Below are 59,928 nucleotides of genomic sequence, written 5' to 3' on the forward strand. Positions count from 1 at the left end.
GGACAAGAAGATAATTAAAGGTCCTTTCAGTGGTGATTTTCTGTGCTCTGTCACTGTCACCAGTGGAGGCTTTGCTTCCAGGTAGACCTGCTGAGGGACACACCCACAAGGCCCGATCCACTCTGTCTGGCCCTTGCTGCTCTCCAAGGTCTAGACCTGCTATTACTCTGGGAGGTGGCCTCCAGGGAGAAACGAGAGTGTGATTTCTCTGCTAGACTCCTTTAGAATGGACACAATGTCTTCCAGCCCTGGCAGACAACCCAGGCTGCCCAGGAAGTCTCAGGCAGAAGCTCAGATTGCACAGATACATGGTGACACAGACACTCTGCCAGCCCACAGGAATCTAGCCAAGGAGAGATAATGCAGACTCGAAGTGTGCGCCCTAATTGCTAAGTCAGAAAGCTAACTACTCCAGGTACAGCAGTGTTCCAAGCTGCTTCCTCCAAATGCCCCTTCCTTCCAGGCATCATGGATCATGTGGGATCCAAGGCATCTACTGACACACAAAGCAAAGACTGCAGCTCACTTGCATGGAACTTTGAGAATCCAGAGCAGAACAAGGGGTCTGCCAGCTGCCCGAGACACTTAGCTATGGCGTCGCCATGGGGTGGCTAGAATAAGAACTCAGGAGTTGGAATTCCAGCTGCGCAAACTCAGACAAGTTATGCTCTTTAACATACTGGCTCTGACTTGGCTGTAAGCTATTAGCTGGTGTCAGCAATACCAGCCTTGCAAGATTGCCTTGGGGATGACAGGAAACTACCTGTGGAGCAACAACATTGTACCCGGTGTTCAGGAAAGGGCAGTTGTTTTTTAGGGACATCACTCACGTAGCTGAATAATGCACGAAACACAGGAACACCTTAAGAAAGAAGCAAGTGAAAGATGGACCTTAACCCAAAAATTCTTTGGGAATTACTTAAAGTGATTGGCTTCTGTTTGGATTAAGGAAGTAGACTTACTCTCCTCTGAGAATTTTCGATTCAACGCAGACAGGTGCCAACCCACTGAGAACTCTTCAGGTCTGTCTTAAGTACCGTGGAGAAGACTGCTTCAGCTTCGTAGGTTGTCACCAACTGAGCGGTCAGATCACACTTTCATGATGTCCAAGCCCAGCTGCCATTTGCATCCCCTGGGAATTTTCCTGAACTCTGGGTACCAACCCCAGCCTCTAAGCAATTCCATCAGAACCTCTGCGGCTGTGGTCCAGGAAGCAGTAACTTTGAGAGTTTCCTGGGTGATTCTAACACAAGATCCATTTCACTAAAACATGTCTGGTTGTATCCCTGGAGCCCACAACTAAGGGTGATTAGAAGTAGACACTTCTATGCTTGGTGAATAAATGGGTGAAGATCATGACTCACCCTCTTCTGCTGCTTCTGCATTCATAATTAATGAGGTCAAAGAAGAAAAGAAAAAGTTCAACTCCAAGTGAAAACTACAGAGTAGCACGCCCCAATAGAAATTCATGCAAGAAAGGAAAGGTTCTATCATCTGTGCTGTTCACTGCAGTAGCCACAAGCAAAATGTGGCTATTGCACACTTGAAATGGAGTGGGTATGATTGAAGAGCTAGACTTTCCACTTTATTTAAGGGTAAATTTAAATATCCACATATGACTCATGGTTCCATATTGGACAGTAGACATATGGGGTGTCTGCATTTATAAGCTCTGCCTGGTACACTTTAATGCCCTTTTTCAGGGTACTAACAGCAACCACCATGGCCCCTGGCCCCCATTATCTACAGTTGTGGCCAGATGTCTAATTAAGTTGTCCCTCTTCCAGCCAGAATACAGACCCAGGACCCTAGCTAAGTCAACCAGATCCTCCTCTCTGGGAATTAGATTCCAGCTTCAGCATTTCAAGAACAGAAAATGAGTCAGAGCAGATTGATTGGATGGTTGACACCCTAAGACACTACGGATTCTTTTCTAGAACATTCCTAGTCCAGAGTGTGATCAGAACAGTAGTAATATATTTGATGTGGGAGCTAATAAACATCATTTTCATCATCAAAGTCACTGGTACCCAGCAGTTCTAATGTGCCAGTTCTTGTATGAGGGACACAGATGCCTAAGCTTCTCTTGAACATCATTGTTTCAGCTGTAAAATGGAAATCATGGAGATCCTTCTTCCAGAGTTTTTGTGAAGACTGCAAATTAAAAAAAAAAAAAAGGTAATAGCCATGATAGCTTTGAGCCAAATAAGGAGTTAACCATGTGTCTGTGATAGGTGCGGCTCTCCGGAATCACGGGAGGGGAACAGAAGGGAGTCTGGGCCCTGTTCACAAGCTTGTAACCTCAGGTAAGGTACTTGTCCTCTCTAGGCCTTTGGCTGAGACTGAGTTCCGCACATCTCTTTCCAGTTGCACTATCTTCTGAGAAATTTGCATATTCTCTTGTCTGGTGCACATTCCTTCCCACTTCTATACATGTATCAGAAATGCTGTAGTCTAGATTATGCTGGCCTGGTTTCAAATTTAGTTCTTCTTTCTCCTGCTCTCTGCATATTCCTTGATGTCTGAACTAACTCTCTGGTAGAAGATTTCATGGGAATCATGTCTAACCAACTCCTCTACTAGTTGACCCCAAGCACTAATAGAACAAAGACCCCATTCCTCTTGTGTACTTCTGTATCCTCAGTGTCTGGTCAGGAAGACAGATGCCACTTTAAATACTTGTTTGTAAATGTTTGCCCAAATGCCTCATCTATTATCATTCATTATAAATGTTCCAAGTCTATTTCATTTGAAGAAATCTACAACCCCTGCTATCTGATACTGCATCATAAATCACCTCCTAAAAATTACCATCTTTGAAAAAGCAATGATCAGGACTGGGAATGTGGCTTAGTGGTAGAGTGCTTGCCTTGCATTCATGAAGCCCTGGGTTCAATTCCTCAGTACCACATAAACAGAAAAGCTGGAAGTGGCACTGTGTCTCAAGTGGTAGAGTGCTAGCCTTGAACAAAAGAAGCTTGGGGATAGTGCCCAGGCTATGAGTTTAAGGCCCAGGACAGGCAACAACAACAAAAACAACAATGATCACTTGTTATCCCAATTTCTGTAGGAGAGAAATTCAGACAGAGAACAGTCAAGTTGGCTTGTCTTCAGTCCATGTGGTAAGACCCAAAGGTTGGGAGCTGGACGCCTCTGAAATCACAGTTTACTAAATGATGAGTGTTCTGGCTGCCAGCTGAGGGCCTCTTGGGAGATGCCAGGCTGAACAGCCTCATGTGGTTTCCCTGTGCAGCTTGGTCTTCTTACAACATGGTGGCTGGTCACTTCTGGAAGAGGGGATTGTCTCCTTTTGTAACCTAATCTTAAGGGTCACACACCATCACTTCTATCACAGTTTATTTATTAGAAACAAGTCCCTAAGTTCAGCTCACACTCAAAGGCACAACATCAGAAACTCAGAATGTCAAGAAATATAGCAACTGTGAACCTAAGGAATACGACAGGAGGCACACACTGCTGGAGGCCTGTGAATGGGTTTGCTTTGAGTTGCTACCATGAAATATCTGCAGCAATTAATATAAAAGGAAAAGAATTGTATAGCTTTGGGCTTTCGGATAGAGTATAACACCAGGTAGGAGGGAGGGAGGGAGAGGAGAGAAGGGAGGGAGGGAAGAGGAGGAGGAGGAGGAGGAGGAGGAGGAGGAGGGGGAGGAGGAGGGGGAGGAGGAGGGGGAGGAGGAGGAGGAGGAGGAGGAGGAGGAGGAGGAGGAGGAGGAGGAGGAGGAGGAGGAGATGAAGAAGAGAGGGAGGAAGGGAAAGAAAGAGACATAAGGAGGAGAGAGATATCCTGGTCCCAAAAATCCTCTAGGAGGACACCCCCCCCCCCCCCCCAGTGAGCTAAGATCCAGTAGCATCATCCTGGGGCCCAAAGCACTTTAATGCATGGGGCCTATGGGAGCCTGTCAACACAAACTCAGAACTCAAGAACTGGCATTTCCCACAGGATATGGTTACTAAAACTAATTACTGGTAGGGGGAAGGGAAGAGTCTTAAAGCACACACACAGCTGCAGACTTTTAGTAAAGTTCCTTTTGTGCGTACTGGTGTGTCGCTAGTGTTGCCATGTTCTGGGTGTTACATCCTGTAGGATGGGGGAAGCGGAGTCTCTGAAGTCCACAAACTGCACCCAAAAGTCAGCTGCACTTTCATTCTTTTTTTTGGGGGGGGGGGGGCTAGAGGGGCTTCAATTCCTGCAACCCTCACCTGAGAAGCAGGAACCTGGGGTCCAGCCCAGCCCAGGGAGGTAGGCAGGGGCGGCTCCCGGGCGTCCCCTCCTAACGGTGCAGGAATCACGCGGGTAACCGAGTAAAGCCAAAGCCAGATGACTCTTTAACCCTTCTCCCATAGGCAGTCACCCCCCACCCCCAAACCCTAGATCTCCTCCTCTCTTAAGGATTCCGCACGCCAAAGCGGATTCTGATCACCTGGGCTGGAAAATGAGGAAACTGAGGCTTAGAGCGGGAAGCGATCTGTTAAGCTGTCCATATCCAAACAGGCACCGAACCGGTCTAGAACCGGGGTTTTCCAGACCTCGGCTCCCGCGTCTCCTCCGTGAAGGCCTCCTGCAAATGACCGCCCGTGGGAACTCCGGCCGCGCCGGGAATCTCCGGGGAGTGAACTTCCCCGGCGGCTGCGCAGCGCCCGGGCTGCACCCCGAGAGAGATGGGCGGAGGGAGGGGCAGCCCGCAGCATGCCCGCGCGAACCGGGGGCCGGGAGACGGCTGCGGGAGGCCGAGGACCCGGCGGGAACGCGCTGGCCCTTTAAGGGGGGGACGAGGCGCATGCGCGGCGCTGGCCCCAGCCGAGCCCGGTGGGCGGCGGGCGGACCGGGTACCAGCGGGCGGCCGCGGGGCCCTGGGGCGGAAGGGGCGGCTGCGGTGGCCCCCGCCTCCGAGAACCACGGGGCTGCGAGCGGCCGATTTGTCGCCGCGCCCCGCAGTCCGCCGGCTGCGCCTCCGGGACCCGCGCAAGCCCGCGCCCGCTCCGGCTCCGTCACTCTCCCGCAGCTCATCCTCCGGCCGTGGCTGCCCGAGCCACGCCCGGGGCCCCCGCCTGCGCCCCCTCCGCCGGGCCCCGGGAGCCCGCGCGGACCGCCACGGAGCATCCTCCGCCCGCCCGGGACGCGCCGCCGCCCATGCTGCAGCCGATCCGGGGCGGCGACCCTGCTGCGGCCGGAGCCCGCCGCTCGGTGACCTCAGCCTGGCCTCTGCGCGTCGCCCAGGCCGGTCCCGCTGAGCCCCGGACCCCGGCGTCGACCCCGCGCCCCGCGATGGCGCCCCTGGTGCAGCCCCGCGCCAGGTGCCCGCCGTCCACCCGCTGAGGCGCGCGGGGCCGGGGACCCCCCAGCCGCCCTCCCCGCGCCGCGCGCCCTTTCCCCGCTGCGGGCTCCGCCGCTGCTCGTCGGGGGGCGAGAGGAACCGGGGGAGAGGTGGGGAGGGGGGGGACGCCAGACAAAGCCCACTTTGTGCGGGGAGCCCGCCGCGGGCGGGGGAATGTGCGAGCCCGCGCGCGCCCCCTCCCCGGGCCGCGCCAGCTGCACCCCGAGTCTCGGCATCTCGACGCGTCGCGTCCGGCTGCAGGAATCGCCCCCCTCCCCCGGGCGCCGTCCTCCCGCCGTGGGGGAGCCCGCTGCGCCCCGCCGTCCCCCGGCCCTCGGGTGAGCGCGCCGGGGCTTTGCGCCCCCCACCCCACCCCCGCCGTGGGACTCAGGACGCCCCGTCAGCGTGGACGCCGGTGCCTTGGCCCTCGGAGCCTGCCACGGTCGCGGGCCTGAGCTGTCTGGTCTCAGATTCCCCCCGACTTTTCTCCTGTCTGCCATCCTAGATTGCTGCCTGTCATTGTTCTCGCTGCCAAATGGGGGTGCTTTGTGAAGGCTGCCAAGTTGGGGCGTGCTCTCTTGCTCGCCGTTTCCCAACAAAACAAGGCCTCTCGGGCTGACCCCGGACCCCCCGGGCTCCCCCGGACCCCAGCTCTGACTTCAGGCCGACGCGCTGATTTTTTTTTTCTTTTTCTTTCTTTCTTACCTTGTAGTATTTTATTGTACCAGGAGCCACGCCCTGGTTTCTTAAAGGCGCGGCGCACTGTTTGGCCACGTGTTTTCCCTGCAGCGGGTGTGTGGGAGGCCTCCCGTGAGCCACCTATCTTTCCCGCCCATTTTCCTGGCACATCCTCCCACCCCCAGCGAGGATTTAGGGATGCCCGTGGGGAGGAAGGTGATCGGGACTGGCAGCAGTGCGGTCCCCATTGCTGCCGCCGCCGCCGCCCACTCCGGGATCCGGCGTTTGGAGACCAGTGAAGGGGCCTCAGCCCAGAGAGACGATGATCCGGAGGAGGAAGGGGAAGAGGACCTGCGAGATGGTGGGGTCCCTTTCTTCATCAACAGAGGTGGTCTGCCGGTGGATGAGGCCACCTGGGAGAGGATGTGGAAGCACGTGGCCAAGATCCACCCTGACGGGGAGAAGGTGGCGCAGAGGATCCGCGGAGCCACGGACCTGCCCAAGGTGAGGCGGGGTGGGCCAGGAAGGAGATGCGCCCAGGTGTTGGTGACCCCAGGGCTAAAAGGGCAAGCCACACACTTCCTCCCACGCATGGGGTCGGGAATTGCCAGCGCATTCCTATTCCAGAACTTACTGTCCACTGCTGCTGGGATCGTTTTATGAGGCCTCCAGGAGGTTCACCCCTTCTGGGGCCGGGTGATTTTTATGGGTAGGACCACAGGTGAAGTAGCAAGCAGATGTGGCTTGAACACCTGTTTGGTTGGTGACACTTGCTAAGACAGAGAACGGTGAGCAGACAGATCAGGAATGACTGTGGAGACAGGGGTGAAAAATTGTTCTCTTGCATGACCTCTCTGAACTCTCCCGAGTCTTCTGAACAACATGGAGTTCGGGCCCCTGTTTTACCGATGCAGAAGCTCCGAGTAGGAAGTCAAGCAGCCACAGGTATAAGTGGTAGGGCTGGGGCTCCATGTTGGGCCTTTGGCCTTCAGGTTCCCAGCTCTGTTGGACACTAGGTTTGGGGGAATTAGGAGTCCTCTGGAGAAGCGTTGGAGGCTTTCCTGCCTTGGTTGGAGCCTTTCCCCAGTGGCACAGCAGCAATCCTCAGTTGTGCCCATGTCATCAAGGAAGACAGAGGCTGTGTCTCACTCATCTTTGTCTCTCCAAGGTCTCCTGGCACAAAAGGTGTATTGTGCATTGGAGGCTGTGTGGGCCATACACTGCCACATGGCAGAGGATGCTCTGATGGGAAGTGAGGGGCAGGGACAATGGTGTTAGTGTAACACAGAGGGGGACAAATGGCCTCTTTGGTTTTCACCAGGTTATTGGTAAAGTCATCAGAAAATGTCTCCGGGTGGGAGGACGGGAATTGGAGGTTAAAAGTTAAGCTGATTCCTAATGTTTCCACAGGGGGGGATGTAGGTTGATGTTAAATGACTGCAGATTATTGTCCCCTAGATTCATAATTTATTTAGTTCGTATATGGCCGTACAGGTTATTCTTAAAATGATCATGGTACTGAATACTCTAAAGCATAAATTTGGCCATCCAGCTCTGATTCTTTCCCCCCACATCCCCACTTGGGATAAACTGGAAGAGAAAGTATTGTCACAAAAGATATGTGCATTAGCTTAGCTCCCCTGCCTGTCTTTGTGGCCTTAGACAAGCTTATTTTAATCACAGTACTCTCATCTGTAAAATGGGGTTGGCTGTGAGGAAGATGGAATGAAAAATCATGTGTTAAGGTACTTGACAAACTTTACAGCCTCCCTTCCCCCCCCCCCCATACTGGTTATAAGCATTCGATTACCTTCTCTCCCTCCCTTCATAAGGAGAGGAGACTGGGTGGCACTCAAAATTTGTGCCAATGAAACGAAAGCCACACACACGTGTCCCATATGGGCAGGTTGGCTGAGCAGACAGCTCTCCAGCCATCTTGCTTATGTCTGGATGGCTTCCTAAAACTCATTGCTCCTGGGGACTGAAAAATCTGTGCTCACGAGGATGGGTCTCGCATATCACCTTCAGTCCTCAGTTTCCGTAAAGACATGAAGGAAGGAGTGAAGCTACTGTGGGAGGGGGTGGAGAGCACTCTGCTCAGGTAGAGGGAAATTCATAAGAAGTTCGGGATATTTTGAAATAGCTCCTCTTCAAGTCTTTGGGAAGGAAAGCAGGTGCTTTCCTTCCATGGTGCAGAGCAGAAAGGAGTGGATCAAGTTCCAGTCTGAGAGGTGTGAGGAACCCTAGGAGGCTTTCAAGAAGGGCAGCTGTGGCTGGGTGTCGGTCCGCCAGCTGCAGAGACACTCCACCCTGAATGACCACGCAGGTGGGGCTGGCACAGAGGCACCTGCAGTGGCTGTGCTCGGGTGAGCCCCCAAAGGGCTTTGTTGGGACTGCACAATGTCTTTAAAGACTGCATGAGCCAGAAGTTAAAATTGGAAGATTTCGCACATAAGGATTCAGGGTTCTGGCATCTTTACAGAAAATGAGATTGGAATGGAGAATCTGCCATCCTACATGGCTGCTGGCAGCTGGGGCTGGAGAGAGATTCTCTTTCCCCTATTTTGCCACAAGCCACCCCCACCTTCACTCCCCACCTTCCCAGCTTTCCTTCCTGGTTTGTGACCTGCCAGGTTTCTGCAGTCAGCTGAATCCTGAAGCTTCAGGGTTGTGTGGCTAAAGGAGAGCGCTCTAGAGTAAGAGCCACTGTGTTCAAATCTTTGCTCTTTCATAACTTCTGTGTGGAAGGTATGCAATCAATCTCCTTACCTCTTGCTCTCCCTAGCTAGCAATTGGGCACAATGGCAACGCCAGCTGCAGTGGAGGTTGACAGGAAGTGGTCATGTAAATATGTGATGTCTCATTAGGTGAGCATCTAATAGGTGCCTAGTAATGAAAAGGAGTGGGCATGCCGCAGTGGGCATAAATACTTGGGGAAAGAGCCTCTGTAAGGATGACAGTGATCTGGCAAATGACTCGTCACTAGAAGGACCTCAATGCCTGCAGCCCTTTATGCTCTCCTGGATACTAGTCTCTCTGTGTTGCAAGCCGCCATCACCTCTACACAGCCATTTATCCAAACTCAGTAGCTAAAGGTCTGACTGTGGGTCTGGTGACTGATACCTGCAGAATGGGAACTGGGATGTCTCTGAAAGGGTCACATTGTCTGGGTCCTCTCTTTGGTACACACCAGATGGTTGACAGAAATTGAGTATTCTGTGCCAGGCCCTGTTCTGGGAGTCTTCACGCAGCATCTCAATGTCATTCTGCTACAGTGCCCATTTTAGAAAGTGGGCATCTCAGGCTTGGAGAAGTTCAGGAGTATCATGAAGTCAGAGCTGGGATTCCATAATGGCCAGTGCTTGAACCTGCCCATCTGGGCCCTCCTGCTTCCTGCCCACACATCCAGGTGCAGATGCTTTGCTTTCCCCAGGCCTCCTTATTGGGCTGGCAAGGGAAGCTCCTCCAAGCCAGAGGTTCTAGGCCTCACTGCTGTCGAATCCTGGAGCAAGGGACAAGAGACTCTTGCCCTTGGCAGTTGAAGTGGAACTGTCCCTGAGTACCCCTAAATGTACCCACTTAACTCCATCCCTCAAAGGCAAGGAAAGGTGAGGTGCTGGTGGCTCATGCCTGTAATCCTAGCTATTCGGTAGGCTGAGATCTGAGGATCAGAGTGGGAAGCCAGCCTGGGCAGATAAATCTTGAGAGATTCTTATCTCCAATTTGCCAACAAAAAGCTGAAAGTAAAGGTGTGGCTCCAGTGGTAGAGTATGAGCCTTGCGCAGAACAAACAAAAGCAAGCGATGCTCAAGGCCAGGAGTTCAAGCCCCAGTACTTGGTCCCAAAAATAAAAGTCAAGGAAGTTTCCCCCTCATTTCAGTGGTAGGAATACAGGGCTTATGGGACAATCCTGACAACCAGGCACAAACTGGCTTGGTCATCTAGACACACACTGCCAGTGAGCCAATCCATGGGTTTTGTTTTGTTTGCCAGTCCTGGGGCTTGAACTCAGGGCCTGGGCACTGTCCCTGAGCCTCTTTGGGCTCAAGGCTAGCACTCTACCACCTGAGCCACAGTGCCACTTCTGGCTTTTTCTGAGTGACTTATTGGAGATAAGAGTGTCACAGACTTTTCTGCTCGTGCTGGCTTCAAACTGTGATCCTCAGATCTCAACGTCCTGAGTAGCTAGGATTACAGGTGTGAGCCACCGGCACCCAGCTGCAAACCTATGTTTGCAGTGAACATTTGGGGGTAGGTGGAGTGTAGTTTGCAGGGGTGACATGACTCAAGGAGCTTGCTGGACAGCTCCTTCCAGCTTAGCATAGTCGGTGATGGTGGCCTTTGAGGTCTTCCTTGGGAATCCCAGCTGGATCTTGACTCACCTTCTCACAGAGCCACTGCTTCCTGGGCCCTTGCTCTGGATGGCATGTGCCCATTATACATCCATGGCTCCTGTCTGGCCCTAGCCCAAGCCTGGCTCTCCCGAGTTTGGGTGAATGACTCTTGCACTCAGACTCCCTCCCCAATTTGGAACTTTCCATGGGAGGGTGCCTCGCATTCCTCCAGCTGGCTGGGGCCCCACCTAACAAGCAAGTGGAGATGGCCCTGCCGTGCAGAGAATGCCGCCTGCAGTCAGGTGGCCAGGTGCATGTGCCATGCTGTTGATAGGAAACAGCTTAGTGACGCCTGTAGTATCTTCCCCACCCGGCCGATCAAAAATCCTCCACACAGGGGAGGCCAGCCAGGCCTTTGAAGAGTTCTGGAGTCCAGTTAGCACAGGGTGGGTGGGAGGAAGAAGCCTATTTTCCTCAGGTGACTGTAATATCTGGCAGCAGTTGGAGGAGGGGAGCCATGTGAAAGGGGAAATAGCTTCCCCAGGCGGAGAGGTCGGCTGCGGGAGACAGTGCAAACAGGAAGGAGAGGACTGTCCAACGTGGCAGGAAAGCAAAGGGAGGGACATTTACATCCAGCTGTGACTCGAGCCAGGGCACTTCCCCTCTACATTTCCACCCAGCAAGAGTATCCGCTAGACACTGTTCCTGCGCCCGCCCCTACCCCCACCCCATCTGCAGCACCCCCGGCCTGAGTGTGTGCTGATGGCTCATCTGTCACTTCCCTTCCTGTCTGGGCCCTTGGCAGCCACCATTTCTAAGGTTGTGCCCCGTAGGCTCGGCCTCTCCAGCACTGGCAAGGCAAAAGAGGGAAGGGGCGCATAGCCTCCCCCACACAACCCCACTCTGAGTCTGCACAGGGGCTTCTGATACCCCTTTAAGCTTTTCTTCTTCCTTCACCTGCAAATATAGGAGAACTGTGTGGCCTTGGCCAGCCGGGGGTGGCCTGTGAGGTCTGTCTTCCTTGTGAAGAGTCTGAGGCCAGCTCACAGCTGGCTATGCTGGAGACAGGAAGAGCCCAGAGGGATGAGCCTTGGCCCTGTGGGCCTTGTTCTGCTGTACAGGAAGTCAGTTCTGGAACCCCAGAGGCCCCTCACCGGCGCATCTACCTCTCAACTCCATGGGCCTCTCTTCTCTCCTGGACATTGCCTGATATCTAGGGCACCACCGAGCATCTGCCTCTTCCCATCTGACTCCCAGCAGCCCATTGGCCACAGCCCCTACTGACTCATCCTCGGCCTTCCCTTTCTGGGCTTGGTGCTGGGAAGCCCCTTCCAGTGGGGAGGATGGCCTTGTTGCCCAGTTAGTTGTCTGTACTACTTGGGGTGTGGTGCTGGTGAGAAAAGGAGGTGTTGAAGAGGCCTGAGGCCTTTGTGCCTCGGTGAGACCTCCTGCAAAGTGACCTGGCCCATAGGCATATGGACACAAGCAAACAGACCAAGGTATGGTGTAGGAAGAAGCAGGGTTCCATGGTGTAGCCCATCTGAACAATTCACCCACAGTTTATCAAAATGGAATACTAGGAGGGAGCGAATGAACGAATGGAAGAGAGAGGAAGGTTGGGCTCATATGGTCATAATACTAAATGTGAAAATGGAACTAGGAAACTTAAAGGTGGAGGTGGGATAAACGGAAGGGGGCAATGATGGAAATGGGGGACACTGACCAAGATTGTACTTATAAATGGACAGGTTGACTTAAAAATCCCTTTGTACAGGTATTTAAAGGTAATTTTTAAAGAAAAACAAAAAAGAAAAGAAAGATATGCCCCACATCCTGTGACTAGAGGTCTTTCTTTGTCCCCAGATTCCCATACCGAGTGTGCCTACTTTCCAGCCAACGACGCCTGTCCCTGAGCGCCTGGAAGCCGTGCAGCGCTACATCAGGGAGCTGCAGTATCCTCTGGTCCACAGCTGTGGCCACCATTGGCTGGAAGGCCCCAAAGCCTAAGGGGGGGCTCGTTTCAGACAAGGCTGGAAAGAGCTCAGCAGAGCCACCTCCCTCCCCAACTCCTGAGACTCCATTACCAGCTATCTCTGTGGCTCTGTGTTTCCTGAAGCTGAGAGGAATTGTTTATGTCTGATGAATGCTGGACCTTCTTGCTCTCTCTCTCTCTCTCTCTCTCTCTCTCTCTCTCTCTCTCTTTCTCTGTGGGGGGGGGGGCTAAGAGAGGGAAATGACTCTGAGCAACTAGCTAGGGAGGAGATGGCCTCAGCCCTAGGACTATTGAAAATCTGGCTTTAAAGGTAAAGGAGAAAAAGGACCATATGCTCTGGGAGGCCACTTCTTGGAATTTTCTCCTGACACCTGCCTCTTTCTTCCCTCACAAGAGGGCGGCTGCCAATCTACAAAGAGCTGGGCCCCCCAGTCCCCATTCTCCTGAGTCCTCTCGCAGGGGCCTCCAGCCTGAACCTCACCCCAGAGCTATTTCCTGGCCCCGCTCCTTCCTGTCCTGCAGGAGTTCAAGGGATGAGAACTGGGTGTGGGTACCCTGTGGGGAAAGGCCAGGCAGGTGACTGAAAATGCCACGAGGGGAAATGGCGGGCTGTAACTCAACTCCTGGTCTTCTCTTTGCTCCCATTGCTTCTTAGCCATTGGGGAAAAGCCTGGCTCAGTATTCTGTCCCCGGAAGGGAGGCCAGGAAAAAAACCAAGGGGCAAAGATAAGAGGAAGAAGGAAAGGGAACTAGAGGGAGAAGGAGAAGCTCCGTGCCGGGCCCTCCTTTCCCCTCCTGGAGAGCCAAGCCCTGAGTGTCACCCAAGGCCCTCTGAGGCAGACACTATGGGATCCTTTTCCAGCCTGTATTCAGAGGCTGCTGGGCTCCAGGGTCTAGGGAAAGGCTGGGGAGGGGGGTGAGGAGTAGGAGAGAAGGGACACCCTCTTTCAGACCAAACCAGAAAGCCCTTAACTGGTACCCACAGGTACAATCACACAGGGACACAGTTCTTTGAAATTAAGAAGAGCAGACCTCTGACAGGGTAAGTATGGAAACCTATCTCCCAACCCTGCTCATAGTAACCCCAGGCTGAGTTGAACGGGAGAAGGGGCTGGGGGTGGGGAGTCTGCTCTAGTTTGCTGTTAAGTAGCATCTTAGAGAGCATATGGGGACTCTCACAAAGGAAGTCCATGGGGTGGGTATCACCCTGGGTCCCTAAGGATGTCATAAAGAAGAAAAACCTATCACAGATGGACAGTGGAACTACCAGGAAAAAAGGAGGGAAAGCCAGAGGCTGAGTCTAGGGACTCTGCCCAGAGAAACGGCAGCCTTAAAACTCCTGGGTGTTAAAAGTTCATGTGAGGGCTGGGAATATGGCCTAGTGACAAGAGTGCCTGCCTCGTATACATGAAGCCCTGGATTCAATTCCCTAGCACCACATATATAGGAAACGGCCAGAAGTGGTGCTGTGGCTCAAGTGGCAGAGGGCTAGCCTTGAGCAAAAACAGAAGCCAGGGACAGTGCTCAGGCCCTGAGTCCAAGGCCCAGGACTGGCCAAAAAAAAAAAAAGTTCATGTGAGCCAGGTGCCAGCAGCTCACACCAAGAACCCTAGCTACTCAAGAGGTTAAGATCTAAGGATCATGGTTCAAAGCCAGCCCTGGGCAAGAAAGACCAGGAGACTCTTATCTCAGTTAACCACTTAAAAACCAGAAGTGAGCTGGGTGCTGGTGGCTTATCCTTGTAGCCCCAGCTACTCAAGAGGTGTTATGCCTAGATTTCGGGTCCCCAAAGACCACCAACGAGCTGATTCTGATGCAAAAGCACAAAAGTCTTTATTGCAAGTTCAAGCCTGGACTCTCATCCGTCACCAACGCAGCAGATCTGCACTGAGAGCCCTGACCCTCAGATAGGCAGGGTTTTTATTGTGATTACAAAAGAGGCAGGGTATTTCCAACTTGGCAGACACTTGGTTGGATGGCATTTAGCAAGCAAGTCTTGTCCTATTTCTATTGGCTATCTACCCTTTCAGTTATCTATTTTGGCTTTGATATCAGGAACTGGCCTTGATATCAGGAACTGACAGCAGGTGGTCACATAGCACTGATGCAGGGGTAGAGCAAGTCACAAATGGGTTAAGCAAGCCGTTTACAGAAACAGAATTTTGTGGTCAGACTGACCTAGTACCAACCTTATTTTAACAATTGCTACCATGTTTTCCCATTACCACTAAGCAAGCTTGAGTGGGCTAAAACAATCCAATACTCAATCATAAGTAAACCAACCCAACAGTTACCATGGCATTACTACTACTATTATGGTTATTTCTATAGTCTATGACTATGATTATTTTTTACTGTCCATTACTATGGTTGCTACCTAGGTACAGAGGGGAAGAAGGGCTACCTATATTTTTAAATGTCAAACTATAAGAAACGTCTCACGGGTGGGGATGCAGCCCTCTAGCATGGAGTCAACACCAGACTTTAGAAGCTGTTATAATTCTATCACTAAAACATATTTAGTCATTCAGGTTCTCTGGTTAGCCCTTACAGAGGCTGAGGATCTGAGATCACAGTTCGAACCCAGCCTTGGCAGGAAAGTCCGTGAGATTCTTATCTCCAACAAACTATGCCCCCCCCCCCCCCGCCAAAAAGCCAGAAGTAGAGCTGTGCTCAAGTGGTAGAGTGCTGACCATAAACAAAACAAAAAAGAAGAAGCAACAGCAGCTCAGGGATAGCACCCAGGCCCTGGGTTCAAGCTCCAGACCAGACCCCCAAGTGAATTGTCCATGTCTCTCCATGTGTACTCTGTGTTTGCTTTTTCAAGAAAGATGCTTTAAATGGTTACCTCATTGCCCCCTTTCAGAGCCCCTGGGTAGAACCCCGTCTTCCTGCCAAGCTGTGCTCTGGTTTTGCAGCTGCTGAATGCCAGGGTCCCTCGGGATTTGGCAGGAGATGCTGGAGTCCAGGCAGCCTCCTGGGCCCAGCCCCAGGGCTGAGGGCAGCATTCAGGGAGGAAGGAGGAGCCAGCCCTGGAGGACTGGCTGTCTGGAAATGGCCTGAATTCCAAGTTCAGGAGCAGCGGCGGCCAGCTCTGAAAGGGGAACACTTGCCATCAGTCAGCAAGTTCATCCCGAAGTGCAGCTGAGTGAGGAGTGTACACTGTACTCTAGAGGGGACAAGATCAATGCCAACACCTCCACCTCCAACTCCACTGCCTTGTAAGGCCCCTGAGGCACAGTGGTGCTCAAGGCCCAGCCTCCATTCATGCATCCCTCCCCTGGAGGTCTTTGAGCTGTAGCCTGTGTGGGAAGAGGAAGTGAAAGGAGGGAAGGGAATGGGAAGTAGATCTCCTTCCTGATGGTCCCCGGCTGTCTCTCCCACCTTCTCATGCTCCAGACTTGGGCTAGAGGAGAGGAGGACTGAGCCTAGACTGAGGGCAGCTTAGAGATGAGACTCTGTTCGTTTCCCTCTTCCCCACCAGAAGGGGCTAAAGGTGTTTTTCTTAGAGCTCTGCCTCCCTTCTCATAGGCTGATGGACCTGGCCAAGGAAATGACCAAAGAGGCTCTGCCAATCAAATGTCTGGAAGCCGTGATCCTGGGAATGTATCCTTCCTGTGGCATGGGATAGCTTCCTGCTCTGGAAGAGGGAAGAGGTGGGGTGTGAGGGAGGACCAGGGCTCTCCCCAGGTAGTCCTACATCTGGCCCTTTGGTGAAGGAGCCTCTAAGTTGAGGAACCTCTCCTGGGTGAAGAAGCCTCTGAAAGGATGGGGAAATTACCCTAAGATGGAATGGCCTGATGGGCTCAGGACCCAGGCCTCGCCTGCTACCTTCCCAGGCTTCCTGGGCCATTTTGGGCCAGACAGTCTGAGAGAGAAAAGCAGCCCAGAGGCCCAGTGTTGGCACATCTAGGACATGCATGTTTATGTAGAATCTTGGAAGCAAAGATGTGCACAGGGTTTCCCAGCCAGTGCCCCAAGGACAGAAGTAGGCCCGTTGCTGAGTCAGCAGCTTTGGTCACCATGGGGACAGACAAGCTCCCAGGAGGGGCTGCCCTCCACAGAGCCCCTAATGGGTTTTTTTTTTTGTTTGTCTGCTTGCTTTTTATAAAACATTGAAGCTTATACAAGCAGAGCAATGTCATGAATTCCTGTGGGCCCCTTACTCAGCTTCCCAGATCAAGGCCAGTAGCATTTATCCCCCTTCCCCATCATAACCACCATGTTCCCTGCTCCAGCCTTTGAACATGTCAGTCACCCAGGAGCAGGCAGCCATCTTAGAACTCAGAGGAACGCAGGCTAGGGGGTGGGGAAGAGGAGGAGCCTAATAGAACAAGTGATCTGCACCCCCTAGGACCTGCACTGGGAAGCAAAGAGCCTGCTTTCCAGAGGGGCTGTGATCTAAGGGGTCACTTGCCCACTTGTACTTACCTTAGGTTTGCACAGAGACTTTTGCAGAGGTCCTGCATCATGGCAGTCATTTGTAACTGGGCAGAACCATTTTCAAGAGCCCTGCCAGTGTTGCCCCATTTATATAGAACTTTTTGTTAGTTTAATCTATCCACACATTCATTGTGCACACAGGCACAACCTACTCTAGGCAAGACCAAAGTTTCAAGACCATTTTGGGGTTACCTGCTAGTTTTGGGGCACAAAGAAAACAGGAGCAGTTCCCTCTCTGGGTGGAGGGACCCTCTCGAGTGTCATCATTGTCCCAAAACATTGTGAGCCCCTGCAGGGGGCTGCTGTGTATTTCTTTCGTGCCAAGAACCCAGGCTCAGTGAGCACCGGTAAGTCAGCTTGGGTGTGTGTGTGTGTGTGTGTGTGTGTGTGTGTGTGTGTGTGTGTGTGTGTGTTTATCTTCAGATAGTTGTAGAGAAGAGTTTTGATTGAACATGTCCACTTACGTGTCCAATGCAACTTGATCAGTGTCACCTCTTCCAACATTCTTCAGCTTGGCTCTTGGCGGTAGGTAATATGCCTCAGAGCACTGACTTTGGGCTCTGACTGAGCTGGACTGGAATCCTGCCTCTCTCACTTGCTGTGTGACCACTGACTGAGCCCCTCAACATCTCTGAGCCTCAGAGTCCTTCCTCTTCTAAAGGAGGTGCGGGGGGGGGGCATAATGGTAGTATCTGTAGGAGAGTCACTGGGCCCCTGAGTTAGTCATGCATGGGAGGCACAATGTCTGTAAATAGTGGCTGCTCCCCATTTGTACCCATGATCTCAGACCCACGTATTCAAGAAGTCTACTGAGTCACTGTGACGTGCTGGCTCTGTGCTGGGCCCTGGAGAAATAGCGGACATGACAGCCAAGTTCCCTTCCCTGCCTGTGAGAAGCTTACATTCTAGTGGGGGAACCAGGAGAAGCAAGGAAACCAAGAAAGGAGGGAAATCCAGATCGTGCTGTAAGGAGTGCTACAGACTTGCTTTAGAAAAGGAAGAGGGATGCCAGCCAAGCCTGTGGCCTGGGCAGAAGAGGAGCCCTCAGGGGCGGGCCCGCGGGGCTGGACCGGGAGAGGAGTGGGAGGAGGAGTGGTGTGACAGGCCGGACTGGGCGTGGAGCTGATCATGGCGGGCCTCTCAGCTGTGGCGAGGCTCTTGATTCTATTTAAGAGCAGTGGAGCGGAGAGGGGAGGCGAGAGGAGGGGAGGCAGAACAGAACTGTCTGCATCAGTCAGGAACTCCATGAGTGAAAGAGGAACAATGATTGGGGGGGGGGGGGGCGGTGTCCGGGAGACTGAGCAGCTGAAAAGGGAATGGCTGACGGGAGTGGGTAGAGGAGAAGGGAGAAGGGTAAAGGGAGGGGTGTGGTGTGGTAGGCCTCTCTTGTTCCTGCTCCTGCCACATGTGTGGCCACTCATGACAGTGAAACCTGTTCCTACAGGACTCACTTCATCAAGTGGGTATCAAGTATGTACCAGGTTGGGTGGTAGAGGACAGGAATTTGGGGACAAGCAAGCTGTGGTTCCTGCGTTTCGATGCTGGTGGTCTAGAGGCCCCTAGGGCTCCCGAGTATCCCATGAATGGAGCTGTCCCTGTCCCAGTCCTGGTCAGGCGCCTCTCCTGGCCCTTTCCTTAGCTTGGGTGACTGGCCAGTTACCTCACCAACAGCATGCCCACCCTGGAACGCTTCCCCATCAGCTTCAAGACCTACTTCTCAGGGAACTACTTCCGCCACATCGTGCTGGGAGTGAACTTCGGGGGCCGCTACGGGGCCCTGGGCATGAGCCGCCGCGAGGACCTGATGTACAAGCCGCCCGCCTTCCGCACGCTCAGCGAGCTCGTGCTGGATTACGAGGCCGCCTATGGCCGCTGCTGGCACGTGCTGAAGAAGGTGAAGCTGGGCCAGTGCGTGTCCCACGACCCGCACAGCGTGGAGCAGATCGAATGGAAGCACTCCGTGCTGGACGTGGAAAGGCTGGGCCGCGAGGACTTCCGCAAGGAGCTGGAGCGCCATGCGCGAGATATGCGGCTCAAGGTCAGGCTCCACCTGGATGTGGGGATGGAGGAAAGTGGGGGCTTCGTGGTGTCTGCTTACACCCAGGGTGGGGCTCCAAGCAAAGGTCTCTCCCTGTGATGGTCCTGGGGGAGACAGATCATGGACACAGCTGGGAGCAGAGGAAGCAGCAGGTGAGCTGGTTTTGCACAGCGGCAGGTCTCAGGCTTGAAGACAAGGCAGGGGCCTCTTGTGGTGCTTCAGGCCAGGAGTCGTTGGAGTCAGGGTGGGTTGGTCTGATACCTTGACTTATCTGGGAGAATGGCAGGCAGGGTGGCGAGCAACTTCCGCCAGGCCTCCTGGGCCTCCTGACGTCAGCCCCCAGCCCACTGCCTGCAGTCAACGGTCGGGAAGAGGTCAGAAGAAAGAGGAAAGTCAGACCGTGGAGGACAGCGAGGGCGGTAGTGGAGGTGCGGAGTCTGTTGTACCTACAGCAATTGAGCTAAGGTGCTGAGGTGTCAGCCCATAGAACCCTCCAGAAGACAGAATTTGGGGCTCTCCCTGGGTGTCCCTGGACAGGTGGTAGGGGCCCGCCAGGGCAGCTCCCATGTGTTCAGGCTCTCCTTGTTTCTCTGAGCTGCTACACAATGGCCTTTCCCTCTAGGCACCTCTACAACCAGCTTGGGCTGGCTCGCGTCCCCTTACTTCTCCTGAAAGCTTCCACAAGCCAGCAAGGGGGGACTGGTGGCAGCTGTGTTTAGGTTAGGGAGCTTATAGAGCTTTGCCATAGGCAGTGAGAGGCAGATGGGGCCGGACCTATACCCCCCTGAGGGGCATCAGGTTTGTCACAGGGATCCTTATGGGCTCAGGGAGCCTTCCTCTAGGGCTTATGTGGCAGTGCTCCCCAAGTGTGAAAAAGGGTTATGCTCTACTCATGGGCGCCCCTCTTTGCGAGGGAGGCGGCCCCCAAGTGCTGGTATCTTGATGCTGGGAATAGCAGTATATCAAAGTTGGCAGGTTGGAGCCAGTGGTTAGCGCTCTAGTGCTACGATTCTCAGGTCTCTTCCGCACTAAGGACTCTCGAGTTGTTCTCTCTCCAGCTCCACCCACCCTGCAGCCCGTGTTTTGAACACGCAAGGCAAGATGACCATGCTGCATGAAAGACGATGCATTTTTTTCCTCATCATTTTTTTCCTCCCTTAATCAGAGACAGAGCTATTAGTCTGACTTCTGATCGGCTCAAGATAACCACTGCCATTTTGAAGGTGACAGGACCACGGCTCAGAGCTGAGCAAGGGGGCAGGTCCTTGTCAGGCACCGGTGGAGCTGGCCTGGGTACACGGGCCTTTTCCTGAAAGCATTTTCCAATTTGTGACAGGGGTACAACTCTGCCACTTCTATTTTTTTATAATTTATTTATTAAACAAAAATTTTTTGACAAGGTGTTGTGCAAAAGGGGTACAGTTACATAGTAGAGCAGTGTGTACATTTCTTGTGATATCTTACACCCTGTTTTTCTTTCCCTTCCCTAGGTCAGGTAGACATATATACAATACACAGTGTACCAAAAACGTAGACAGTAGCCTACGCCAAAGGAAATTTGCCTAGGGCTTTAAATGTAATGTCAACAATAGAATTTGCTTATCCTTGTCTTATATGAACGTACATACATAGCTTTTGAGTTATTGTGATCCACTGCGAGGTCTATTTTTGACCTTTATATGTTGAGTAATTGTTTGGTTTTAGTTATATAATGTAAGGTCGCTGACCCAAACCTGTGGGAAATACCATTTGACAAGAAGTTTTTGGTTTCACAGACCTGGTCTCTACTGTCTCCCCCTCCCCCCACCTTAACAGTTATATATCAAGGAGATCATGCCCGTTTGTTTTCTGTGTTCTAGGCTTGTCTCGCTCAACATTATTTGTTCAAGTTCTGACCATTTCCCTGCGAATACCAATATTTCACCGTTCCTAATCGCTATGTAGTATTCCATTGTGTATAGGTACCATATTTTTGGATCCACTCATCTGTGGAGGGGCATCTGGGTTGTTTCCATATTTTGGCTATTGTGAATTGTGCAGCGATAAACATGGAAGTGCAGATGTCTTTTTGATATCTTGGGACCTGATGTTTAGGATAGATGCCTAGGAGTGGTATGGCTGGGTCATAGGGTAGGTCTATGTTGAGCTTTTGGAGGAACCTCCATACTGTTCTCCAAAGTGGTTGTACTAATTTGCACTCCCACCAACAATGGAGAAGGGTTCCTCTTTCCCCGCACCCCCTCCAGCATTTGTTGTTGCCTGCAACTCTGCCACTTCTGAATGACTTTCAGACCTAGTGGGGAAGGGATAGTCCTGATGAAGAGCCACTTCCCTAGTGGCTTTGGTGCCTGGAGATAGGTTGGGGAAGAACCCCCACCCCCCACCACCAGACAGAGGTCCCTGAGGCTCTCTGGGCCCTGTCTAGGACAGCCTCCAGGGACTCATGGCTCTCCACAGGGCACGGCCGGGCAAGGCAGGGCAGGGCAGGGGGGCTCTGGGCCAGCCCTGGAGTATACTTTCCTTTCTTTCTTCTACCTAGATTGGCAAAGGGACAGGACCTCCTTCTCCTACCAAGGACCGGAAGAAAGATGTTTCCTCCCCACAGCGGGCCCAGTCCAGCCCGCACCGCAGGAACAGCCGCAGTGAGAGACGGTAAAAGAAGGGACTTGGGGCGGGGGTGGAGGGGGAAGACACAAAAGGTGTTCTGCCTCTGCTCTCTTCCCAAAGGGACATGCTTTTGCATTGACATCCCTCACAGTAACTTGGTACCATTTCCTCACAGAAGCCCCCTCCACTGGCCCCCTGGGTACCCTGTGTTGACTGGCAGGATCCCAACAGCAAGTCTGAGACAGAAGTAGAGGACTGTGTAGGAGCGGGGACTGGATGGGCTCTTGAAGTTCCAAACTCTCCCTCAGTCTGCTCAGGTTCAACATGACCTGTGGCTCCATGCTTCCCCGGGTAGGTGATTTTGAAGACACGAACACAGCTTTTGTCTGGCACCAAAAAAAAAAGCCATTAAAATACCAAGCCTTGTGCCCTGATCCCATCCCTGTATATTACTGGGCTTTAAATGCAATTGCCACTCAGAGGCTACCTCTGAATTAAGGAGTACCGAGCAGAGTCTGGCACCAGAATATCCACCATTGACCTGAGTCCCCTCAGGAAGATGTATACTGGAAGCTGTTATCCCCACCTTCCCACCCCGTTAGCTAACCTCACACGAAAGGCAAGAGGCATACGAGAGACAACGTGCCTCGCACTGCAGAGAGCAGGATGGCCAGCCTGAGTGTCACGCTGCTTCCTGTCCTCTGCTGCCGCCCTGCAGAATGGAGGGGGAGATGAGGAGGGCCATTTCCCTGCTAACCACCCACTCCCCTCCTGTTCTCCTCTTCCTCCCTGTAGGCCCTCGGGTGAGAAGAAGCCTCCAGAGCCCAAAGCCATGCCAGACCTCAATGGGTACCAGATCCGAGTGTGAGGTGGATGCCAGCACTGCAGACCCTGTCCTGCTCCTGGAGGCCAGGATCCACCTGTTAGAACCTGCCTCACCAAGGGCAGGGGCTGGCGATGGGGCAAAGCCAGAGGCTACAGGCAGGGTGCGCTGCAGCTCCGTCCTCAGGCTGCTCCCTTCCCAGTGGAGCCAAGCCCCTAACTTTGGGCCAAGAAGCAGTTAGTATTTTCTGTGGAATCTTTAGCTCTAAGACTGATGTTTAAGGTATTTGGGGGAAAAGGACAAACGGATGTGCTGATGGCTCGAGGAGGGCAATGCTTAGAGACCTGAGAGCCATGGAGTCGGGTGGGAAAGGCGTGTTGGTCCTGGCCCCTGCTCCTCTGTAACTATCCATGGGCAATCGCCCACCCCCACGAGTCAGTAGGGGAAGGTGGGGTAGGGTGGAGGCGTTTGTTTCTCCCAGCAAGGCCTGTCCTGGCAGCATCTTGACCAAGGGAACTGGAAGCAGGGTAGGATCCTTCCTCAGAAAGGTCTGGGTGGCCCATAATCAGGAAGCTTGCTGCTGGCCACATCTGCCCAAGAACCAGCCTGTGGGCCTGGAGTGCCCTGGAGCGCCCTGCCCTGCCCATGGCACCACAGGCAGTATTGTATGAGCCTGGCCCACAGCCACTTGAGCAACCACAGGGGAAGAGGCTTCTGCCTCTAGCACCCCAGGGGCCCCCGAGCAGAGGGTCTGGGCTTTGCAGAGCTTCCGGAGTTGCACTATGGACAATGTGATTGTGCAGACCAAGTAGACCTTGATGCCATGGCTGGGCACAAGGTAACAGCAGGAAACACTCAGGCCTGGATCATTCCTCTGGCAATGTCTGAAATGGGCTCTGCTGCCCACCCTGCCACCTGCCACCTCGGCCCTTACTGAGGAAATCAAGACAACCCAGGATGCCTGTGCCCCAGGCCCACCTCTTCTGCTTTCAAAGCCCATCCAGGGGTGGGTGGCAATGATGGCTCTAAACACGTGTGGCAGGTCCTTGGGGGCTCTTGTATCTACCTAAGAGCTGCCCATACAGCAGGAATCATCCACATCCTGCAACTGAGGCACGTGGTGGAAGGGTTAAGATGATGTGGAGAGGAGATGGCAAGAGGAGGGGGGCGGGTTCTGGGCTCCAAAGAGGAAGGACAGAGTCTGAGAACTGGGGGTGTAAGTGAGAAGGGATGTGGGAAGGAGAGTTTAGGATCAGGCTGTCCTGAGGGCCGGGTTCCCCGACTGCACAGGGAACTGGAATCCAGGTTGTGGAAGGGCTAGGTGAAGTGACCACGGAGGGTTGGTCGGTTGGTTTCCTGAGAGGCTATGGATCAGTAAGGGGCAGCTCAGTAAGGTTGTAGAGGGGATCAGAGGCCTGGATAAGAGAAGAACCAAGTTTGTAAACTCAACATGCCTACAGGAATAGTAGGGGGTACACTGCAGGGCTGCGTGGGGACTGTATCCCAGTAGGAGAGCTACCACTCTTCTGCTGTGCCTACAGTCCTGACCCGGCGGAGCCAGACTGATTTTTTTTTTTTTTTTTTTTTTGAGGCCAGAGCCCAGGTTTTGTATGAGAAGTCTAATTCAATGGTCGGTGACATTGGAGTAGATAGTGCTGAGAAGGACCATCCCCCCACCTGCTCCAGTGCTTTGAGTTGGCAGTGCGACTGTTTTGAGGTTCCCAGGACTGGGTGAGGCAGCTGAGATCCCCGGAGGGGGGCAGCTTCCTGTGTTCATCTTACTTGCACACAAGCCAGAGACCCCATGTAGTTCGTTGCTGGACACCAGAGGGGTGGAGTGGTAGTCATGGTACAGCTGGGCTAGCCAGGTGGTGGCTGGAGGAGCAGGAATGAATGCCCTTGCTGAAGATTTGCTCTCCCAGGCTGCTCCGGGGCTGACGGCTTGTCAGCGCAACAGGTTGTGACCCAGAGCCAGGCCCAGCCGGGTCCAGCCAGAGGCACCCTGAGAAGCCAGCTGGTCAGTTTCTTGCCTCCTTGGTTCATGGGCTCAGTAGGCCCTAGGGCGATGCCTAACCTGTCCCACACACCACCCCCAGCCTGACCAACAAGGGGCATGTGATCCTGACTCCCTATGCCCATGTAGCCCTCCGTGAGTGGGGTCCCCACATTCCCACTCCCACCTATGGAGAAACGGTTCCTACTGGGAAGCAGGAGGCTGAAGCACACAGGGCCTGGATGTGGCTGCTTATCGAAGCCCAAGGGGCTCAGCCACTTCTGGAAATAACAGGGTATTGAGTAGGAGATGTGAGGGGCTAGGAGGAGGAGTCCGTGGACAGAGGAGCCCTAGGGCACCTTCCTTTGAATCCTTGGGTAAGAAGGCAGGATGGAGGCTAGCCCGTTTGCTGACTGTAGGAGAGAGTAGGTCCCCAGCTGTGATCCCCTAGTGCTTGCCCCTCCTGGGCCAAGGCTGGGCCTGTGGAGCTGGCCACAAGCCATAGTGGTGCTTTTTAATTTATTTGCAACTGTTTCTCTTATGTAGCATCCCCTCCTCTCCCCTGGGCTGTTTACATAGGCAGTGCTCCCTGGGGCTGGCCTGGCTGGGAGGCCTTGGGGGAGGCAGAAGCGGGGACTTGGGGCCTTAGTCACCATCCATGCTATCACTGCATCTCACTTCCTGTGAGGGACAGAGGGGCCTGGTTGATAGGACCCCAGCCTCCTCCCATATTCCAATGCAGGCTTGTCCTCGGCTCCTCTGCCCACCCTTCAGAGTGAGGGAGATGCTAGCTGAGGTCAGGGGGAGGGAGAGAAGGCTGCTCAGTGGAGGTGGCCAGGGCGGGGGGGGGGGGGTAAGTGACTGCAGGGTCTCCCCAGAACCCAGAGCCTTGTGCTGGGTGCCAGGCCACAAATGTAAGGAACTAGCATCAGAGAGCCTGTCCCTCTGCCTAGCTACCTGCCAGTCCTCTCCCTCCCTGGCCTCACCACATCCTCATGCCCCCTCTCATTCGTCATGCCAGACATCCTGTCGTCATGTGGGCAAGCAGCAGCCAAGGGTAGAAGCAGCAGCCCGCTGGCCCTGCACAAGATGGGGAAGCCTAGGGCCAGGATGCTGAGAAGCAGCAGCTAACAATGACTTCAAGCCACACTACCATCCCTTCCAGCATGAACTTGACTTCCTGGTTTGGGGAGTTGGGTCTAATTGTGGCTGGTTGAATGCCCAAAGGCCTGTGGGCATGCGTGCCTCGTTTTCCTACCTGGAACGTATTCTGGCTTAGCTGGGGCACCCCACAGACCCGTCCTTGACATGGCATTCCTGGTTTCTGAGGACCAAGCTGGTATGTTAATGGTGTGAAGGGCGGGAGTTGTCCTCTGAAAGGCATGAGTGGGGTGTGGGAAGTCGCCCCACAGGTACCACGGCTTCCCACCAGCATTTCCAGGTAGGCAGGCTACACGGTGCTAGCCACAGGCCCATGGGTAGGACCTCACCCCATCCTGGTGCTCTGGGGTCCCAACCTTCCCTTTATCCAGTCCAACAGAGACGACTTGGGTGTACTTGGCTCTTGGGTCCCATGATGATGGACTGCCCCTCCCCTAAGCCTTGTTGACTGCGGCGTTGTCTTCCCTTTTGTCCTTCTTGTCCTCATATCAGTATTGCCCTTCCCTCTCACTTTTACACCTCATCTCATTCCTGTTCTCACTTTTCCCCTGAAACAAATAAAAGCCTCCCCACCACTAGTTGTGTGGGCTGGGCAGAAATCCCCATACGAGAAACTGTCTCCTTTCACTTGCAAGCTGGGGCTGAGTCTACCTTCTGCCCCCACCAGCAGCACCTCACTGGCTCCAGGAAGTACCTAAGGCGGACGTGAGGGGAACCCAGAACCAGGAAACAGGAAAGCTGCCTGCAGTCACCACAGATCTGGATTCTGGTTCCCATGCTCAGCCTGCCAAAGCCACTCAGGTCTTGTAAGCGCCAATCTGAGAGATCTTCAGGGCAGCTGTAAAGGAGGCTCTTCTCCCTCACACAGTGGGCCCTAGATGTATCCTGAGCCCAGCTGTCTTGCCCTAGCCTGCCATCCATCAGAAACAGGAGGAAGGGGGACATCTCCCGGGAGATGAGCTTACTTTGGGAAGCCATAGGAATGAGGAAACACCTCTAGGTCCACCATTCTCCATTGTCCAGACAAACCCAATGAGTTGAAATCAGATGGAAGTACCTCAAACCCCTCTCCCCATGCCTCTGTTCTTTTAGTTAGCATAAGAGCAAAACCCCAAACTTGTAAGAGAGGAGCTAAGGTGCTACCTATTCACTATTCCAGCCAATCCCCACAGAATCCTAGCTGGAAGTCTAATTTAGCATAGCAAGCCCTCCTTGATGTCAGTGGTGTGGAAGTGACTGGGGTTGGGGACATGGCGCTGGGGAGAGGATAGGCAATCTGCTAGAATCTGTTGCTGGCTTGGCTCTACCATTTCATAGATTTACTTACATTCAGCTAAAACAATACCCCCAAGAGCCTTTCCATAAAAGTAACCACAATGTACATACTTTGGACTGTATAGCCTTGCACAAGGAATGTTGTTTGCACACGTGTGTGTAGACAGGCTCATACAGTGGGTCTGGCAGGCTGGGGAAAGTATGCATCACAAATCCATTGGCTTATGGCACACACTGCTGGGTAACTTCCTTAGCATATGAACCTAAGATCAGATCTGCCATGCTCAGGACCACCTTCCTGGGGGAGGGAGCTGCCTTATTCCCTGTTGCCTGGTCCTCCCAGACTCAACCTAGGCCTAGTTTAGGCACATAACAAAATTCAGAGCCCTGAAGTGGTTAAAATTGTGCCACCTGGCTTTTAACCTTCTATTATGGAGACCAGAGGTGATGCAGTTGTCAAAACAAAAACAAAGCAGACTGGCCCAGATGCAGGTTGCCTTGTAAGCCCTGAATATTTGCCACTGGCTGGTGGGGGGGGGGGGGGGGCGGTGAGTCACCTGATGTTGAGACCTAGCAAGGGTTAAGAAGGGGCTACCTCAGGTCAACTAGAAGGCTAGCTCTGAGTCAGCCTGTTTGACAACTAGTCACTTGCCCAAAAGGATTTAGTCATGGGAAAGACCTAAGAGTTTAAGTAGAGTCTGTTCTCTCCCCAGCTGCCTGATGAGGATCTAAGCCTTAAGGTTGTAGGGGATGGGACAGAAAGGCAGAGTTCCCTATGAAACACATGACCCGTTTGACCCCAGATCGTCACCCTACTGAGCTGTCCTCTGGCTGACCCTTGCTTACAAGTTTAATTTTGCACATTTGCTTAGGAGAGCCAGTGTTGGAATCCAGGGACCACAGGCAGTGCCCCCTAGTGGAAAGTGGAGGTGGTCTCTCCCACCCTAGGAAAAGGGAAGCTGCACCATGCCTTATAGAACCCACCCAAACCACTAAGTATCTACACCAGGCCAGGTACTGGAAAGAAAAGGTGAACAAAAACAATCTAATTGTAGCCGACAGTTCCTAGGGCATGAGCTACATGTAGGGCATCTGCCTACAAGATGCCTGTGTCTCCCCTCACTGTGTTGAGAAAGCTGAGGTTGGCAAGAAATGCAGACTCTCCGTATGTCTCAGGGATTTGTGTTCTCAGGCAAGGGTGCTCTCTGAACAGCACCTGCCCTGCATCTGGCTGTACTGGTATGACAGTGAAACAGAAGCAACAAAGTGCTGTGTGCATTTTCAGCTGCTGAGACAACCAAGGGGATCCTATCTATTAGGGAAAGGGTTTCAAATTCTCCCCAGGCCATGGGTTCAACCATCCATCCAGGTTGGATGGGGACCACTATTCACTCCCGACTCCTACCATAATTAATACTCTAAGATTCATAGCATCCCTTTCTTCCACAAACAGCAGATCTGAAAATTCCTCAGAAGCTGGAGTCTGACTTTAATTTCCACTTCACTAAGGGTGTAAGGTGAAGCACAAAGGGATTAAGTAACTTACCTAGTCACCAATGTGGCCAAGATGAGAAATGCCATCCTAAACCCTGGCTTTGTTTTCCTTCTACATCAGGGGATCCCAACCAAGGACGGAGGATGGAAGTGAGTGCAGTATAAATAACTTAGGTCCCAGAGACTGATTCAGAGGCTGGACCTGGAGGCTGGCAATCTGCTTGGGTAAGACAGAAAGCCACACTTCACTTCACAAGGCTTTGACTGGGCTAACTGCACAGAGGCTGGAGGACAGAAGTACCGCAGTTATGCTCGATGAGGAAGAAGTGTTTCCAGCAACAGATGGCCCCTGCTCAGCCTTGGCTCTGGAATGCAGAGACATGATCAAAAATAGACACTCAGCAAGAGGCATCTGCCATACACATCATGCTTCACACAACTGCTGTAGCTCTGACCAGAAAAAAAAACCTCACCCCCTTTTCTGCACAGGCCTTTGTGTAATGCAATGTGAGCTAGAGGAGGCATGGAGCACAGATGGAATCAGAACAAAAAACAGCGGCTAACTAGAGCCATTACCACCTAATATGCTGGGGGACAGAGAAGGCAGAAGAACTGGGGTGGAAGGACCGGAGGCTCCACTCAAGCCCCTCCTCCTGGGCCTCAGCACAGAGGGTTAATAGTGTCAAGAAATTTTCTGGTTCTAGATTTCGATCTTGAGACAACATACTCCTCACCCTAAGATCAGGCTCCTCAGTCTCTTTTCCTTTGCTTACTTCATCTGCCAGCTCTTTCTCAACCCCTTTCAGGGTCTTAATAAAAAGACCAACAATAGTGGGGGGAAAGTAAACCTTTATTTGGAAAAAGCTGTTCCAGTTATGCAGGCTGCAGAGTGCAGTTTAAATGACCATTTTAGTAAAACCCCCATTTCTTTTCTAAAACACAAACAAGAAAACAAGGAAAAAATAACCTGTCAGCTCTGGCCCCCTGCCATCTTTAACCATTTGAAACTACATTTTCTGGCAGACAGTGATAGGTCCTCATCCTAGGAACCAACAGGACACTGTCTTGAGACTATCTCAGGAGGTACCCGGGGGGGACAGTGAACAGTGGGATGTGTACAGACAGGCCTGGGGCTCAGACAGGCACATGCCTAAAACCTAGGAAACAAAGCTTAAAAAATGCACAGAAAATGAAATTCTCCAGAACTTAGGCATGGAGAGCTTTATAGGCAGGAACACAGCAGCAGAAGTCAGCTGGCTCTTTGGCTTTCGAATAAAGAACATTAACTTCTGGCCCACTGTCCTTGACTCCAGCCTCCTGGCCACTCTCCCCAGTCTCATGCTGGAGGCAGAGAAGAGCAACTGGAAGTCAAACAGGGCCAGAAGCTACACTGGGTTAAGGGAGCTGCGGGAGAGGCTTCCCCGACACTCTAGGCCGTACCCCAGCAATATGAGTAAGGCATGCAGGTGATATTGTGTGCCTGAGGGGGTTCCTGAGAGGGTCAGGAGATCCTGTTTTAGGGGGTGGGGAAATAGAGGCAACAAGCACAAAGCTCTTGCTGGACAGAGACAACCCTCAAGTGCTGCCATCCAGTGCTGCTCCAAGTCAGCTTTTTGCCAGAATGGTTTGGCTTGAGTGGAACAGCATTTTTTTTTTCTATACAGAAAATCAGAGGGAATGGGGGTGAGGCGGCAGCAAAAGTAAAAAGTAGTGGGAGAGAAACAGAAAACTCTTTCCTGTGTGTGTAGAGGAAAGAGAACAGCGAGGGCCTGAGTCCTGGCTCAGATTATCAGTGGAACCTACCTGCTCTTTCCTACTGGAATTCCTACTCTTGCCCCATTCTGCAAAGTCCAGTGAGACCAGTTTCCTGAAGGCCCTTTCTCCTTATCCTTATACAAGGTTTTAAAACTTCACACCACTACCCCAGTCCACTGTACCCCGCACAAGGCTTCAAACTTCTGCTTCCCTCAGGGAAGTGTGGGGAAATGGACAATTCCTGAAAAACTGTCAGGTGGGTGGGAGGCTCGGATGTGAAGGTACAGAACCTACTGGACGGGTAGTGCACCGCCCATCTGCTACCTCAGACCATGCAGCCCACTTATTCCCAGAGCACAGACAATACGTGTGCCTGGCTGGCAGGATGGAACTAATGAAACACGGAAGATAAAGAGAAGGTTCCACAACCTGACTGCCATCTGGCAGCCCACAGCCACTGGATCATCCTCTCAACCAGCCCCTACCCCACAGCCCCAATGTGGAAAGAGGGCAGGGCAGAGACAAGCCCATGCTGAGCAGTCCCACCCCAAGAAGACACACGCATCTCACACATGCGTCTCACATACACACACACGCACACATACACACACACACAATCTCACATGTGCATGCCTGGCAAGAGGGCTGTGCCCAGTGGTTACCACCAAGAAAAGGCCTGAAAGCAAATAACCAGTGAGATCGATAGCTCCCACAACCCTGGTAATTCAAAATCAAGGGGGAGCGCTGGGTACATGGAAGGAAGAGGGATCCCCTCCCGCCTCTCCCAGGGCCACTGAGCATGTGGCACAGGATTGGGAAGAGGTGTGGGCCAGGCAAGGACCACAGGCAGAGAGCGTGGACAAGCCTGGAGAGTCTAACCACGGGTGGGCAGAAGGGAACAGGGGGAAGGGATGAAGATTCCACAGCTCGGAGCGTTTGTACAGTTGCTGATCCACTGAGCTCTTCCAGAAGAGAAGCTCTCTTCTCTAGGGGGCCATCACGGGGCGGTGATCTCCATGCCAAAGCTGGCCAGTAGGCAGAGATGGTCTGAAGAGCAGAAAGGGTTGGGCAAGCCATTGGCAGCCCAGAGAATCTCTTCAGAGAGTAGGGAGAGTCGGCCCAGTAGCTTGAGAGTTCCATCTCGATACAGCCTGTCACCTGAGGCATAGAAAAGAAGCCAGTAGGTAGAGTAGTCCCAGCCGTGCTGCCTGGCGGGCGGGGGTAAGGACCCAGGTGACTGACACCTTAAGTAGGTAGCATCCCTTTGGCTGTTCCCTCACCTCCTCCTGAGGTTCTGGGAAAGGAGGCTTCATTTCCTCAGAGTCCCAGCACTATGATTACAATTAGTGAAGATGGATGTGTGCAGAGGGTCTGTGGCAAAATGGACACAGAGCTAGCAGCACAAGATCTTTTGACTTTCCAAGAAAAGCAGAAATGCAGACTTCATGCATAAAATCTGACTTTAAACATCGGTAATCAATGCAAACTTTCTTAAAACATACCTTAAACAAAATAGGCATGGGGCTGCTGAACCCTTCACTGTCACTTCTGATATGGGGAGAGGAGAAAGAAAATGGTTGGACTTTCTCAACTGCTGCTCCTGAACATGTCTAGGTGCCGCCTGGCGCTGTTTTTACTTCTGAAATAGGGATGGTGAACAACTATCCCACCCACCACTGATGCTGCCAGGATGAAGGCAGAGGCAAGGGGCTGGGAATATGGCCTAGTAGCAAGAATGCTTGCCTCGTATACATAAAGCCCTGGGTTCAATTCCCCAGCACCACATATATAGAAAAGGCCAGAAGTGGTGCTGTGGCTCAAGTGGCAGAGTGCTAGCCTTGAGCAAAAAGAAGCCCGGGACAGTGCTCAGGCCCTGAGTCCAAGCCCCAGGACTGGCCAAAAAAAAAAAAAAACAAAAACAAAAGAAGGAGGAGGCAAAGGCGAGCAGTGGTCCATGGGGAGAATGGTGATGACAAGCAGGGCCAGGCTGGCATGATATGTTCCTTTGCTGTTCAGGTCTCTGCCGTCCAATCCAGGCCACCAAAGGCCTGACCTACCATCAGCCGTTCTTGAGGACCCCCAGGGTGGCTTCTATGAACCCTGGGTCCACCAGGCTTACCAGTTCTGTTCTCATTCTCACAGCACTCAGCTGAGAAAAAGATGTAATCCACTGTCGTCCCAAGGCCTAACGGCATTGTGGTGACTTCTGGGCGGCCATGCTGGGGCAGGAAGTGGGTATATACTGAGGTCAGGTGGAGGCAGTGCTGGATAGTGCCTACAATCCTACGAAGTTAGAGAAGGAGATGTCAGCCAACAACATTTTCCCCAGGTCATTTTCTCTGGGGATTTTATGAGTATTTTTTTTTTAAAGAATGATTCCAAATGGCTCAATTTCAGCAAATTTCTTCCCTGCCTAATAAGAGGGAAGCAGTGTTGGCTAAAATTAGCCCAGAAATGGGCACACTGATGTTCAGACCCCCTGACATTCCTCATCCCCATTCTCAATTCACATAATAAAGCATACTCAGTGTACTCCTGTCCACGAGCTCACTGCCCCCATCCCCAGGAAGGAATATACGGGCCTTCCATCCTCAAGAATATGGGTAGACCATCTTGGCTTTTGTATGTATACTCATTTGCTCCTGGATAAGCTAATTAGAGGAAAAGAGAGTTTAACAAAAGTGTTCCTTTCAAATCAGCCTCAAGATGGCTAATGGTAATCCCTTATATCCAGGCAAGGGCTGAACTGAAGACTGAAAAGAAATGGAGGAAAGTTCACCTGGGGAAGACAGGTTCCAGCTCCGATGTGTTTTCCTCAAGGAAAGATTCAGCCCAACCAGCAGGTCGCTCTGTATAGGACCAGAGGTAAATAATAATAATAATGATGATGATAATAATAATACTTTTACCATCCATACAGAGTGAAGCAGAAAAAAACTTTTATCATCCACACAGTTAGAACCTTTCACCTTGAAATCCCTCTCAGATCCTTGACTATATTGCTCCAGAAAGATCTGGAAGGGGAAAGGGAAAGAGCAACAGTGAGAAAGAGAAGAAGAAAAAACTATGAATCAAAGTCAAGACTTAGCCTGCGGGGCTGGGAATATGGCCTAGAGGTAAAGTGCTCGTCTCATATACATGAAGCCCTGGGTTCGATTCCTCAGCACCACATATATAGAAAAGGCTGGAAGTGGCGCTGTGGCTCAAGTGGCAGGGTGCTAGCCTTGAGCAAAAAAAATCCAGGGTCAGTGCTCAGACCCTGAGTTCAAGCCCCAGACTGGCAAGAAATCAAAAAACAAACAAACAAAGACTTAGCCTGCAAACACAGACACTGCCTTCCTTGGCTCGGCACTTTATTTTATTTAAAGAACAGGTCACACAAAGCTGAGGTATAATCCTATAATCCCAGCACTTGAGAAGTTGAGGCTGAGACCCTGCCTCAAGAAAATTAAGAAGAAGAAAAGAAAAAGTCACTGAGTCACAGAATAAAAAAATCAAAATACAGGAGGAAAAAAATCAGCGATATTTTCTTCCCATTTGCCACTTACTTCAACTCTCCAGAGGTAACCAATGTTACCAAGATCCTCATGCATGTGGGCTGGGAATATGGCCTAGTGGCAAAAAGTGCTTGCCTTGTATACATGAAGCCCTGGGTTTGATTCCCCAGCACCACATATATAGAAAACGGCCAGAAGTGGCGCTGTGGCTCAAGTGGAAGAGTGCTAGCCTTGAGCAAAAAGAAGCCAGGGACAGTGCTCAGGCCCTGAGTCCAAGCCCTAGGAATGGCAAAAAAAAAAAAAAAAAAAAAAAAAAAAAGATCCTCATGCATTCCTTTACAAGTGTTTTTTAAAAATTTTTTATTACAAACCACTCATGGTATCAATAGATAGATATAAATTGATCTATGTGTATGCATATGTATATTGTATACAAATATAAACAAGATGTACATATGTATGTTCACTATCTACACATACAAAGAAAAAAAATATACAAATTACCAACAGACAAGACATTACTACACATCCTACTGACATACAGAATAACAAAGATCAACACTGACCAACCTTTAAGATGGACTAAGAAAAAGAACACTCAAATTATCAAAATCACTGGGTACCAGTGGCGCACATGTGTAATCCTAGTTACTCAGGAGGCTGAGATCTGAGGTTCTTAATTCGAAGCCCGTGAGACTCTTATCTCCAATTAACTACTCAAAAAACAGTAATGGCACTGTAGTTCAATTGGTAGAGCCCTATTCTTGAGCACCCAGGCCCTGAGTTCAAGCCTCACAATTATTAAAATCAGGAATGAAAGAGGAGCCATCACTACCAACCACAGAGGAAAAAGAAATATTTAAGCAAATATTATAAACAAATGTATATAAGTAAATTAGATAATTTGGACAAAATGGACAATTCCTAGAAAGCATAACCTTTGTAAACTGACTTAACAAGAAACATAAATCTGATTAAGCCTATAACATGTAAACAGATCAAATCAATACCTTAAAATATTCCCACAAAGAAAAATTCAGGTTTAGGTGGCTTTATTGGTGAATTCCACCTAACACTAAGATATATAAAACCTTCACAGACGAGATCGGGCGCATTCAGGGAATTTTATGCCTCTATCAGAAAGAATGACATTGCCCCATTTGTAAGGAAATGGAAGGACTTGGAAAAAATTATACTAAGTGAAGTGAGCCAGACCCAAAGAAACATGGACTCTATGGTCTCCCTTATTGGGAATAATTAGTACAGGTTTAGGCAAGTCATAGCAGAGCATCACAAGGCCCAGTAGCTATACCCTTATGAACACATAAGATGATGCTAAGTGAAATGAACTCCATGTTATGGAAACAATTGTTATATCACAGTTGTAACTACTTTCAACATCCTATGTGTATCTGTTGCTTCTATTATTGATGATGTTCTTGTATCACATTCCTGTGGTTGTACCTACACTATCTCTGTAATCTTATCTGAGTATATTGGAAACCGTGTATACTGGTATTGGAAGTAGGAAATTGAAAGGGAATACCAAAATTGAGAGATACAGGGTAAAAAAAGACAAACAACTACACAAGCAATACTTGCAAAACTGGTGAAAGTGAACTGAACACCTCAGGGGAGGAAAGGGAAAGGGGGAGGTGGGAGGGGGGTATGAGGGACAAGGTAACAAACAGTACAAGAAATGTATCCAATGCCTAACATATGAAACTGTAACCTCTCTGTACATCAGTTTGATAATAAAAATTTGAAAAAAAAATATTCCCACAAAGAAAAATTCAGGTTTAGGTGGCTTTATTGGTGAATTCCACCGAACACTTAAAAGAAGATATATAAAACCTTCACAGACGAGATCGGGCGCGTTCAGGGAATTTTATGCCTCTATCAGAAAGAATGACATTGCCCCATTTGTAAGGAAATGGAAGGACTTGGAAAAAATTATACTAAATGAAGTGAGCCAGACCCAAAGAAACATGGATTCTATGGTCTCCCTTACTGGGAATAATTAGTACAGGTTTAGGCAAGTCATAGCAGAGCATCACAAGAGCCCAATAGCTATACCCTTATGAACACATAAGATGATGCTAAGTGAAATGAACTCCATGTTATGGAAACAATTGTTATATCACAGTTGTAACTACTTTCACAGTCCCATCTGTATCTGTAGCTTCTATTATTGATGATGTTCTTGTATCACCTTCCAGTGGTTGTACCTACACTATCTCTGTAATCTTATCTGAGTATATTGGAAACCATGCACACTGGTATTAGAAGTAGGAAATTGAAAGGGAATACCAAAATTGAGAGATACAGGGTAAAAAAAGACAAACAACTACACAAGCAATACTTGCAAAACTGGTGAAAGTGAACTGAACACCTCAGGGGAGGAAAGGGAAAGGGGGAGGTGGGAAGGGGGTATGTGGGACAAGGTAACAAACAGTACAAGAAATGTATCCAATGCCTAACGTATGAAACTGTAACCTCTCTGTACATCAGTTTGATAATAAAAATTTGAAAAAAAAACAACAAAAAACCTTCACAGAAACTTCCAGGGCCTAAGAAGCAGCATTTTGCAACTCATTTTATGAGGTCAATATTACCAGAACCAAAACAAAATAAATACATCACTAAGAAAACTACAGGTTAAGTATATCTTATGAATCTAGACACAAAAATTCCTCATTAAAATACTAGAAAACCAAATCAGACAAAACATAAAAATGATTATATAGTGTGATCACATTAAGATTTGTTCCAGGAAAATAAGGTTAATACATCATTATTAATATTTAAGCACAAAACCTATGTGATTATCTCCACAGATACAGAAAAGACATTTAGCAAATTCCAACAACCTCTGATATTAAGGGTAACAAAGATAGAAGATTCTCCAATGTTATAATGAAGAGAATCTATGGAAAAAAAACCATAGCTAATGTACTTAATGGTGAATGGCTGAGGGTTTCACCTGATGGGGAAGTCTGTTTACCACTTCTAGGAAACACTTTAACAAAAGTTCTAGTGAGGTAATTATGGAAGAAGAAATAAAAGGCATCCACATTAGAATTATAGAGTAATACTATTTCTGCAACTGACATGATTAACCTGCAAATGATATAATCTAATACACAGAAAATATTAAGAAAACCACTAAAAACTACTAGAATACTATAGAGTATGATAGTACAGAATGATGCTGGACATAATATCAATATACAAAAATCATATTTTTATACATGAGCAATAAAAATCTACAAATGAAATGAAGATAATTCCATTTACATTGCATCAAAAAGAATATATTTAATGAAAGCAGTATAAAACTTATACACATGCAAAGATATTAAAGGAGTATCTTTCTACCAAATAAGCAGAAAGACATCCCATGTTTATTGATCCTAAGAGATTGTTAAAATGCCAATAGTTTACAGACTGATAAACAGATTTTGTAGATTCCTAGATTTGCATGTATTGATAAGCTAAAATTCACATGGAAATGCAAAGGGGCAATAATAATGAAAATAAACTTGAGAAACTGATCAGAGGACCTACTTTTCCCTCTCTTGAATGTTTTCTAAAACTACAGCAATCAAGAAGACAGTGTTTACTGAGATAAGGAAAGAAATAAACATGCATGAAATAGAACTGAGAGCCAGAAATCCAAGTATCTATGGACGTTTGATTTTGGAGGGTGGTCAAAGGTCTTGAACTCAGAGCCTGGGCACTGTCCCTAAGCTTCTTTGCTCAAGGCTAGCACTCTACCATTTTGAGCCAATTCTGGTTTTCTGGTGGTTCATTGGAGATATCAGAGTCTCATGGACTTCCCTGCCCAGGCTAGCTTCAAACCGTGATCCTCAGATCTCTCCGCCTCCAGAGTAGCTAGGATTGCAGGTGTGAGCCACCAGAGGCTGGATGGACATTTGATTTTTGACATGGGAGGACTGCCCTAGCAATGCAGCTCCCTTTGCATTCAGACTGTGAGCATTAGTGTCACAAAAAATAAAAACTTAAAAAGTAATGTCACAGTCAAAGTGGCATATTTCAATATGCAGTTAGGTTGGATAACAGTGGTATTTTTCAATAGTACCCACTGATTCCTTTTTTGGCATATATATGCATATACACACATAATTATATACTGTTTGTTTGAAAGGACAGAGATTTAAACTCAGGGCCTCATGCTTGATAGGTACATACTCTAACAAATGAGTTAAGCCTGCACCCCATTAGCATGTATTAATTGTAGTACTACTGGATTTCATTGTAACATTTTCATATGTGCTTATCATAAAGTAACTATAATCATATTTTCCCCTCCGCTTCCTTTGATCACTTTGCTCTTCTCTAATAGTGGCCTTTTACTTTCATGATTTTTTTTCTTCCTAGATTCCACATATGCGAGAAAACCTGCGACACTTGTCTTTCTGAATCTAATTTTACTTAACATGCCATTCTCTAGTTCCATCCATTTTCCTGCAAATGACATGATTTCATTCTTCATGACTGAATACTATTCCATCATGTCCATGAACAGTGTTTTTATCTGTTCATCTGTTGATAGGCACCTAGTTAATTTGGCTATAGTAAAAGTGCCATGATAAACACTGATATCCAGCTATCTCTGTTGTACACTGACTTTTGATTTGTTCAGGTATATACCCAGAAATGGTACTGCTGAATCATGTGGTAGTTTTAAAGATTTTGGGGGTGTGTTTTTTTAGGAATATCCATACTGATTTCCACAGTGGCTGGACTAATTTATATACATAGCACATAGTCACAACCCTAGCCATCCTCCTCAGCAACTGTTTTCTTTCTTTTTTTTGGTTTACTGAGATGGGGGTCTCCCATCTAGGTAGCCTAGGTTGACCTATGTGCCTCAGATTGGCCTCAAACTCAAGATCCTCCTCCCTCAGCCTTCTGAATTCTGGGATTACACACAATCATGCTTGGGGGTTTTTTTGTTTGTTTTTTTCCCCCTTGATAGTAATTCTGATTATGATGAGATAGAATCTAAGGCGCCAGTGGCTCATGCCTATAATCCTAGCTACTTGGGAGGTTGAGATCTGAGGCTCATGGTTCAAAGCCAGCCTGGGTAGGAAAGTCTTACACCTTTTTTTTTTTTTTTGCCAGTCCTGGGACTTGAACTCAGGGCCTGGGCACTGTCCCTGGCTTCTTTTTGCTCAAGGCTAGCACTCTACCACTTGAGCCACAGCGCCACTTCTAGCTTTTTCTGTATATGTGGTGCTGAGAAATAGAACCCAGGGCTTCATGTATACAAGGCAAGCACTCTACTACTAGGCCATATTCCCAGCTGAGTGTGACACTCTTATCTACAATTAACCACCAGAAAACCAGAAGTGGAGCTGTGGCTCAAAGTGGTAGAGCACTAGACTTGAGCTGAAGAGCATAGGGACAGTACCTAGGCCCAGAGTTCAAGGCCTACGACCAACACAAAAAAAAAAAAAAAAGAAAGAAAGAAAAGAAAAGAACAGCATGTATTTCCCTGATGGGTAAAGTTTTTTTTGTTGTTGTTTTGTTTTGTTTTTTTGCCAGTTCTGGGGCTTGGGACTCAGAGCCTGAGCACTGTCCCTGGCTTCTTTTTACTCAAGGCTAGCACTCTACACCTCTTGAGCCACAGTGCCACTTTGGCTTTTTCCGTTTATGAGGTGCTGAGGAATCAAACCCAGGGCTTCATGCATGCTAGGCAAACACTCTACCGCTAAGCCACATTCTCAGCCCTAAAGATTCTTTTTCATGCATTTATTGGTCATTTGTATTTTCCTATTTGCCCATTTACTAATTGGATCACTTGTTCTTTTACTCTTCAATTTTCTGTTTATTTTAAATATGGTCTGGATATTAATCTGCCAGATGAACACTTGGCAAAGCACTTCCATTTTGAAGACTCTCTCTATATCCTGCTATGTTTTTCTTTGTTGTGCAGAAGTTTCTCAATTTGATGCAACTCCTTTTGCCAATTCTTGCAACTATTTATTATACTGGAGACCTATTCAGAAAGTCAATGTCCAGTCTTTGTCCTGAGGTATTCTCCATATGGTACTTTCAAAGTTTCCTCTATTTTGAGTTATGAGATAGGAAATCTAGTTTCAGCCTTCTACATGTGGATATACTATTTTCCCAGCACAATTTCTTCATGAGTTATTTTTTTCTCCAATGTATGTTTTTGGCATCTTTGTTAGGAATCAGATGGCTGGGTTTATTTCTAGTTCTCTATTCTATTCCATTGGTGTACGTATCTGATTTTGTGCAAGCACCATGCTATTTTTGTTACTATAACTCTGGTGTTTTGTTGCTATAACTGGAAATAGTACTTGTTAACATATCTACACAGATTCTCTAGAAAAAGAATTCACATATCCTGATCTGCTTTTATAGCACTTCAATTATTCCCTTTGTAACCTAAAAATGGTGATACTTCAGATTTGGAGTCTTTAAAAACAAATGCCTGGGGCTGGGAATGTAGCTTAGTGGTAGAGTGCTTGCCTAACATGCATGAAGCCCTGGGTTTGATTCCTCAGCACCACATAAACAGAAAAGGCCAGAAGTGGCGCTGTGGCTCAAGTGGTAGTGTTAGCCTTGAGTAAAAAGAAGCCAGGGACAGTGCTCAGGCCCTGAGTTCAAGCCACAGGACTGGCCCCAAAACAACAACAACAACAACAACAGATGCTTCCATGGTCTATTCAGCCCTGGGCAGGAACACTGGATCAATTGGGGGTGAGGCACCTTCACAGTTTGTGGTGAACTCATGTTGACTCAAATTTATTCTCAGCTGTGCAAATACTGTAATTTTCCTGTTGATCTCTCCCCTCATAAAACAGTTCTTCTCTGCTTACAAAGTGATTACAAAGTCTGTAGTGTAAAGGTGCTTGGTTAATGTTGTTTACTGAATTTCAATGCTATTTTGTTTTGCTCAAGTGTGCCACAATTTCTTACAAAATAACCTTTTCTTCTTTTTTGTGTCAGTCTTGGGTCTTGAAATAAGGGCCTGGGCACTAACTCTTAGCTTTTTCACTCAAGGCTGGTGCTCTACAACTTGGGCCACAGTTACACTTCTGGCTCATTGCCGGCTAACTAAAGATAAGTCAGGAACCTCAGGATTTCAGTCTCCTGAGTAGTGAGGATTACAGGCATGTGCCACTGGCACCTGCCATAAATAGCTATTCTTAATATAAAATTACCTATGGGGGATTCTGTTAGTGTTTAACTTTCAAGATTTGTTACTTCAAAAATACTGAACCTCTGGCTCTTTCAGTTGAACCTGAGAAAAGTACTTATCTCATCCCTGGCCTATGCTAGCTATCATTTCTAATACTGCTTTTACCACAACAATTGGTAATCCCTAAGCTTTGAAATTAAAAAAAAAAAAGAGCCAATGAAATGTCTGTGGCTTTGTGCAAAATGCCAGTTCAAATGAAATTCCTACATGCAAAAGCTATATTCACCATCACGTCCTTTCATTATAGTTCCCAGCCACTGGTTGGTTGCCTTCATTTATCCCACCAATTTTGTTTGATTTTTAAAAGCTGTTGATGAGACAAAAAATCTTGAGCGAAAGGAAGTGGTGCTGTGGTTCAAAGTGGGAGAGTGCTAACCTTGAGCAAAAGCTATGGCAAAGTGCCCAGGTCCTGAGTTCAAGGCCCTAAACCACCACCACCACCACCACCAACAACAACAACAACAGCAACAACGAATCTTAAGCTGTGCCTTTTTCCCTTAAAGCTTTGATCCAGTCTTGTAGAGTTGAATATCAAGATAAAGAAGCTTGAAGCCAACCTGGTTACATCATGCTTGAAAGTAGCATGATCTTTTGGTTCAACTGCCTAAAGGGGTCTTTTGTCTTTGACATCTAATAGCGTATCTTTCTGGCATCACTTTCTACTAATACATGACGTGTCTTCTAATCTGAAGATTCAGATCTTTTCATTTTCTGCTTATCTTTGTGAATTCTAGTTTTGTGTGTGTTGAATCCCCATTACCTTCTTTCTCATCCTTTTTATGCTTCCACTTGCTTCTCATATTCTTGTTCCATTTTAATTTCCTGGCCTGTCTTCTGGCCTCGTTACTACTAGCATCTATTCTCTCTGTGCTTCATCCGCCTTCATCTTCATTGTTTTATTTCCTATTCCACTTTTTTTTCCCTTGTAGAGCTGAAGATTAAACCTAGGCTTTGTGTGTGCCAGGCAAGTGCTCTACCACTGAGTTACATCCTCAGCTTTCCATTTCTAAATTCCAGTTTGGTTTTCCTATCTTGCTGTGTGCCTGAACTAATTTTGTAAAGACAGTTATTTTATTTTTGTTTTTATTTTACAAAAGCCAACTGTTTCATATTTACCTTCATGGGAACTATCTATAATTTCCATATGTTCCATTAGCAAAGATTTTTATCTTTGAAATATTTTTTTATTTTCTTTTTCTTTTTTAAAAAAGAATTATCTGCCTTTTGATTTTCCATTCATTCTTCCCTTTTTACTTTTAGTATTTTGAAACAAATTCTATTCTGTTCCTTGAGGGTAAACCCAATTTCACATTAACTGAGATTTTTCTATGCCAGCTATTTGTATAAGGTTTATATAAATAAAAGATTAGGCAAGTACTTCAAGTAGCAGGAATTATCCTTATAGCACAGGATTGTGTATGAAATCTTAATCTTTACTTCTCCCTAGTCACAGAGGTATTTAGCTCTAGAACATACTGCTAACTGCAAATATGGCTTCATTCTGATTGACCCTTCTTTCCTCCACTGCCTCTTAGACTCAAACAGTCCAGAGACTTTCCTATCTTTTTTTTTTTTTTTTGGCCAGTCCTGGGCCTTGGACTCAGCAGGACCTGAGCACCTTCCCTGGCTTCTTCCCGCTCAAGACTAGCACTCTGCCACCTGAGCCACAGCGCCCCTTCTGGCCATTTTCCATATATGTGGTGCTGGGGAATCGAACCGAGAGCTTCATGTGTAGGAGGCAAGCACTCTTGCCACTAGGCCATATTCCCAGCCCAACTTTCCTATCTTAACCTATGCATTCTGTTCTTGTTGGGAAAACAAAGAAATTTGGGTTAGTATATCAAGATATACACCTCATCTGGGGAGGGGAAATATACACTGCTGATTCTAAGATCCACATAAAGCTATATAGGCAGTCTCTCCTCTCCATATTTCCTCCAGCACCTGTCACATAATAAATACTTCTTGTAGCCACTTTGTATGCATATGGAGCGGTTTTAGTACCTTCAGATTTTATCAAAAATAGAGCTTACATTTCTCATTACCTATTTTCCTTGTTCCTTTGAAATGGTTTCAGAGACAAGAAAAGAAGAATGTCAAGACTACTCTGCTACAGTCAATCTGGACATTCTCCATAGGAACAATTTTTTATTGTCATCAGATCCACTACCATCTTACAGGTCTTGAAAACCTACATGTACCTTCCCCCCTAGAAATGTATATGTATGCTAGTTACTAGAAACAAGCCTAAAAAGGCTAAGTGGTTTTCTCAAGGTCTCGGAGCTAGTACTCTTACCATGTGCGCACATGGCCACTCAACTCACCTTTGTCTTTTGTCAACTTATTACCAAAGTTGAAGTCTAAGAATTATTTAGCAAAGACTGACAAATGTCAGGATGAAGAAGGAAGAGGAGCAAAAAACCAGGCTTAGTTCCTATTACCTGGCTTAGTGTCTGTCACTCCTTCCATGAGTACCAGTCCTACTGGGCGCTGACAAGCAATGTCACAGAAGCGGAAACGCAGGAGGAAGTCTCGGCCATACTTACGTCTCTCTGTAAACCAAGAAAAGCATATGTGAAAGAAAAAGAAGCCACATACACGGACCTCTTTTTAGTTCCAAGAAATGTGCCTACATAACATAAGGGGAAGTCTGGCTCTGAAGACAAGATTTTTCCAACAGTTATGATTTAGAATTGTCCATCTTATAGGGTGATCATATGGAGGACAGTGAAAGAAAATAAGAACTTGCTCAAAGAAGAGAGATTACAGTCTCTCTTATTATCGAGGACCAATCTTCCTCCCCAAATGGGTATAAAGATATACAGTCAATAAAGAACGTCACATAGGCTTACCTCTTGTCTTGGGGTGACAGGAGGTGACATACTGACAGCAGTCAGTGATGCCCAGGGAACTGGGCCACAGAGGAGCCTGCAGCTTCCTCTGGTAAAGCTGATGGGAGAAGTCTTCCTGCCCTGATACCTACAAGGAACGAGCAAGGTGGCAATGAGGAAAACAAGACAGAAAAAGGAAATGGCAGCCCATGTTTGGGACATGTACATGAATACACACACACAAGCACATACTACTACATACATGGTACTAGCAAGCCATGTAAGTCTCAGGGGAAGGTTGAGAATGAACTAGTTAAAACATTACTTTTTCACTAGAAACACTGAAATGCCCATGAAAAAGGAAGGAAGGAAAGGGATGAGAAATGTGAGTCAAGGCGAACAGAATGTAGGAGCATGTGATCCTAACTTTCACCTCAGGAAATCTGTACCATTCCCACGGGGAACAGCAGCTCTCAGGGGCTTTAGCTTACAATGGGAGAGGTTTATTCTGGTCTCTAGTATCTTGACTCTAAGACTGGGAAACCACAGGGTCAAACCAAATGGGAAAAACACTGAAGCACTTTACCGTATCTATGTCACCATCTTCGGTCAGCAGCTGGGAATGGACAGAACGTAGTAGGGCAACGTTCGGCAACATCAGTCATTTGCATATCTCCAACATGGGGTAGCAAAATTCCCTTTATTTCATTTAACAACAACATATATTTGAATGCCAACCATGTACAAGACACTAGCTAGTGCTGGGGAAAGAGGGGTGACAGACTGTCTTTTCAAGGGCACAAATGTTCAATACGTCATATAAAGTGAAACAGACCTGAAACTCAATGACCATTTAATAGCTGACTTTAGACAAGTGAGTAACTCTCTTGGATTGGATATCCTCTACTGTCACACAGAATACTAACGTTGTATACAATCAAAAATATTAATAACAATAACCACTACACCAATTGCTGACTGCTTCTCCTTTAAACCAGGTACTGAAAGTACTGAAAACACTTTATATACAGTATTTTATTTAATCCATCCAAAACAACAACAACAACAAAAAACACCTCCAAACCACCACCAGAAAAGTCCCATCTCTAATATACGACCCATTATCTCCCCAAAGTACAGATGAGACAAGTGGGAGCTGAAAAAGTTAAGTGACTTTCCCAAGGTGGCAGAGCAGGGATTTGAACTCAGGACCCAGCATGTGACTTCAAAGCAAGTGCTCTCACCCACTATGTGTAACATGCCTGTCCCTGTCACGTGGTAGGTAAGTGCTCTGTTAATTCTTCCTCCTGTGTCCTGAAGTCCTGGATTACAGAAGGATAATGCCCTGCTCTAGGCACCCAAGACATCACTAGCACTTGCATAACCTCATTAAAATGAAAACCCAGAGTGCTCAGTAATCATTCAGTCATTTGTGTCCTTTCTCCACTGTGGTCTGCCAAAAGTTAAGCAGTAAGTTGGGTCAGTAAGGGCAAATCAGAATAAAGCGACTGACTGACATACGCAGCAGTCAGTACAAGCTAATAGAGCTATCTATGCTACCAATATTGAGCTATCTATACTACCAGTATTCAGCAGTTAAATGAGATAGTTTCAGATCCAAACCGCTCACTGAAAGAAAAATCCACAAAGCACTGTCATGTTTATAAAACACATAGGATAGGTTACATTGCCACAGTTACAGCAATCACTGCGTGGTACTAGGCTAGAAAGTCCTGGGACTTGACCCCTCAGTTACAAATGCAAGATCAATCACTAACTTGCATAATGTAGAGAAGATTATATAAATTCTCTATGCCTCGTCTACCACATGGAAGCAACATCAATAGTAAAAAGCAATTAGTAAATACATGTAAAGTGCTTTAAATAGCACCTGGCACACAGCTAAGAGCTTAGTAAATATAAGGGCTGAAGGCATGGCTCAGTGGTATCATGCCAGCCTAGCAAACTCAAGGTCCTGAGTTCAAGCCCCAATACTGCCACACACACACACACACACACACACCACACAAACATGCATACACACATATGAGAGCTTAATAAATGTAAACTGTGGTATCACAGGAACATAGTTATCACTATATATGCACAGAAGCTGGAAGAATGACACCAAACTACTACTAGCTTTGTAGTGTTGTGATTTTTAGCAAGTCACACACTCATTACTTGACTCTTAAGTGTGAGGGCAGGCAATAAAGCAGACTTTTGCCTCACTTTATGTATAATTTCTTGCAAAAATGTACTTAGGTACCACTTATTAATTTAAAATCACAACAAAAAAAACTGAGAGTTTTCAATATACTTTCAAAGGTACTCTTTGAGTTCCTAACTTCTGGGCTTGGGCACAAGTTATTCAACATGAGAAAAAGGTTTAGGAGGGAGCCAGACCAAGTTTAACTTAGGCCCTGCCACTGAGGCACAGTGGATGCCAACATCTGACTCTCTAGACAGTGCTGCCCCCCATCACTGGCCTCCCCAATTTCACCTTCCAGGCTGGCATCCCATTGTACTGGAGCTCTCCATCCCTGATGAAGTTGTAGAGAGGTGACTCAGGAACAGAATTCAGATCCCCACACAAGATGATAGGGCAGTGACTGCCATCTGACAACCTGGACACCTTATCCACTTCAGCCAGGAGAATGGCCATCTGAGCCAGCTTGACATCACCCCGGCGTGGGTTGTAAAGAACGTGGGTATTTGCCACGCACAGGGGTGCCACTGTGACATGTCCCAGGCCTTCCGGGACTAGTGGCTGTAAGAGCAACACTAAGCCCACATTGTCCCGATTGAGAAGCTCCAAGCCAGGCCGAAAGTACTCCACAGGGCTGGCACAGAGCAGACGGAATCTGGTGGGCTTGTAGCAGACAGCACAGCCATCCGTCTTACACCCCGTCCTCCTCTTGTAGAAACAGGTAAAGCCTATAAGGAAATCCAACCAAAGATATGTGTCAGAGTCTCTGAAAACTGAATCCCTTCCACTCTTATGCAGCAGCATAAGAGTGTGTGCTTACGACACTGTTCCTGCTCTTTAGTAAGGAGAGCCTTTGCCTTTGCCATTTCTTTTACTATGCAGAGATGCTCTCAGAATTGCAACCAGAAGACTAGGGACTCAACAGGCAAGGAGGGAGGGAAGGGCATAAAGCAGTAACAAGCTGGAGCCCCTAAGTTGGGAATCATAGCCCCACAGTCGCTAGCTATGTAGTTTTGTGATTTTCAGCAACCTGTTTCCTCATCTGTAAAATGAGGTAATAACATCCTTGTGGACTGGTTACTTTGAAGATTATATGGCACCATGTCAGAATTACTTTAAACCACAGATGAAGAGAGGTGGCTCTCAAATGAGACAAGGTTAGGACACAAGGAAAAGATGGGGTGTTCAGAAGAGAGGAGGAGGGTGGAGGAAGAAGAGCTGTAAGACATGCAAGGGCTTATACCCATCATTCGCAGAGAGGGTTCCAGCTGCTCCCAGTAATGGTCTTCCTGGACTTCCTGGAGACACAGGATCTGGAAAGACAAGGAGAGCAATCACTCTGGGAGGCTGGGAGTGACTCCCACCCCATGGGAACAGACATCTGGCCAGATGGAAAGTTGCTGTGGATCTCAGGGAGGGTCAACAGCAAAACCAGCCCAGACTTAAGCTGAGGAGGCCAGACAGGTATGCTAAATTTCCCCGTTCCATGAATCCCTCAGTTATCCTTCCTGCATAAAAGTCTGGAAAGGGTACACCTTGGGAGATTTTTCTCAGCATCTGCCAAAACTCTGACTCCAGACAGGCAAGCTCCAGTCCTAGACAGGACTGTAATAATTTGAGAAAGTTGAACTCATTCTCTTAAGAATGGTGGGAAACCACCAGGCCCAGTGCCAATGCATGACAGCTTATCTCTACTCTTTTTTTTTTTGTTGTTGTTCAATAAATGTTTATTGCTTTTTCAATTATTCTATTTACAAACAACACGAAGTTTCTTGGCCTCATGATACATTTATCTCTACTCTTCACTCACGTCAGGGTCCCAGTGCTGGAATTCCTGCATGAGGTTCGCAAAGCGATAGTTCCAATTGAGGATGTCCGGATGACAATGCAGGTAGAGCTCCGAGCTCTGCTGCATCAGGTCCTGGGACAGGATGTTGTAAGACATCAAAGTGAACTGGAACTGAGGACCATCCCCTGCCTCCAGGCCCTGTGCATCTGGCTGGGCAGAGAAATCCTCCCATTCTCGCCACAAGATTTCTACAAAAGGATTGAAGGGAAAATTCCATGACAAGTACAGGTTATTGAGAGGCCAAACCATCTCCACCCAACTCCATAATATTTTGACTGAAGTTCCTTTCTCCCATCACCATGTCTCTGTGTTTATCTGAGCAACATTCCTCAGACTAGACTAAGCTCCACAGAGCTGGAGATAATTCTGACCTATTTACTACTGCATCCCCAATAACTAGCAGATGCTCAAAAATTCTTAAAAGTCTTGCATAGTAGCTATCCATTAGTCTCTGAAGAATTTACTAGACTGGGGAGCTTGATAGTCTCCTGAGGTTCAAAATATTTCTAGAGTAATTTTCAGCTTTGGGGATTTTAAACCATTATATCTGGTTATAGCAAGGTGGATTCCAAACCTATTTGAGCACAGAATATAATTCAAACTAATGGTCTCTCAATATGGAACACAAAGTAGAGTTACTCTGCTTCAGGCCATGTGGAGGTCCTGATAGCTTTCCATTCTTACTCCCACAAAAACCAAGTCACCTCAAAGAAAAGAAGACAGGATGGGAAAGCTAGAGTCCAGTCTTGGTGATGTTGGATCCAGACCCTATCTCTCTGCACTACCTCACTGGCTATTTCATCTTTGAGTCATAGGGCTAGGAAAGACAGTCTTCAAGGCCCCTCTAGACCTGACACTGCTAGTCTCAGAAGAGTGTCTGCAGCAGCAGAGCTCCCCACCAGAGGCTCCTGTCCCAGACAACCTGCCACCCTGGCTAACTCTCAGCTAACACTCACCATGGTAGGGTATTTCCATGGGGGGAGGCTGCAACTGCTCCATGCCCTGAAAGGGCCAGATAGGATTCTCTTCCTGGGGCAGAGGCTCTGGGGCTATGCTCCAGGCCACCACTGCGGGGTCCTCTTCCCACTGCTCTGCAGCCACAGCGCCCATGGGCAGGACAGCACAGTCAGCATACTGGGGCCCGGTCTGCATGGGAACAGCTGCCCACATGGGACCTGCAACCTCTGGCACTTGCTCCTCTCCTAGAAGGTCAGGGAAAGGCTGCTGCTCCGGGTTCTCTGCTGCCCGCAGGTCACTCAGCTGCCTGCTGGGCCACTTGTCCTCTGACGTAGCATCCTGTTCTCCAGGAGTATCCATCAGGAGTGCCAGGCTGCTCTGGGCCAGCCCTTTATCATCAAGGGGACCCTCACTCGCAGTCGGGAGCACCTGGCTTGCCCCTTCTTCTCGCCACTGCTGTAGCAGGCCCTCACACTCTTCCTGGTCAGGCCCCGGAGGGGCCATGGTACACTTGCCCTCTACCTGGGGGGACGAGCTCTTCGCCAGAAAGGCATTTTTTCGACATGTAAAGAAAGCATCTAGGAGGAAAGCCAAAATACCAGGTTATAAAAAGACAGTATTACCCAACCCACACTCTTCTCCCAACTAGAAAGTAAGCTCTATATAGACAAGAATCATATCCACACTATTCATCAATGTGTCAACACTGAGCCTGCCAACCCTGATACCTGGAATATCACCCCACTGCAAGTGCTGTGTGCTGAGTACTGTTCTAAACACTTTCCCTCCACAACTACTTGTGAATTTACATGGTAAGATCATAAGAATATCAGTGTATAAAGGAAAAAAAAATAGCTGTCCCAATATTTAGGACAAAGGTACACATAACCACACCCTTGTATCTGGAGGTTAACACTACTAAGAACAATACTCTGATTCTAAAACTATTGCAATTAACACAAGCATAAGTCAGAATGATGGGTTAAGATCTTGCACGAAAATGAACAGAACTGTCCTTGGACAAGGCCCTTAGAGAAACATACTTGACTGTAAAATGGACACAAAGTTACAGATAATCTCCAAGGGTTTTCTAGTGCCACAGATTCTTTAATTAATTTATTTTATTTTTATATCTTTTGCTGGTCCTAGGCTTGAACTCAGGGCTGGGTGCTGTCCCCAGCTTTTTGCAGAAGGCTAGTGCTCCACTACTAGAACCACAGCTCTACTTCCTACTTTTGATAGTTAGTTGGACCTAAGGGTATCATGAACTATTCTCCTTGGCCTGGCTTTGAAACACAATCCTCAGTTCCCAGCCTCCTGAGAAGCTGGGATTACAGGCATAAACCCCCAGCGCCTAACAATCCCTTAATTTATGAAGGCATCCCAGAAGAAAAACTCCCGACAGCCTTGAAATCTGTACAATTTATATCTTAGCAAAAGGCCTAGGGCCTCTTCTCAAATTTTCACATCACATTACCTAATTTCCCATTCTACCACACATCAGAGGCTATAAATTGAGGAGAAGCCAACAACTGACAGCAAGAGACAGCTGTCATCTACTACAGCAGCCATAAATGACAGCCAACCAGAGCTTGGAACTCCTGAGCACAGTAATTTGTTTAGGGAAAACTACTTCTCCAACCCCTTCTACATGCACACTATAATTCACTTATGTACAGCCAGGACAATGACATGCATGGTTATGAACCACAATCAACTTTTTTTTTTTTTTGACAGAGTCTCACTATGTAGCCAGGCTGGTCTAGAGCATTCCATCTTCCTGCCTCAGCCTCACAATTACTAGGACTATAGGCATATGTTACCATACTTGACATATCTTGTTCAAATGGTTTTAACTGACAACTTTTTAAAAGGAATAAAAGCTAACTCAGGGCCTCATGCTTGCTTGGGTGGCATTTTACCACTTAAGCTGTGCCTCTAGATAATCTTTTTGGAGATAATAGTTTCAAGACTTTTCTACCTAGGCTGGCTCGGAATCTCAGTCCTCTGTCTTAGCCTCTTGAGTAGCTTTGATTATAGGTGCCAGCACCTGGCAAGAAAAATTTCAAAATGGGTCAACTAGTGAAGGTTCAAATACTTTATGGCTTATGTGAGTTTATGCCCTTTTAAACCAATGGTTTTCAACTGGATAGGATGGGGATAAATCTTGCCCCTAAAAGACATTTGGTGGTATCCATAAACATTAGAGGTCACAATTATGGCAGTGCTACTGGCATCTACTGGTTAGAGGACAGAGGTGCTGCTGAACACTCTGCGATGCACAGAGCAGATTAGCAACAATGGGGTCTGAAATGACATGCAAAGACACCTGCTCTGAACCCATGGGTTGGGTTGCTGGGCTTTAGTCTCAGAGGCCTGCTACTTATCTGCCCCTTGAAATATCCTCTACTTATGCCAGACAGCCAAAGTTCTTTGGTTCATAGCTTCATATGCAGATTTTGTTACTGGTAATGGTTTGTGTTTCAAAAGAATGACTTTTAATCTTAAAAACAAAACACAGGGGCTGGGAACGTGGCCTAGTGGTAGAGTGCTTGCCTAGACATTCATGAAGCCCTGGGTTCGATTCTCAGTACCACGTATACAGAAAAAGCTGGAAATGATGCTGTGGTTCAAGTGGTAGAGCGCTAGCCTTGAGCAAAAAGAAGCCAGGGACAGTGCTCTGGCCCTGTGTTCAAGGCCAAGGACTGGCAAACAAAAAATACATAAGGTTAATATAAGTGGAATTTTTTTTTTTTTTTGGCCAGTCCTGGGCCTTGGACTCAGGGCCTGAGCACTGTCCCTGGCTTCTTCCCACTCAAGGCTAGCACTCTGCCACTTGAGCCACAGCGCCGCTTCTGGCCGTTTTCTGTATATGTGGTGCTGGGGAATCGAACCTAGGGCCTCATGTATCCGAGGCAGGCACTCTTGCCACTAGGCTATATCCCCAGCCCCGTATAAGTGGAATTTTAATGTACGGGACTTCCTCTAAAATATCTACAACTGTACTGAGAAGAAATCTCTGGACTTGTGTATGTCAATCATTAAGACTAACCTTCCACAATCTGTAGACACTGGTAATTAAAGAAATATGCTTGCCAGATTCCTCATCAGGAAGCAGAGATCCAGCGAACCAAAATTCAAGGCCAGTTCTGGCAGAAAAGTTCATTAGACTCTTATCTCCAGAATAACCAGCAAAAGGCAGAATTGGAGGCACAATTTAAATTGGTGGAGTGTCAGTCTAACAAGCCGAGCAAGCACAAGACCTTGAGTTCAAACTCCATTACCAGCAAAAAGAAAAAAAAAAGGTGCTTTAAAAATAATGACTTTTGACAAGATTTCCCATTCTTGAGACAAACATTCCTGAGCAAACATTCTTGAATTTATTGAAGGCTTATTACTACTATGCATGTTAGCTCTAGATAGTGAACAAAATGGGCATGGCCTTGCCCTCCTAAAGCTATAAATCTTGTAGTAGATACAACACAAGATTTAAGAAATATATTTTATAGGAGCTAGGCTCATGCCTATAATCTCAGCTACTCCAGAGACAGACAGGGTGGATTGAGGCTAGCCAGAGCAAAAACATAAAATACATATGTATATATGTTTTTATACATATACTACATACATATTTATTCATATATATTATATACACGTAATATTTATACATGTGAATGCACATATATAGTGAAACTTCTTTTTATCAATTACCCACATAGGAAAACAAAGACACCAAATACGGTTGAGCCTCGATTTCTCAAAGTCCTTTTCTGGCTTGCTCCCTAAGCTGCAGAAGCGCTATGGGAGGAACAGTGGGTGCCCGGGACTTCAAAAACCGGGAACAAGGAGGAGAAAGGGAAAGGGGTAACCCTGCCAATGTCCCTAAAGCATCCGCCGGGCCGCTCCCCACCCCCTCTCCCCGCGATGCTCCCAAGCTGAGGTTTAAACGGCTCCCTGGCTTTGGCGCATCCATGTCAGGCTTCGCTAGAGGACAATGAGCTGGGAGAAGCCTGTGAAAGGTGGGTGCGACCAAGAGTTCAGCCCGCCCACCCGCCCCCTCCCCGGGTAGCCCCGCCTCTCCCCGAAGAGAATTCGGGCCCCCGCCTGGGCTGCCAACGCTCCCGACCCCAAGCCAGGGGCTGTGCCGGCCTCAGGACCACTGCACCACCTCGCCCACGGAAGGCCGCACCTTCCCAGCCCCCGACCACGTTAACCGTGGCTCCACGTCACCAGGCCACAGCCTGAGGAGCGGCCTCCAACGAGGGCCGCGGGCCAGCCGGAGCCTGGGGGAGGCCTGGACGGCTCAGGGGCCGAGTCGAGGCCCGCCTCCCACACCTTGGCACCGCTGGGGGCGGTGGTCCTGAGGCCAGGCGCTCCACTCTCTACCTCAAGCCCCCTCGGAGCCCCGCAGGAGTAGGCCCCGGCTCCCGCCGGACAGGACGCGAAGCCGGTACCTGCGAGGGCGCGGAAAAGGCGCGCGGCCAGATGCAGCAGGTGACACAGGAACGACGGGATCATGGCTGGCCGCCCGCGCCGCTACCACCGCCACTGCCACCGCCAGGTCTCCCTCAGCTCGGCTCCGCCCCCGCCCGCGCCGCCCAGACCCCGCCCTACGCCTCCCAGGCCCCGCCCCACGCAGGACCACGTGCGCCGCATATTCCCGCCTCCTCGTCTCAACAATAACTTTATTGGGAGCTCAGATGCCAGGTGGGCGGAGCCAGTTTCCAGGGAAACGGGCCTCCCAGCTCCTAGCGGTCCCCGGAGCCCCGAGTTTAAAATGGAGGGCCCGAGGCCCTGTCGCATCATTCCGCGATCAGATTTACTCCTGCTTCTGCCGCCATCTCCCCACCGTCCCCCAGTTTCCTTTTGTGTAAAATGAAGGGCTGGGTTTTTCTCTGAGGCGCCTCTTAACCTTGACAGCCACAGCAAGCTCTTCACAGTCCCCATCCTCCACACCCACTTCCGGCCTTTACTGTCATCCCCGTTCAGATTCCCAGTCATAAACCGAGCCCTCCCTGGCTCCTGCACCTAAGATGTCGCCTTCGGCAAAGATGGCGCTTTTTTCCTTAGTCTGGGCGGCGGGAGGAGGGGTGGTGGTGGTGATGTAATCCCATTCGTGTGAGGGAGGAGGGGAGGGGGGACAGGAAGGAAGGAAGGAGGAAGGGGAGGGGGCGGAAAGGAACGAGGGGGAAGGAGGAAGCTCCTCCAAGCCAGGGACCAAGTCTGTCAGGGTGTCTGTTGAGCGGCCTAGGCACCTAAGTCGGATCTGGTAATTATTCTGAACAGAGCGTATGCCACCAAATGAACTCTGCTAACCAACGACCTCTGAGCATCTTTCCCAACCCCCTCCCCAAGTCTGCTCCAACCATGCGCTGAAGGAGGACTAGAATACACTCAGCATTAGTACCCAGTGTCTGAGCTGCATGATTTCCAATTTGTGGCTGGAGCCTTGGTTGTTCGGGGAAGCCCTCTGGGGAGTCACCAGATCCTGGACCAGCCGGGTACATCATAACACTGAAGGGCTAAAAGGAGGAAGAAGGAGAGAGTCAGTCGTGGGGTCTTCCAAAACTTTACCCTTAGCTTCAGAGGCAGCAATGTCGGTCTGCCTTCTGCAGCAGAGCTCATCCCATTTGTTGAGATGAGCCAGAGGCTCAAGCAATCTGGAGACTTAGAGACACTTAGAAATCTCCCCACAACTATAGGCACTACCCTAAAGAGCCCAGAGACCAAGCCCACTCCTTCCAGGTGGTTTAATGAAACCCTCCTGTACCCTCCTTTCCCCTTCATACCCATAGTTACCCAGAAGGCCAAGCTCCACATTAGATCTTAAAACATTTTGCGAAGTGACGGTTTTCTCATTAACTTGGAAAATGTTTTTAAAACAGATTTCTTAAAACCAGCTCAGTTTTCACAGGTCTGGGATGAGACCCTGTGGCACTAAGTTATTCTGAAGTACAGTTTAGGAACTGGTGCTGAAGAAGTTTCGCCTGGGCTGTTCAATGCCCATGTGTGGGCATGGGAGTTCAAATCAGCTGATACCATGTTCTCTCAGAGGCTGTTCTTGGGGCCAGTGAAGCAAGGCATCCCTCTTTTTGTCTTCTGACCCACAATCCATGATGTTGGAAAGTGTAGGATCACAAGCTTTGGGGTTGGACTTCCTGAGTTCAGATCCTGGCCCTGCCATTTCCTATCCATGGAACTTCTCAGATACCTGAGAAGTTTCTATGATCCAGTGTTTACTGTATTTTTGTAACTTGGGCAAAAGCTAACTCTAGGCCCTGTGGATGTAGAGTCTCTTCCATGATGATAGCTGAGATGAAGCTCCTGCCCCTGACACAGCAATACGGCATTGCTAAGCAAGCCAGAAACTACAGGTTCCAAAGATATTTAGCCTAGGACATGCAGCCTCAGATTTCCCTGGCCAAAGGAAAATTATTAGCATGATCTGCACTGTCTCCAGCTTCATGACAAAAATAATGAGAGAGAGTAGAGGATCCCTTCAGATTCATCCCAACTGTGATGACAATACAAAGATGTTCACTGCCTCCATTGTTAGCATGGTTTCAAAGTACAGAATGGGACAAAAACCTCAATCCACAAATATTAGCCTCCTGAGTAGCTAGGGTTACAGACGTAAGCCACTGGCACCCAACTTGAAATGATCCTTTAAAAGAAAAAGTGAGGGGCTGGGAATGTGGCTTAGTGGTAGAGTGCTTGCCTTGCATGCATGAAGCCCTGGGTTCGATTCCTCAGCACCTAAAAGGCCAGAAGTGGCACTGTGGCTCAAGTGGTAGAGTGCTAGCCTTGAGCAAAAAGAAGCCAGGGACAGTGTTCAGGCCCCAAGTCCATGCCCCAGGATTGGCAAAAAAAATAAATAAAAAATAAATAAAAATAAAAAATAAAAGAAAAAGTTAGACCTTTTAGGGCTCAAACATTACTTAAGACAAAAGTACATATGGAACTTGCAAAACTGTTTGGTGTAAGTGAACTGAACACCTCCGGGGGGGGGGAGGAAAAGGGGAGGGAGGGAGGGGGGTATGAGGGACAAGGTAACAAACTGTACAAGAAATGTATCCAATGCCTAACGTATGAAACTGTAACCTCTCTGTACATCAGTTTGATAATAAAAATTTGGAAAAAAAAAGTACATATGGAAACGTGGAGTGGCTGCTTTTATTAACTTGTTGGTTAAACAGAGGTTTACAGAGGTTAAACAGAGGTTGCACTATACTGCAACATAGTGCTTCATAATTGCACAGGCTGCTCACCAAGGCCTGGAGCAATGCTGCCCACATAGATTAAGTATTTTATAGTAAAGGGTGGGGATGTAGCTCAGTGGTAGAGCACTTGCCTAGCATGTGAAAAACCCTGGGTTCAGTCCCCAGCACCACATACACACACAAAGAATATTATTATAGATTCAAATAAAAAGTGAAAATCAAGTACATGAAATTAATGTTTCTAACTCCATAGATCAAAATTTGCATTTTAACATGGAATCTATACCCTAAAATGAGATGTGTTACTTTTGTTGTACTCAGCCTTTGAAATCCAATGTGTGTTTTACTTGGACATTGCATCTCGATTTGGATACAAGACACACAAAGATGTGCTGTCACCTTCTATCCACCACCCCACAAAGAAAACATTGCCCCGTCCCTTCATTTTCTTTCTGAACAGTCGGATCATCTTTTGAGCTATTCTGTGTATATTTTCTCCTCTTCTGCTTTTTTTTTGGGGGGGGGGGCGGTCTTGGAGCTTGAACTTGGGTACTGGGCACTGTCCCTGGGCTTTTTTACTCAAGGCTAGTACTCTACCACTTTGAGCCACAGCACAACTTCCAGTTTTTGGAGATAAGAGTTTCACAGATTTTCCTGTATCAGCTGGCTTTGAACCTTAATCTTCATATCTCAGCCTCCTGAGTAGCTAGGATTACAGGCATGAGACACCAGTGCCTGGCTCTGCTTCTTTCTGTCTTTACATTCTCTCATCTTACTTCCTAATATGGTCTTTACCAACTTCCTTTCTTTATTCCTTTGCTCTCCATTCTTTCATTTGAAATTGGACCTTTAATAACCATCGTATGCTCATGGCCATCAAATACTCTTTCTTAAAGTGCCAGACAGGAAAGAGCTTTGCCTTTGTAACAGCTGCTTAATTCTACTCATAAATTATCCACAGGAAGAAATCATCATGACTTTGTTTCAACGAAACTTTATTTATATAGCAATAAGCAATGGGCCAGGTCCCAGTGGCTCATGCCTATAATACTAGCAGGAGGCTGAGATCATAGAGTTATGGTTCAAAGCCAGCCCTGTCAGAAAAGTGCATGAGACTCATATCCAATTAAACAACAAAAAGAGCCAGAAGAGGAGATGTGGCTCAAGTCATAGAGCACTATGCACCAAATTCAGCCAAGACGTTTAACAGTTCACCAATTCTAAAGTACCTTATCTGAGCACAAACGTTTCTGAGCTAGGAATAAGTGTTTACCCTGAGGGGAAAAACAACTCTGCCAAGACCAAAGAACAGCAAGGAAGTGGATATAGAAGGCTCTGCAGCCAGATTGACTTCACTTACATCCTAGCTCTGCCACTTACTGTGTGACCTCAGGCCCATAACTCGTTGGTATTCAGTTTAGACATAAGAGAGCCTCATAACAGCATAATAATAAAAGTTGAGCATCACACACGCATTAACATATATTAAGTCCTTGGGACAGTGCCTGGTAGTATAAGGACTGTATAAAATGTAGCTTACAAGATAGCAAGGGTCCCCTCTGCCTTGAACCTAGCTATCGGAAATGTGATAGCAGGAAGGTTGGTGGATCTTTTTCTTAGTATTTGACATCCATAAACTGCCCTAGGTGACATTCTCTAATTCACTTCAAGTCAAAGCCACAGTTCCTCTTCTCTATGGCTGTCTTTTGTTTTTTGCCCCTCCTCTGTGGATTAGTCAACTCATCTTCCACCCACAAGTGCCTCAGCACCCCTCCCAGTTTATCTCACTAACTGTACCTCACAAGCAGGACAGTTTAATTAGATGGGACAATGCTGCCTACCGGTTATGTGGTTTCTGAAACAACAACACCAACAGGACACAAATTCAATGGTTAATGAAAGAAAGTGGTAGAAAGACAAATGGAAAATGAACAGTCTCTTCAATATATGTGCTAGCAGAAATGATCATCCGCAGGCAAAATAAATGAATCTCAACCTAAACCTCTCAACTCAGATGGAAATGTAATTCAAGACATTCTAGAAAAAAAATCTGGAAATAAATGATGTGATATCATATGACATTATGAATATATTTACTACAGCCCAATCATTTGAAAGCTAAAATCCTATATATGCCTTCCTATAACTAAAAAATAAAAACCTTTAAGCTGAATGCAGTGCTTCACCCTTGTAATCCTAGCTTCTGGAGAGGCTGAGATCTGAAGGAGGGTGATTCAAGCCTGCCTTGGGAAAGGGGTGTCTACAAGACTCCATCTCAACAAATAAAGAGCTGGACACAGTGGCATGTCCCTGTCATTCAAGCTACACAAGAAGTGTAAATAAGAGTATAAAAAGACTCTATACAAAAAAACAAAACCACAAAAAGTGACTAAAGTGGCAAAGCACCTGCCTAAATTTAGCACATTGTCCTGAGTCCAAATCCCAATACCACAGAGAGTTTGAAATGGATCATAGAAGTAAAAGCTAAAACTTCTAGAATAAAACATAGGAGAAAAGTCTGACCTTGGGTTAAAAGTCTGTAATGTGATCCCCAAAGCTTGATCCATAACAAAAAATTAAATATTTTAAAAATTAAATATTTAAAAAATTAAAATATTTTATTGTGGGCTGGGGATATGGCCTAGTGGCAAGAGTGCTTTCCTCTTATACATGAAGCCCTGGGTTCAATTCCCCAGCACCACATATATAGAAAATGGCCAGAAGTGGTGCTGTGGCTCAAGTGGCAGAGTGCTAGCCTTGAGCAAGAAGAAGCCAGGGACAGTGCTCAGGCCCTGAGTCCAAGCCCCAGAACTGGCCAAAATAATAATAATAATTATTATTATTATTAAAATAAAAAATTATTGTGCAGAAAGGTTATTTCATAAGTCAGGTAATGAGTACACTTGTTTTTGGGCAATGTCACCCCTTCCTTTGCTTTCCCCAAGTTTCCCCTTCCCATTCCTGCCCACAAGTTACATAGTTCCTTTTCCACACAGGGCCTACTGAGTACCATGTCTGCATTTGTTCATCCTTCCTCCCCAAATATATTAATTTTAAAAAAATTAATAAAGTTTGACTTTATTAAACATTTTTCTCATAAAAGATAGTAAGAGAATAAGAAGACAATTCCCATATACTATTTCCAAGTTATATTTTGACAAAGGACTTATAGCCACGACTAATCAAAAATTCTTAAAACACCTCAATAAGAAAATAAATAACCAACTTAAAATGAACAAGAGACCAGGTACGCATAACTCATACTTGTAATCCAAGCTTCTCAGGAGACTTAGATATGAGGATCGTGGTCCAAAGCTAACCCCAGCAGAAAAGTCCTTAAGAGTCTATTTCCAATTAACCAGGACAATGCCAGACTAGAGGTACAGCTCAAATGGTAGAGCACCAGGTAAGCAAGAAAGCTACACAAGGGTGTCCTGAGTTTAAGCCCCAGTGACAGCAAAAAAAGAAAGGAAAATGCAAAAGATGTGTATGACCAGCAAAGAAGACACAGGCATAGTAAATAAGCCTATAAGAGGGTGCTCCACATCGTTAATCATTAGAGAAATACAAATTAAAACCACCATGAAATATCACTATGCACTTACTAGAATGGAAAAATAGAATGGAAATGGGCAGTACTAAATTCTGACCAAAATCTGAGTAACTGATACTCAAAATATTCTCAGTGGCCATTCAAAACAGGAAATCACTTGACAATTCTTCCAAGGCTAAACCTCCACTACCATATGATCTACCAACCCTATGCAAGCTCTTCACTCAAGAGATATGAAAGCTTATGTTCATGGAGAAATTTGCAGGTTTGCAGCACCTTTACTCATAATTACAAAATAAGATGAAACAGAAGGTGTCATTACGTGGGTGAAGGGAAAAACAAAGTGTGACTCATTCCTGTAACCAAATATTACTCTCAATTGGAATGGAAAAATACCGCAGCTTTATGCCACAACATGGATGAATCTTAACCATGTTTTGTTAAAAGTGAATCTGGGCGGAAGGAAATGTACTCATCACCTGACTCATGTAATTGCAATCCCTCTGTGCATCACCTTTATAATAATAATAAATAAATAAGGAGAAAAAAAAGAGTGTAATTTTTTAAGTGAATCTGGGGGGTTGGAGACATGGCCTGGTTAGTAGAATGCTAGCCAGTGCACGA

General features: G+C 48.0%; 2 protein-coding genes across 2 annotated transcripts; one reads left to right on the top strand and one right to left on the bottom strand.

The window, feature by feature from the left end:
• Positions 1–5,782: 5,782 nt before the first annotated feature.
• Positions 5,783–26,014, top strand: Vash1 (vasohibin 1). Its single transcript, XM_048362304.1, has 7 exons — positions 5,783–6,521; positions 12,215–12,303; positions 13,330–13,386; positions 15,876–15,950; positions 18,444–18,825; positions 21,365–21,477; positions 22,228–26,014. The coding sequence occupies exons 1-7, from the start codon at positions 6,216–6,218 to the stop codon at positions 22,298–22,300; spliced, it is 1,095 nt and encodes a 364-aa protein (XP_048218261.1). The 5' UTR covers positions 5,783–6,215; the 3' UTR covers positions 22,301–26,014.
• A 2,996-nt stretch (positions 26,015–29,010) lies between these two features.
• Angel1 (angel homolog 1) lies at positions 29,011–53,124 on the bottom strand. Its single transcript, XM_048362114.1, has 10 exons — positions 52,986–53,124; positions 48,531–49,109; positions 47,536–47,762; positions 46,969–47,038; positions 46,020–46,453; positions 43,538–43,664; positions 43,127–43,237; positions 32,713–32,782; positions 32,053–32,216; positions 29,011–31,091 (listed from the first exon to the last, which is right to left on the bottom strand). The coding sequence occupies exons 1-10, from the start codon at positions 53,047–53,049 to the stop codon at positions 30,931–30,933; spliced, it is 2,007 nt and encodes a 668-aa protein (XP_048218071.1). The 5' UTR covers positions 53,050–53,124; the 3' UTR covers positions 29,011–30,930.
• Positions 53,125–59,928: the final 6,804 nt, after the last annotated feature.

This window comes from Perognathus longimembris, chromosome 14 (genome assembly GCF_023159225.1).
Source record: "Perognathus longimembris pacificus isolate PPM17 chromosome 14, ASM2315922v1, whole genome shotgun sequence".
Classification (NCBI taxonomy): domain Eukaryota; kingdom Metazoa; phylum Chordata; class Mammalia; order Rodentia; family Heteromyidae; genus Perognathus; species Perognathus longimembris.

Bases quoted from the DNA above. Each gene is read 5' to 3' on its own strand.
- Vash1 (XM_048362304.1), top strand. From the start codon at position 6,216: ATGCCCGTGGGGAGGAAGGTGATCGGGACTGGCAGCAGTGCGGTCCCC. The intron at 13,387-15,875 runs GTAAGTATGGAA...CCCTTCTCATAG, and splicing joins AAGAGCAGACCTCTGACAGG to GCTGATGGACCTGGCCAAGG. The intron at 15,951-18,443 runs GTATCCTTCCTG...GTGACTGGCCAG, and splicing joins GAAGCCGTGATCCTGGGAAT to TTACCTCACCAACAGCATGC.
- Angel1 (XM_048362114.1), bottom strand. From the start codon at position 53,049: ATGATCCCGTCGTTCCTGTGTCACCTGCTGCATCTGGCCGCGCGCCTT. The intron at 47,039-47,535 runs GTGAGTGAAGAG...TTGTCTTTCCAG, and splicing joins TCCAGCACTGGGACCCTGAC to ATCCTGTGTCTCCAGGAAGT. The intron at 31,092-32,052 runs GTAAGCCTGGTG...TCTATGCCTCAG, and splicing joins TGAGAATGAGAACAGAACTG to GTGACAGGCTGTATCGAGAT.